Consider the following 72089-nt stretch of genomic DNA (forward strand, 5'->3'; position numbering starts at 1 on the left):
CTACAGTGTTCTTGCAACCCTCCGGACGTCAACTCCGTTTTTCAGGTGGTCGCACTAAGGATCCACCGCCTTCGGCTGTAACAGGTAGTCTCTGAACACGATTCGTCACTAAAGAACTCCCTGTCAATCAGCTTTCTGGGTAGCAAATCGAACATTTACACTTTAAAGTTTCTGATTTAGGGCGACAAGAAGAGGCGGCTTAGGAAACCCTGAAGAATCTTCTCAACACAAAGGCGGGGACGGTGGCGCCCGGTTGCTCTGTGGCTACGCCTGACGGGCCAGGCGGTGCATAAAAGGGCCGCTCGTAGGTCCACCCGCTACTTGGGCTGGACACGAGCCGGCACAGCGCTGGAGGTTCTCCTGAGCTACAGGCGTCCGCGCCAGTCGCCGGGGGCGGGAGGGCGATGGCGAGGCTCTTTCCAAAGGGCGGCGCCGCGGGTGGGACGCTCGGGCACCGCTGGAGAGCCTGGAGGGCACCGCTGGAGAGCGGGCGGGCACCGCTGGAGAGCCGGGCGGGCACCGCTGGAGAGCGGGCGGGCACCGCTGGAGAGCTGGGCGGGCACCGCTGGAGAGCGGGCGGGCACCGCTGGAGAGCCGGGAGGGCACCGCTGGAGAGCGGGCGGGCACCGCTGGAGAGCCGAGCGGGCACCGCTGGAGAGCGGGCGGGCACCGCTGGAGAGCCGGGAGGGCACCGCTGGAGAGCCGGGCGGCCACCGCTGGAGAGCCGGGCGGGCACCGCTGGAGAGCGGGCGGGCACCGCTGGAGAGCTGGGCGGGCACCGCTGGAGAGCCGGGCGGGCACCGCTGGAGAGCGGGCGGGCACCGCTGGAGAGCAAGCAGGCGGCCGCACCCCGCAGCCAGCCCGACGGGGTGCCGGGAAGGGGCGGTGTCGCTGGAGGGATGACGTAGGCGTCGCGCGCCGGTGACGCGAGGCGTCGACGACGCCGGGCTGCGCTTGTCACCCCGGCTTGTTGCAGAGGAGGAGCGGGCGCCATGGCGGTTCTGCTGGAGACCACTTTGGGCGACGTCGTCATCGACTTGTACACCGAGGAACGGCCGCGCGGTGAGGCCCGGGCCCCCTCACCTCCCGCCGGGCCGCCATCTCCTTTCCCGCCCCCTTTCTCTGTCCGCCCCCGGGCGTCGACTGGGTGCAGCTTTGGGGCGACTGGTGCCTGCGACCCGGCTTGGTTAGAGGCCTTGAATCGAAAAGTTTTTTTGAGAAGCCGCCGGTCTACTGAGTCTTGTGCTGTCCCCTCGGGTGGCGAGTGCTCATGGGCATGAGTGTCCGCGCGCGCGCGCGGGATGCAGTGTGCATATGTAATGCCCATGGCTTTTATGACTGTGCTGAGCTTTCCTCTAGAACACAACCACTGTTCCTTGATGTGTAGCCGGTAAATCTCGGTGGGAGCTGGAGGATGTGCAGGCAGCAGTGGGTGTGGGCATTTCGCCTGGATGGAGGACAGGCTGTCGGCAGGTGTGCACCGAACCTTAGGAAACACTCATTGCGTCCCTGCTCTGCAAGGCTCGGTGTCTTGATGTCCCTTGATAAGAGACTTACCCTTGAGGATCTGATCTTCCACTGGAGGAAATAAACGCGGCAATCCATTTAACTTTTAAGTGTCGTAGAAGAATGTGTAAGTTGCCATGGAAACCGGAGGAGGGCGTCTTTCTGCTTGGGGGTGGGGAGAAAGGAAGCTAGCGAAGAATGCAGAAACCTTGAACTAGCTCTTGCAAGGAGGAGTGCGGATAAAGGTTGGAATTTCTGCTAGTGGTTAGGCGTGGTTTGAAAGAGTGCTGTGTAAAGTGCAATGGCAGAGTGTTCTTATGTAGCCTGGTCGTATACGTGATGTAGTTTAGGTCAGATTGTGAATAGTTTTAGGTGCTCTGCTGAGGACGAGTCTTGAACTCTTGAAGAGCAGGATTGAGGTTTGGCGAACTTGTTATTTCAGGACGATAAGAGGCAGCAGTGTGGCGAATGTATCACAATAGGGACGAAATGGAGGCCAGGAGAGGTTAGTTAACAATCAGTGTTCTACTCCCCCCCAAGGAAAGCAGAGTTTATCAAAAAGGATGAAACGAGCTACAGCTGCCCACACTTGACTCTCCCCTGGCAAACAGTTTCCTCAGCCATACATACTTCATACTATTGCCTTTACCCCACTTTTCTCTCCACCTTCCTTTTGGCAGACTTTCTGCTAATTATTCAAATCTCAGATCAAGCATGTTTTCTTCTGTGAAGCTCTCCTTTGTTCCCAAGCAGAGTTATCTTTCCCCAGGGCTGTGAGGAGGTGAAGAGGCTGTTCATCACTACCTAATGAACACAGAATGGACAAGCAGTGTTTCTACAAAGATAGCTGGAACACTGAAATCCTAAATCGGCTTCATTTGTTTATATTTGTAAATATGTGATTGGTTATCTACTTGTATAAATAAATACAACCTATAGTAAACATCCAGAATTATTTTCCTTCCTCACTCTCTCCCCTTTCATTCCTTTTTTTTACTTTATATTAGAGAAAATTTAAACATAGAAGTAGAAAGACTCTTGTAATGAGTCTAATGTGCCTACCTCCACTGGATATATTTGTTTATCTAAAAGATGCTTTAAAAACATAACCATATATTACTATCTGAAAAATTTAGCAATAACTCCTTGCTATAGTTTATATTTTCCTATTGTCTCATAAACATTAAAAAATATTTGGTACTTTATGTTAGGATCCAAATAAGGGTCACATGGTATATTGGTTGTTATATCTCTTAAATATCTTTCTATCTATAGACTCTTTCTTACTTCCTTTTTAAAACTTCTTTGTTTTTTGATAGTAGTTTAAGATTCATAGCAAAATTGAGGGGAAGATGCAGAGATTTCCCATATATCCCTACCTCCACACATGCACTGCATCCTCCACTGTAAGTATACACTTATGTTGTGACATTGTACATTTATACTGTAGTGGTACATTGATATTGATGGACTTAAACTGACATATCATAATCACCCCAAGTCCATAGATGATTTCAGGACACATTGGGTGTACAGTCTCTGGATATGGGTAGATCTATCCATCATTACAGTTTCGTACAGAATAGTTTCACTGTCCCCAAAATCCTCTGTGATTTGCCTGTTCATCCCACTCCCCCCAAATCCTGGCTCCTTTTTTTTTTTTAAAGGTTTATGTATACAAGAACTGGGGTACAGGCTAGTGGTATAGGGGTGGTGAGAGGATTTTCCAGAGACAGATGGGGAGCAGAACAGGCGAATTGGCTTAAATACATTGCTGAGGGGAGCAGCGGGCGAGATAGGAGAGGTCTGCTGCACCATGTGGGTCACCTTTCTGGCTGGGGATCAGACTCCTGTTGCAGTAGCTGTGGATTGCTTCATAGTGCTGACGCTTAAGCCCTTGCTCCATTAGGGAGGCCCATCCTGGCTCCTTTTGATCTTTTATTATCTCTAAGATTTTACCTTTTCTAGTATGTTATTTAGATGGAATCTATAACTTTTTCAGTTTGGCTGCTTTCACTTAATAGTATATATGCATTTAAGTTTTTTCCATGTCGAAGCTCATTTCTTTTTAGCACCAAATAATATTCTGTTGTCTGAATGTACTATATCTATAACATACTGAAGGACTTCTTTGTTGCTTCCAAATGTAGGCAATTATGAATAAAACTACTGTAAATATCCACTTGCAGGGTTTTTTTAAAAAAGATTTATTTATTTATGCATACAAAAACTGGAGTATAGGCCAGAGGTGTGGACAGAGTAGGGAACAGAGCAGGCAGACTAACAGAAATACACTGCTGAGGGGAGCAGCCCGGTGAGACAGGAGAGGTCTGCTGCACCATGTGGGTAGCTCCCTGGCTGGGCCACTACGGAGGACCCACGTGCAGGTTTTTGTATTAAGATTTCATTTCCTTTGGGCGAATACCAAGGAACATGATAGCTGGATTGTGTGGTTAAGAATGTGTTTCGTTTTATAAGAAACCCCATGTCCATTTATTATGTTGGTTGCTATAGTTCCTAACCATCTTTTAGCTGCTAGGCCCCACCCCCTTTTATTTTCTTTGTGATCTGGGCCATTTGTCTTAGAAATTTCCCTCAGTTTGGATTTGACTGATTTTTATCTGTGTATCTTTTATTCTTCCATTCCTTCTATTTCTCATTGATTGCTACTTAGATTTAGAGCCTTGGTCAGATTCAAGTTTATTGTTTTGGGCGAGATTATTCCTAGGAAGTAGTCTACTTTCAATGGCTCACCTCTAGGAGCTATTTGATATGTGGTGGGCTATTAGTGATGTTAAAATTGGTTAGTGGGTTCAGGCTTATCCACCTGAACCTTTATGAAAGTGTTCCCGTTAGCTCTTTATCCAGGATTTTGGCAGCATTGATGATAACTGACTAGATCAATGATTTTTGTTTTCTGGTTAAAAAAAAACCCAACTGCTCTTGTATGTTTCTAAGCCAAGAAATACCTTATTATAGAAAAACAACTGAAACCCTAGTATTTAAGACCCTCTAATAGCTTGACCCCACTTTACTTCTCCAGCTTTTTACTCTCTCTTGCTCTAATACTGGGGAATTAAAAAACATTTAAATTCCCACTTTCAGGCTTTAAAAAATGTCCTATCTTAAGTACTCTCTGCTCAACCAGTTCTTGTAATGCTTACCTTAAACTTCAATGAAATCTTCTAATGTTCTACTTAAAATAATTTTTGTTTTGAAGTCTTGTGCCACTTTAAAAATCACTTCTTACCATTTTACTGTTTGAGTACAAATGGTATTATCTGACATGCCCAGTACGTAACTATTTGTTTTCAGGATCTTGGATTAGTATAAGTTTCTTGAGGGTAGGGACAGTCTCATGTTTTTTCAGTTTGTCCTGTTTCTGCCTTGGAGCCTTGAGAATTTGTTAGCATTTCTCCACAACTATGAAATTATTGAGGGCAGAGGCTGCAGCTGATGGCATTTGTGATAGCTGTGCTAAGCACCTGGAAGATACTCTGTCAATGTTTACTGGACAAGCAAGTGAATTTCTATGAGGAAAGTGATAGATGACAAGTATATGGATTTTCGTTAAGGACTGCTTAATACTTGTAAAAACAACTTGGTACCAGATAATTAATTTTCTGTAACTTATGTTTTCAGATGCTCTGTTACATCCTTTCCTGTAATGATATCCTCTTTTTAATTGTTCCTTTTTTTCCTCATAAAACCAATCCATCCATAAGTGCATGTGTACTCCCAGATACCTGTATGTCCTGTTTCAGCTCAGATGATGAAGAAATCCTCAGAAAAAGAGAATAAAAAGATAATTTTAAGATATAGTGCCCTTTTTCGAGTATTACTGCCTTTTTATGATTTTGGACATTTGACTGTTTTGAGGGGTTTTGTGTGATGATATAAATTATACTCTTTTTACTTGTTTAACAATGTTTTTGTGAATTACTAAGATAAATTTAGTATTTTCTTTCTTCCAGCCTGCTTGAATTTCCTGAAGCTGTGCAAAATAAAATATTATAATTATTGCCTTATTCATAATGTACAGGTGAGTTGGTTGATATTAGTCATGTCTTTTGTTATTAAAACCATCTAGCAACCTTCTGAATTGACAAACTATCCTATATATTATAGAGGGATTTCATCATACAAACTGGTGACCCTACAGGGACTGGTCGTGGAGGAGAGTCTGTTTTTGGGTAAGTTCTTTTATTTTTAAATGAGTAAAATAGACTTGCCTTTTAATAATGTTAACGAGCATATTTTAATCTGCATTTTTTAAAAAAGATTTATTTATATATGCATACAAGAGCTGGGGTATAGGCCAGAGATGCAGGGGGTGAGAGGATTCACCAGAGACAGAGTGGGGAACAGAACAGGCAGACTGACTGAAACACTGCTGAGGGGAGTAGCGGGTGAGACAGGAGAGGTCTGCTACGCCATTGCTCCCTGGCTGGCTGGGGAGGCTGTGGATTGCTTCATAGTGTGGTGGTTAACCCCTTGTGCCACCAGGGAGGCCCTGCTTTTTAAATATGGTTCAAATAAATTATACTAACTTCTTTTACTTGCTTAAAACTGTTTTTGTGCCCCACCACCAAATTTTCTACATGTCTATAGCAAAAAATGAGTATTTTGAATCATAGTGGCATTTCTACAAGGAAATGGTAGCTGGATATGTCACTAGTACTCTTACACTTGTATTTTATAACCTTATTATATGTGCTTTCAGTCAACTTTATGGAGATCAAGCAAGCTTTTTCGAGGCAGAAAAAGTGCCAAGAATTAAGCACAAGAAGAAAGGCACTGTTTCCATGGTGAACAATGGCAGTGACCAGCATGGATCTCAGGTCAGGACATGGATAATGATGAGTTTTGCTTTAAAATAAAGGATGGGAAAGAGCCTTCAAAAGTTACCTTTTTTTAAAAAAAAAAAAAATTATACACATAGGAACTGGGGTACAAGGCAGAGGTGCTAGGGTTGGGGTGAGAGGATTCACACCAGAGATAGAGTGGGGAACAGATCAGGCAGAATGATTAAAATACACTGCTGTGGGCAGCAACGGGCCAAACAGGAGAGGCCTACTGTGCCATGTGGGTCACTTCCCTGGTTTGGGATTGAACTCATGCTGCAGTAGCTGCAAATAGCTTTACAGTGCTGAGACTTAATCCCTTGCACCACCAGGGAGGCCCCGCCAAAAGTTACCTTTTTAAACTGTCCAGTAAGGGGCCTCCCTGGTGGCGCAAATGGTCGGTTGCAATCTATGAAGCTATCCGCAGCCACTGCATCATGAGTTCGGTCCCGACCAGGGAACTACCCGCATGGCACAGCAGACCTCTCCTGACTCGCCTGCTGCTCCCCTCAGCGTTGTATTCAGTCAATCTGCCTGTTCTGTTACCCATTCTGTTTCTGGGGAATCCTCTCACGCCCCACACCTCTGGCCTGTACCCCAGTTCTTATATGCATAAATGAATGGATCTTTAAAAAAATAAAAATGAAAAACTATCCAGTAAGAAAGAAATTTCAATCAAACATCTTCGTTAGAAGGAAGAGATTGCACCATTTTTTGCACTGAAAAAACCTCTATTCTTTTGTTCTTTTAAATGTAAGACTTGTCCATTGTGAGGAATTTAAAAAATACAAAAAGGTACAAAGGAGAAAATATTATGCACAATCTCAGTATCCATAGGACATCACTGTCACACTGTAGCCTATTTTCTTTTAGTGTCTATTACTTGTTTCTAAACCAGACACATTGATCACCTTTTATTTGCTGTCTAGTTTAATCCCCAGACAGCCCCATTGGGGTAGATGCTCTTTTTTTTCTTCACAGTTTACATATGAAGAAACCAAACCTTGCTTAGTTTGAATATTATAAGCAATCAGGGAAACATTTGTTTTATGCTTAAGTTTTATATATATTTTTTAAGATTTATTTATTTATGCATACAAGAACTGGGGTACAGGCCTGAGGCGTGGGGGGTGGGAGGATCCACCAGAGACAGAGTGGGGAACAGAACAGGCAGACTGACTGACTACACTGCTGAGGGGAGCAGCAGGCAGGTCAGGAGAGGTCTGCTGCGCCATGTGAGTTGCTCCCTGACAGGGGATCGAACTCGTGCTGCAGTGGCTGCGGATTGCTTCGTAGGTTGCGTCTTAACCCCTTGTGCCACCAAGGAGGCCCAAGCTTTGTATTTTTTATTTAGTATTAATAACAAGTGGGTGAAGTTCCGTGCAGTTAAGGTAGAGTCTTACTTTTGTGTACTTGCCAGTCTGTAACTGATTTGTTTTAATAGGTATATATTTGTATTTATTCTGTGTCTTCCTATATAGTTTCTCATTACTACAGGAGATAATCTTGATTACCTTGATGGTGTTCATACAGTGTTTGGTGAAGTGACAGAAGGCATGGACATAATTAAGAAAATTAATGAGACCTTTGTTGACAAGGACTTTGTACCATATCAAGATATCAGGTGTGGTTATAGTTTTTTGGTTTTTTTTTTTTAAAGTGGAGGCTTTGTTCATACCTTTAATTATATTTAATTTTTTTATTTTTTAAAGATTTATTTATTTATGCATACAAGATCTGGGATACAGGCCAGAGATGCGGGGGTGGTGGTGAGAGGATTCACCAGAGACAGACTGGGGAGCAGAACAGGCAGACTGACTGAAATACACTGCTGAGGGGAGCAGCGAGTGAGTCAGGAGAGGTCTGCTGCACCATGTGGGTTGCTGTCTGGATGGCCGGGGATTGAACTTGTACTGCAGAGGCTGCAGATTGCTTCATAGCGCGGTGCTTAACCCCTTGCGCCAACAGGGAGGCCCAATTATAGTTTACTGTCTACATGTACTAGATATTTTAAGACTGTAATGGTTGACATGTAGTGGTAATGGCAAAGGCCATCATTTCAAAATGTGAATGGAATACATGATTCTTACAATCCTTATAATAAAAGGACCTTTTGTCTCTTTATAGTTGTACTAATTTTTAAATGAGTAAAATAGATTTGCCTCTTAATAATGTTTTTTTTTTTTTTCTAAAGATTTATTTATTTATGCATGTAAGAACTGGGGTACAGGCCAGAGGTATGGGGGGGGGGTGAGAGGATTCACCAGAGAGAGTGGGGAGCAGAACAGGCAGATTGAAATCCACTGCTGAGGGGAGCAGCGGGGAGACAGGAAAGGTCTGCTGCACCATGTGGGTTGCTCCCTGGCCGGGGATCGAACTTGTGCTGCAGAGGCTGCGGACAGCTTCATGTGCTGAGACTTAACTCCTTGCGCCACCAGGGAGGCCCCTCTTAATAATGTTAACTAGCATATTTTATTTTTTTAAAACATTTATGCATGTAAGAGCTGGGGTACAGGCCAGAGGTGCGGGGGGCGGGGTGAGAGGATTCGCCAGAGACAGAGTGGGGAGCAGAATAGTCACATTGACTGAAATACACTGCTGAGGGGAGTAGCAGGTGAGACAGGAGAGGTCTGCTGTGCCATGTGGGTAGCTGCCTGGTTGGGGATCGAACTCATGATGCAGAGGCTGTGGATAGCTTCACAGTGCAGTGCTTAATCCCTTGTGCCACCAGGGAGGCCCCAACTAGCATATTTTAATCTGCAGTTTAAATATGGTTCAAATTTAGATACTCTTTTTATAGTTGTACTAGTTTATAATAGCTTATATTAGAAGAAATTATTAATAGTTCATTTTTAAATGTAGATTATTGAGAAATATGGCAAAAGTACTAAGATTTGGACATATTCTGTGTAATGAAGAATAATAAATATAATATCAAAAAATGGAAAACAGCATTACTAATTGTGAAAGTATACTCTGGTAATGTCCTTGTATAATAAAACTGAAGAACTTGCAGGGTTTTTGGCGTTAGAGAAACTTAAGGTATTTGTTACTATCTTTATAAAAAACAAAATGTGGATATGAAATAAATGTATACTTGATATGGATTTATTTTGTAAGGATAAATCATACAGTGATTTTAGATGATCCATTTGATGACCCTCCTGATCTATTAATTCCTGATCGATCACCGGAACCTACAAGGGAACAATTAGATGTGAGTAGCCTTTTTGGGATTTAATGTATGTGAATATTAATACTTCCCACAGATTCAGTTTTCTAGTCTATTAGAACTTTTTTTTTCCCCCCCCACAATAATGATCTTGCTTGATCAGTTACACTGGAACAAGTTTAGAGTTCTTTTTCCAGAGATACTGATTTTTTAGCTCTCTTTTTATTTCCCTAAGGTTTTTTTTTTTTTTGTTCCACCAGAATAGCCTTTGTCTGCTAATAGCCTTAGTTCTAGAAGCTTATATGAACACCTTGGGATAATGTTTTTCTTACCTCCTAACTCTAAATAGGAATATGGCTTTCAGATTAATTTAAACTCATCTTTTCAATTGGAATACTCGAGCCATGCTGAAATCCAGAAATCTGTGCAACAATACAGACTTTTCCCCAGATATTTTTAAGATACAAATTTCTGCTTACTAAATTTACCTGCATAGTGGGATTGGAGACTTAATTTCTAAGGTCAGTTATTGTCTGCATTCAACACTTAGTTGGATACCAGATCGTTTCTAAATAGATTTTAATTTTGATTTATAGTAAATCAGAAGTACTGTTTGGCAAATATTATTGAATTAAATCAATTTTTAGAGTTTTGTAAATTGTTCTAACACACTTGATGAATTAAAAATAGTGCATGATGTTTCCCATGATTCTCAGGTTTTTTGTTCTTTAAGGATATGTGAGTAATTTCTGTCTTATAGAGTGGCCGGATAGGAGCAGATGAAGAAATTGATGATTTCAAAGGAAGATCAGCTGAAGAAGTAGAAGAAATAAAGGCAGAAAAAGAGGCCAAAACTCAAGCTATTTTATTAGAAATGGTGAGATGATTTTTATTCATTATTTTAGTTTATTCAATATTTCTGCAATATTTAAAACATACTCATTGTGATTTTATTTCTGGCTCTTTGATAGTGTTAAAATATTTAAAAATTCAAGTTTTTTTCTGAATTAAATATTATATGCCATAATAGGTTATGTAAACAAATCTGTCTCCATTGTCAATGTAGTGCCAATTGCCTTTTTATTCATTATTTATTTATTAAGATTTATGCACACAAGAACTGGGACATAAGCCAGAGGTGCAGGGGGTGAGAGGATTCACCAGAAACAATGGGGAGCAGAACAGGCAGACCCACTGAAATACAGTGCTCAGGTGGGCAGCAGGCGAGACAGGAGAGATCTGCTGCGCCATGTGGGTAGCTCTCTGGCGGGCCGGGGATCAAACTCGTGCTGCAGTGGCTGCGGATAGCTTCATAGTTTGCATCTTAACCCCTTGCGCCACCAGGGATGCCCCTGTTACCAGATTTTTCAATAGCAGAAGTATAGGCAGTGCCGCAGGAAAATGGGTTTGCTTAGTTTTGAAACTTATTGTTTTCAAATAATTTCAAATCTGTGGGAAAATTACAAAAACCACTGTACCTTTATATACCTTTCTACCTAGAGTTACCAATTTTTAGCATTTTGCCTTTTCTTCTTGATCATTCATTCTTGCTCACTCTCTTTTTCTGATTATACATGCTCACGTGCATATTATTTTTTTCTGGGCCATTTGAAAATAACTTACAAATATCATTTCTTTTCACCTTTTAAATTCCTCTGTATTTCCTAAGAACAGCGGTACTATATAATATATTCATAGTGACCAAATCTGGAAATTTAAAATGGGTAGAAAGTTTTGTTCATTTTCTAATTTTGCCAGTTATTTCTATAATAGTTTTTTCAGTTATTAACCTTTATAACTTCTCCCTTAATATCTAGAATCCAGCTCATGGTTGATCATCTGTTATATTTAGAAGACTTCCTTAACCTGTCTTTATTTTTCATTTAATTAACATTTTTGAAGAATACAGGTCATTTATAGACTACTCATCAGTAGACTACTACTGATGATGGTGATTAGATTCAGGTTATATAACCACAGCCAGAATACGACTTGAGTGAATATATATTATCAGCATGGACTTGTTTTGTTTTGTTTTTAATAAATAGACTTGATTTTTTAGCGCAGTTTCAGGCTTACAGAAAAATGGCCTGGAAATAGGGTTCCTATATACTTCCTCACTCTTCCCCAGCAGTTTCCCTTTTATTAATATCTTGCATTAACATGATACATCTGTTACAGCTAGTGAGCCAATATTGAGACATTATTAACTAAAGTCTCTAATACACTTTTTATCTTGTATATCCTGTGGATTTTGACAAAGGCCATATATCCTGCATTATAGTTTCATACTCTAAAAACCTGTGCTCTTCATGTTCATCTCTCCCTCTCCCCCACCCCCTGGCAATCGCTGGTCATCTTTTATTGTTTATGTAGTTTCATATTCTCCACAATGTCATATAGTTGGAATATATATAGTAAATGGCTTTCTCAGATTGACCTTTTTACTTAGCAATGTGCATTGAAACTTCTTCCAAGTTAAAAGATAACCTTGTTCTTTTCCAAGTTTTGACAAGTATGAATAAATCTACTCTGAACATTGTGTAGATTTTTGGTGGATATAGTTTTTTCTTTTTTTTTTTAAACTCATTTAACATGTTTAGTAGGTGCACAGTAGATGGATTATATGGTTTAGCTTTGTAAGAAACTTTCAGGTTGTCTTCTAAAGTGACTGCACAGGTTTGCATTCCCACCAGCAGTGAGTGAGAGGCCCTGTTGCTCCACATCTTTGCTTACATTTGGTGTTGTCAGTGTTTGAATTTTAGCCATTTTAGCAGGTCATCCTGGGCCCTTTTGAGTCTCACTATATCAGGTTTCATCTTTTATTTTCTAAGAATGTCAGTTTTTCTTAATTCATTTGTGTATAATAAACAATTCCATTAATATTTTGCAATATTAGTTTCCAATATCATAGTTGGTAGAAATATTTGAAATGTTGATATAGTATTTTCAAGTTATCTTTAAGTAATATAGCAAATTCTTTTCAAACTCAACTTTTTTTCTTATTTGTACTTCCTTTAGATGTGGTATTTTTGCCATGTGGTGCTTGCATTTTGGAATTTTTACTGATATGCTCTTCTTGGTGTTCCTTGTTGGGATACTGCTTATTGGACATAGGTTATTTTTTTTTCCATTTTTATTATTTATTTATTCATTTATTTTTATTTATTTATTTATTTTTTAATTAATAAATTTTATTTTTATATTCCCCATACAATTGCAATCCCCCCATTCTGACCCCAATCCCTCCCCTCCCCCCATTCTGACCCCAATCCCTCCCCCCCACCCCCCAAAAAGTGTCTCTGGTTCATAGTTTTTGTTGATTTTGATTTTCACTTTCTTATAGTTATTCATTTTCCTGGTCCCTTATTTAAGTTTTCTAGATCCCTGCTATGAGTGAGACCATCCGGTATTTTTCTTTTTCTTTTTGGCTTATTTCGCTGAGCATGATCCCTTCCAGCGTCATCCATGTTGCTGCAAATTGCATGTGTTTATCTTTTTTGAATGCTGAGTAATATTCCATGGTGTATATGTACCACATCTTCTTGATCCAGTCATCTATTTTTGGGCATTTGGGCTGTTTCCAAAGCTTAGCTATTGTAAACAGTGCTGCTATAAACATAGGGGTGCAGGTGTTCTTTGGAATTGATGTTTCTGTGTTCTTTGGGTAAATACCTAGGAGTGGAATTGCTGGATCCTGTGGAAGCTCTATGTTTAGTAGGTCCAGAAATCTCCACACAGCTCTCCATAGTGGTTGGACCAGTTTGCACTCCCACCAACAGTGCAGAAGAGTTCCTTTTTCTCCACAACCTCGCCAACATTTGTTGTTGCTAGTTTTTTTAATATGTGCCATTCTCACTGGTGTAAGATGGTATCTCATGGTAGTTTTGATTTGCATTTCCCTGATTGCAAGTGATGTTGAACATTTTTTCATATGCCTGTTGGCCATTCGCATTTCTTCTTCAGAGAAGTTTCTTTTTAGTTCCTCTGTCCATTTTTTGACTGGATTATTTTCTTTGTTGTTGTTGAGTCTCATCAGCTCTTTGCAGATTTTTGTGATCAGTCCTTTATCATTAGTGTTGTGTGCAAAAATTTTCTCCCAGTTGGTGGGGTTTCTCTTTGTTTTTGTTATTGTCTCTTTTGCTGTGCAGAAGCTCTTTAATTTGATGTAGTCCCAGCTGTTGATCTTTGCCTTCACTATCACTGCTTTGGGTGATGTGTCTGTAAAGATGTCTTTGATATGCAAATCACTTAGTGTTTCGCCTATATTTCCTTCTATGTATTTTATGGTTTCAGGTCTTATGTCTAGTTCTTTAATCCATTTTGAGTTGATTTTTGTATATGGTGTGAGGTAGTGGTCAAGCTTCATTCTTTTGCATGTAGCGACCCAGTTTTCCCAGCACCATTTATTGAACAAACTTTCTTTGCTCCAATGCATAGTCTTTGCTCCTTTGTCAAAGATTAGTTGACCATAAATCTGTGGGTTTATTTCTGGATTTTCTATTCGATTCCATTGGTCTGTATGTCTATTCTTGTTCCAATACCATGCAGTTTTGATGATTATGGCTTTGTAGTATAGTTTGAAGTCTGGGAGTGTGATGCCTCCATTCCCTTCTTTTTTTTTCAGGAGAGCTTTGGCTATTCGGGGTTTTTTGTGATTCCATATGAATTTCATCAATAATTGTTCTATTTCTTTGAAGAATGACATTGAAATTTTGATTGGAATAGCATTGAATCTGTATATTGCTTTTGGTAGGATGGCCATTTTAATAATGTTTATTCTCCCAATCCATGAGCAGGGGATGTCTTTCCATTTCTTTGTGTCTTCTTCTATTTCTTTTAACAGTGTTTTATAGTTTTCTTTGTATAGGTCCTTTACCTCTTTTGTTAGATTTATTCCCAAATATTTGATTTTTTTTGTTTCAATAATAAAAGGGATTTTTTTTTTATTTCTTCTTATTCAGATTTAATGTTTGTATATAGGAAGGCTACTGACTTTTGCGTGTTGATTTTGTATCCTGCCACTTTACTGAACTGATTGATGAGTTGAATTAGTTTTTCTGTGGAGTTTTTGGGGTTCTCTATGTATATTATCATATCATCTGCAAAGAGTGATAGTTTGACTTCTTCTTTTCCTATTTGGATTCCTTGGATGTCTTTCTCTTGTCTTATTGCTCTGGCTAGGACTTCCAGTATTATATTGAAAAGCAGTGGTGAAAGTGGACATCCTTGTCTTGTTCCAGATCTTAATGGAGTTGCTTTCAGCTTTTCACCATTGAGAATGACACTGGCTATTGGCTTGTCATAGATGGCCTTTATGATGTTGAGGTACGTTCCTTGTATCCCAAGAATTTCAAGGGCTTTTATCATGAATGGGTGTTGCACTTTGTCGAAAGCTTTCTCAGCATCTATTGATATTATCATATGGTTTTTATATTTCTTTTTGTTGATGTGTTGGATAACGTTGATTGATTTTTCGGATGTTAAACCATCCTTGTGTCCCTGGAATGAATCCTACTTGGTCGTGGTGAATTACCTTATGGATACACTGTTGGATTCTGATAGCTAAAATTTTATTGAGGATTTTTGCATCAGTGTTCATTAGGGAGATTGGCCTATAGTTTTCTTTTTTTGTGTCGTCCTTGTTCGGTTTTGGTATTAGTGTAATGTTGGCTTCATAGAACGTGTTAGGTACTATACCTTCCTTCTCAATTTTTTGGAAGAGTTTGTGAAGGATAGGTACCAATTCGTCTCTGAATGTTTGGTAGAATTCATTTGTAAATCCATCAGGTCCTGGGCTTTTGTTTTTGGGGAGGTTTTTGATTACCATTTCAATTTCGCTAATTGTAATTGGTCTGTTTAGGTGTTCTATTTCTTCTTTATCTAGCTTTGGGTGATTGTAGAGTTGTAGGAATTTGTCCATCTCCTCTAGATTGTTAAACTTGTTTCCATATAACTGTTCATAGTAGTTATTAATAATTCTTTTGATTTCTGCTGTGTCCGTTGTGATTTCTCCTCTTTCATTTATTATCCTATTTATTTGTGCTTTCTCCCTTTTTGCCCTTGTGAGCCTGGCAAGGGGTTTATCTATTTTATTTATTTTTTCGAAGAACCAGCTCTTGGTTTCATTGATCTTTTGGGTTGTTTTTTTAGTTTCGATTTCATTTATTTCTGCTTTGTTTTTTATTATTTCTTTTCTTCTACTGGTTTTGGGGCTTTTTTGTTGTTCTTTTTCTAGATCTTTGAGTTTCGAGATTAGGTTGTTTCTTTGAGTTCTTTCTTGTTTCTTGATGTGAGCATCTATTGCTATATATTTTCCTCTTATTACTGCTTTTGCTGCATCCCATACATTTAGGAAATTGGTGTCCTCCTTGTCATTCAATTCAAAGAATTTTTTAATTTCTTCTTTTATCTCCTCGTTAGTCCAGTGGACTTCCAGTAGTGTGGGTTTCAATCTCCACGAGGTAGGAGAATACCTCTCCATTTTGCCTTCTCTTTATGGTTTATTTCTAGTTTGATGCCTTCATGGTCAGAAAAGATGGTTGGTATGATTTCAATCTTGGTGTATCTGTTGATGTTTGTCTTGTGCCCCAGTATATGATCGATCCTAGAGAATGATCCGTGTGCGCTTGAGAAAAATGTATACTCAGATTTTTTTGGGTTTAGTGTTCTATATATGTCTGTTAAGCCTAAGCACTCTAGATCCTTATTTAGAGCTTTAGTGTCTTTACTTATTTTTTGTCTTGTTGATGTATCCATTGTTGATAGTGGTGTGTTGAAGTCTCCCACTACGTATGTGTTTTCTCTGATGTCTGTTTTCAGAGATGCCAATAGTTGTCTGATATATTTTGGTGCTCCTTCGTTTGGTGAATATATGTTAATGAGTGTTATTTCTTCTTGAAGTATTATCCCCTTGATCATAATGTAATGACCACTGGGGTCTCTTTTTATCTTTTTAAGTTTGAAATCTGTTTTATCTGATATGAGTATAGCTGTTCCTGCCTTCTTTTTTGGTCCATTTGCTTGTAGAATTGTTTTCCATCCTTTAACTTTGAGTCTATTTTTATCTTTTGCAGCTAAATGTGTTTCCTGGAGACAGCAAAAGGTTGGGTTTTGTTTCTTAATCCAGCCTGCAACTCTGTGTCTTTTTATTGGAGAGTTTAGTCCATTTACATTTAGAGTTAGTATTGATATGTTAGCATCTGTATTTGCCATTGTGTTTGTCTTTCCTTTGATTTTATTTATTTATTCTTTTAATAACTTTCTTTGGCCTTCTTTTGTTGTTATTCGTCCCTCTGAGGTTCTGGCTTTAGGACTCCTTGTAGTATTTTTTGGAGTGGGGGTTTAGTCGCAATGAAATTCCGGAGTTTCTGTTTGTCTGGGAAGGTCCATATTCTTTCTTCAAAGAGGAAGGAGAGCTTTGCGGGATAGAGTATTCTTGGTTGGCATCTGTTTTCTTGGAGTCTGTTGACTATGTCCCTCCACTCTCTCCTTGCCCGTAGTGTTTCTTCAGAGAAGTCTGATGTCAGTCTGATTGGTTTCCCTTTGAATGTTATCTGTTTCTTCCCTCTTGTTAGTTTCATTATTTTTTCTTTGTCTTGGATTCTTGGGAGCTTTACTATTATGTGTCTTGCTGTATTTTTCCTTTCGTCATGGAAGTTTGGTGTTCTTCTTGCTTCTTGTATATCAATTTTCAGATCCTTCTTAGCGTTTGGGAAGTTCTCTTCAATTATATCCATGAATATTTTCTCTGTTCCTACATCTCTCTCCTCTCCTTCTGGGATTCCTATAACTCTTATATTTCCTTTCCTCATGGAGTCAGATAGTTCCCGAAGTCTTTCTTCGGTCTTTTTCCTTCGTACTTCTCCTTCCTTTTCTGTTTTAGTTCTTTTTATTTCTGTGTCTTCAAGAGTACTTATTCGTTCTTCCATTTCATCTATTCTGCTTTCACTGCTTTTCCCAGAGTTCTTTAGCGTCTCCATTAATTCTTTGATCTCCTGCATTTCTTTTACTTCCCTCTTTAGGGACTCAATTTCATTCTTCTGGTCATTAATTATTTTCCCCTTATCATTGTTTTCCTTTATGACTTCTGTCAGTTTTTTAATCACAGCAATTTTAAATTCTCTATCTGGAAGGCTCAGAAGTTCTTCCAAGTTACTGTCGTTGCAATCTGGTAGATGGTTTTCTTTTTGTGGTGTGCTATTTTGCTGAGGAGTTGCTGGGTTGCATGTTGTTTTTCTACTCCCTACTGCCTGTTTTCTAATTTGCCGTATTCCTTGTGACACTGTGTTGCTGGTACTGGCCGGCATCTTGGGCGATCTTCCCAGCTCACCACTGGCTCCTCTGGGGAACTTCTGCTGGGTTCACAAGTCTCCAGCAAAGACAGGTCCCTGCTCTGTCTCCTCGGTGAGCCTTCTGCTGGGTTCACACAGTCTCCAGCAAGAAGGGTCCCTGCTGCAAAATGCCAGAGCCGGGGACGCGCTCCCCTGCACGCCCGGTCTGCCCCAGCGGTGGGTGCTGCTCCCCTCTGGGCTGGAACTGCAGGCTAGAAGGCGCCCAGCATGGGCAAGCCTCCCAGCTTACCTCTGTCTCCTCGGTGAGCCTTCTGCTGGTTCACACAGTCTCCAGCAAGAAAGGTCCCTGCTGCAAAATGGCGATGCGGGAACGAGCTCCCCTGCACGCCCGGTCTGCCCCAGCGGTGGGTGCTGCTCCCCTCTGGGCTGGAACTGCAGGCTAGAAGGTGCCTGGTGTGGGCAAGCCTCCCAGCTTAACCTTTGTCTCCTCGGTGAGCCTTCTGCTGGGTTCACACAGTCTCCAGCAAGAAGGGTCCCTGCTGCAAAATGCCGATGCCGATGCCGGTGCCGGCGACGCGCTCCCCTGCACGCCCGGTCTGCCCCAGCGGTGGGTGCTGCTCCCCTCTGGGCTGGAACTGCAGGCTAGAAGGCGCCCAGCATGGGCAAGCCTCCCAGCTTACCTCTGTCTCCTCGGTGAGCCTTCTGCTGGTTCACACAGTCTCCAGCAAGAAAGGTCCCTGCTGCAAAATGGCGATGCGGGAACGAGCTCCCCTGCACGCCCGGTCTGCCCCAGCGGTGGGTGCTGCTCCCCTCTGGGCTGGAACTGCAGGCTAGAAGGTGCCCGGTGTGGGAAAGCCTCCCAGCTTAACCTCTGTCTTCTCAGTGAGCCTTCTGCTGGGTTCACACAGTCTCCAGCAAGAAGGGTCCCTGCTGCAAAATGCCGGTGCCGGCGACGCGCTCCCCTGCACGCCCGGTCTGTATTTATTTATTTATTTTTAATGATTTATTTATACAAGCACTGGGTACAGTCAGAAGCATAGGAGGGCAAGAGAATTCACCAGAGTCAGAGCGGAGAGTAAAGCAGGCGGACTGATGAAGTGCACTGCTGAGGGGAGCAGCGGGTGGCAGGAGAGGTCTGCACGCCATGTGGGACCCTCACCCAGTGGCCGGGGATCAAACTGGCGCTGCAGAGGCTGTGGGCAGCTTCGCAACCCAGCGCTCAACTGCTGCACCTCCGGGGAGGCCCTGGACATAGGTTATTGTTGATATCTTTTGATAGACTTCAGAGACACTGAGCACATCTTTATGTCTGTTGCTTCTTGCTATTTCTGACTTTCAAGTTTTTTTTATGTGATTATCTAAGAGGAGGTAATTTACATGATAACCTCATCGAAATCATCTCAGAAAGTTTTCAAATACAGATATAAAGGACAGTTGTTTTCTCATCTAAAGGTTCATGAGAAATAGTAGTTTTCCCTTAGGGAAACCAATATCATCATTGTGGTATTTTTTTTTCCTCTGTCACCTTCACTGACTCTTTAGTAGGAAGTGGCATGTTGTGCTACAAGTGCAGTAGTTAACTGAGAAATTCACTTCAGTGTGACCAAAGCATAAGATGATAGTAAGGATGAGGTAAAAATCTAGAAAAGCTCTCTAGCAATTGTTACTGGTCCACAGTGAAAAGTAATATGGAAAGATTGCAGTGTTATAAATTGTAGAAGCCTAGATTCAGTCCAGTATATTTCAAAAGTTTAAAAAACAATCTGAACTAAACAATATGTTGCCTACATCCGTAGGAATGACCAAAATGGAAAGTGAAAAGTAGAATGTTTGTTATTTTTGTTGAGAGGGCAGAGAGAGAATGGGATTAAGAGACATTATAGTTCTTTTTTATTTAAAGATTTATTTATTTATTCATCATTCATTCATTCATTCATTCATTCATTTATTTATTTATTTATACAAGCACTGGGTACAGTCAGACGCGTGAGAGGGTGAGAGAATTCACCAGAGCGGGGAACAGAGCAGGCAGAAGGACCGAAGTACACTGCTGAGGGGAGCAGCGGGCGGCAGAAGAGGTCTGCGCGCCATGTGGGACCCTCCTCCGGTGGCTGGGGAGCAGCAGGGGATAGAACTGGCGCTGCAGAGGCTGCGGGCAGCTTCACAGCCCAGCGCTCAACCGCTGCGCTACTGGGGAGGCCCAGTTCTTTTTTTTTTTTAATAAGGATTTATTTATTTATTTATATAAGAGCTGGGGTACAGGCCAGAGATGCGGGGGGTGAGAGAATTCACCAGAGACAGAGTGGGGAACAGACCAGGCAGATTGACTGAAATACACTAATGAGAGGAGCAGCGGGCAAGTCAGGAGAGGTCTGCTATGCTATGTGGGTTGCTCCCTGGCCAGCTGGGCATCGAACTTGTGCTGTAGAGGCAGCGAATTGCTTCATAGTGCGGTGCTTAACCCCTTGCGCCATCAGGGAGACCTGGGACATTATAGTTCTTAAGCTAGTTGGTGGCACCATGGTGTTTTTAATTTTCTCTTTTCATAATTTAGATATACTTTACAGGGGCCTCCCACGTGGCACAGGGGTGTAAGTCTCAGCACTGTCAACCTATTGCCAGCCACTGTGATATGAGTTTGATCTCCAGCATGAGTTCAATCCCCAGCATGAATTCGATCCCCGACCAGGGAGCTCACCCATATTGCACAGCAGACCTCTCCTGTCTTGCCCGCTGCTCCCCTCAGTAGTGTATTTCACTGGATCCACCTGTTCTGTTCCCCATTCTGTCTCTGATGAATCCTCTTACCCCCTTCACCTCTGGCCTACACCCCAGTTCTTGTATGCATAAATAAATAAAAATAAGTCTTAAAAAAATTGATACACTTTACATAAATTTCTTTTTCAATATATCAAATACTTGGGAAAAGAAAAAGTAGCAATAAAATTGGGACCTTAAAGGCAGAATGATCTGAGTTCAGGTCCCAGCTCTGTGGCTTGCAACTCTGACCTTGGAGCGCGTTAGTTATCTAAACTTTCTGTATCTCACTTTACTCATCTTTAAAATGCAGGGAAATGTGCAGAGTCATTTTAACAATTAGCAGTAATGAAGTGCCTCATGGTGTTCACACAAAGTAGCAATGAGTTAACTATTGACTGTTAATATTGTTATTCCTAGAAACAATGTAGTTTTGAATTCTTAGATTTCTTTTCCTGGACCTGCAATTTAGAATGCAATTTTAAATAAAGGAAATGATTTATATTCTTGTTTGTTTATAATTTAGGTAGGAGACCTACCTGATGCAGATATTAAACCTCCAGAAAATGTGTTGTTTGTATGTAAATTGAATCCAGTAACCACAGATGAAGATCTGGAGATAATATTCTCAAGATTTGGGCCAATAAGAAGGTAATCTCTAGAATAAGTTAATGGTTTAGAAAAAACTGGTAGTTTGTAATGATACAATGTTGATAAGTCTGGGGAGTCTAGGTAACTTTTGACTGGTGAATTTTACAGATTAGTCTTTTGGACATTAGGGAGGAAATATGTATATGTATTTATCAACACATATACATAAATACATATATGTGTGCATGATTATCCCACTGCCAACACAAACATTTTAACTTTAAAACAGAGTGGAACAATTTTAGTCTCATTCTATAATACTTTAATAGCCTGTTTTAAAATATGTATCTTATGACTGGCACAAGAAGATGTGGTATATATACACAATGGACTATTACTCAGCAATCAAAAAAGATAAACTCATGCAATTTGCAGCAACGTGGATGGAGCTGGAAGGGATCATACTCAGCGAAATAAGCCAGAAAGAAAAAGAAAAATACCAGATGGTCTCACTCATAGCAGGAGTTTAGAAAACCCAAATAAGGGACCAGGAAAAAGACTAATTATAATAAAGAAAAAGTCAAAATCAACAAGCAACTATAAACCAGAGACACAGTGGTGGGGGGGAGAGATGAGAGGAGGGATTAGGGTCAAAATAAGGGGGGTACAAATGTATGGGGAATTGGACCTCCCCGGTGGCGCAGCAATTGAGCGCTGGGTTGTGAAGCTGCCCGCAGCCTCTGCAGCTCCGGTTCGATCCCCGGCTGCTCCCCGGCCACCGGACAAGGGTCCCACATGGCGTGCAGACCTCTCCTGCCGCCCGCTGCTCCCCTCAGCGGTGTACTTCGGTCCTTCTGCCTGCTCTGCTCCTCGCTCTGGCTTTGGTGAATTCTCTCACCCTCCCGCGCTTCTGACTGTACCCAGTGCTTGTATAAATAAATCTTAAAAAAAAAAAAAAAAAGAAAGAACAATTGTATGGGGAATATAATCAAAATGAAAATGCATACTTTGTGCAAAATTCAAAAATGATGTAAGAGTTATATAAAATAAAATATATTAAACGCACACACAAAAAATGTGTTTCTTAATTTCTTCTTAATAGTAATAGCAATCTAGTCAAAATTAATTTGAATCTAAATATTTCTCTTCACTGATTTCCCCTACACTAAACTCAAAAATCTGTGAAACTTGTTTTTCTGTGAGAAAGGGAAATATTTAGTAATTGATTAGAAAGTATTATTTTATGTTTTGATATCCTGTCATTTTTTTTCCCCTTGAAGCCATTCTTTATTCTTTACAGAGAAAGAAGAATCTTTCTATAAATGGTGACCCTACTTTTATTCCTCCATTTATCTGTGACATAAATGTCATATTTATAAAAAAAATTCTTATTCTGGTACTTTTTATTTTTCAATTTTAGACGTTATGCACTAACTTCTGGCTAAGGAAGATGAGGGTTTGCCTATATTACTATCTTCCATCTCTGTTCTCACCTCCTGCAAATCTGGTTGTGTCATTGTTTGGTTAGGTCTTTGTACAATATTTACAGTTAAATGCATACATAAATATTTTAATAACTGAACAATATACTATACATATGTGATTACTTTTCCTTTCTCTTACAATGTTTTACTTGCCTCTTTTGTTTTATGTTTTTAAAGTAAGATTTATGGTAGGTGTGGAAAAGGGCAAACCAGGTGTTTACAACTCCACTTTACTAACCCTTTTACTGGATTGTTAAAATAGATTACTTCTGTATAAAAGCTATACTCTGAAAGGAAATTTGAGCTTGGTTTATATGAAAATTCAAAAATTTAAAAGCACAAACTTAATGAAATTTTTGTATATGTTGTACGTATTTCTATAGTAGCATTAGATACTCTATAATCTATGTTTCCACTAGAAATTATGATTTAAAATTTTTTAGCTGTAGTCTACTTTTGCCAAAGGAAACTTACATACTTTTATTTTACTCTTCCTTTTTACTTTGGCAATTTGGTTTTCTAAGTCTAAATAGGACATTTAGAGTCTAGAAAATTTAGTTTCTTGACTTGCTGAACTATATATATATATATATATATATATATATATTTTTTTTTTTTTTTTTTTAAGATTTACTTATTTATTTATACAAGCACTGGGTATAATCAGAAGTGCGGGAGGGTGAGAGAATTCACCAGAGCCAGAGCGGGGAGCAGAACAGGCAGACTGATGAAGTACACTGCTGAGGGGAGCAGTGGGCGCGGCAGGAGAGGTCTGTCATGCCATGCGGGACCCTTGCTGGTGGCTGGGGATCGAACTGGTGCTGCAGAGGCTGCGGGCAGCTTCGCAGCCCAGCGCTCAACCACTGCGCCACCTGGGAGGCCCCCTGAACTATATTTTTTAAAAGATTGCTATTGAAGAAATTTGGAGAAATGAGTTCCATTAGTTTAACTTTACCTTTTAATAGCTGGCTTATTTTTGTCCACTTTTTTTTTTTTTTTTTTGGTTCTTCCTTCTTTTTCTTTTTTTCTTTTTTTTAAAGATTTTTTTATTTATGCATACAAGAACTGGGGTGTAGGCCAGAGGTGCAGGGCATGAGAGGATTCACCAGACACAGTGGGGAGCAGAACAGGGAGATCTACTGAACTATACTGCTGAGGGGAGCAGCCGATAACACAGGAGAGGTCTGCTGTACTATGTGGGTTAGCTCCCTGGCTGGGAATTGAACTCATGCTGCTGAGGCTGTTGATAGCTTCATAGTGCTGAGACGTTAACACCTGTGCCATCAGGGAGGCTCTTTTCTTCACTTTTGAAGAGTGAGGGTGAATGGTTTTTCATTAAACTCACTTCTTTCCAAACTTTTGTTTATTCCTCTCTCCCCAATTATTTTTAGTTGTGAAGTTATCAGAGATTGGAAGACAGGAGAGTCCCTCTGTTATGCCTTTATTGAATTTGAAAAGGTAAGTCATAATATAGATATATTAAGTTTGTTATTTATTTTTTCCTATATGGTATTAAAATAGAAATATAGATATTTTTCTAATGTCTACGATTAGAATAGTAGTTTGCTCTTTCTTCACGTACCAAATAAACCAACATTATTATATTCAAATAGGGGATGAATTCTACCTCTGTTGATGTTATTTTATTTACCTTTACTTTAGGCTCAAGTGAAGTCTGTGAATGTATTTTAATACTTTAAATTTTAGGTGAAGTCATTTACAGTTTATGAATGACTTTTCAGTGTTTTTTGGTAGTTATGTAATTAAGTAATAGAAAGAGAACTGACCTGATTGTTAAGATCAAGGTATTAGTCCGAGTTCTGCCACTGATGACTTTTCTCTGAGCTCTTCCACTGATGATACTTGACAGTTTACTTAGACTCTTCTTTTTAGGCCTTAAACCTCTTCCTATCCTTTAAGTTGAATATTGAATTAGGTGGTACCTTCCAGATCTATAATAATAATGATAGCTTATGTTACTTAAGTAACTTTTTCTTTTTAAATATTTATTAATTTATGCTCCATATAAGAATTGGAGTATAGGCCAGAGGTGCAGGGGGTGAGAGGATTCCCCAGAGACAGAGTGGGGGTACAGAACAGGCAGACTGACTGAAATACACTGCTGAGGGGTGCAGTGGGCGAGATAGGAGGTCTGCTGCGCCACATGGATACCTCCCTGGCCTGCAGAACTCGTGCTGCAGAGGATAGATTCATAGTGCTGTGCTTAACCCCTTGCGCCACCAGGAGCCCCTCAGTAACTTTCTTTAAACTAAGAATTATGCTCCTTGAATTGCATTTAATCCTCACAGCGCTATGAAATAGCTACTGTCCTCCTTTTCCAAATAAGTAAACTGAGACCCATATTAATAATGTGCCTTGTTTAGAATCCTACCCTTAGTGATTGTCACAGCTGAAATTATAACTTAGGTATGTCTGACTCTGTTCCCATTGCTTTTATCCACTATGCCAGGCTAGGTGTTTCTTTATTCAGTTTTCGACTGATGTATGTCCAACTGTATCTCCTTCTAAGTTACAGTCATTCCAAAGCATTTATCAAGCACTTTCAAGGACTACAAGATGGATATGGAGGCTTAGGGAAGACAGACACATAACAGATTATACCTGGACAATATCAGATGTCTTAGTATTTACAAGGAACAGTCATTGCTAACAGAAATGAGATTTCTGCCTTCAGTTCGCTGTGGAGTATTTTTGTATACCTGACAGTCTCATTCCATCACTGACACTCTAGGATGTATTATTTATTTGCTCACAAATATAATTTCATTTCCTTTCTAGCATATAGACTAATGATGCTTGTGTATATCAGTCTCCTGCAGGTATACCATTTTCCATGAATATATAGTTCACTTCACCTTTAGAGCATGGAGTGATTGTGGAATCCATGAATTCCTTTTCATGAGTCAATATTTTAGTTTTTAAGGTGGATCTTTTTTTAAACCTTTTCTCTTTCAAATTAAATTAATCTTATATTATTCTGCTTCATAATTCTCATGGGTGGTGGTATCTTTGTAAGTGTTCCTCACTGAGTATACAGTGTGGGTGCTTTTTTTAACCTAAATTTTTTAAAAAACTGAGTAAAATACAGATATGTACAACTCGTGAGTGAACAGTTTGATGAGTTATAACAGTTAATACACCCATGTAAACCATTATCTAGGCTAAGAAATAAAACATTAACAGAAAAAAAAATGACCATAATCATACCTTGTGTCCCCTTATAATAATTTCCCCATCACTGGTACTTTTTTTTTAAAAAAGATTTATTTATTTATGCATACAAGAACTCGGGTATAGGCCGGAGGTTCAGGGCATGAAAGAATTCACCAGAGACAGAGTGGGGAGCAGAACAGGCAGATCTACTGAAATCCACTGCTGAGGGGAGCAGCAGGTGAGTCAGGAGAGGTCTGCTGCACCATGTGAGTAGCTCCCTGGCTGGCTGGCTGGTGATTGAACTCATGCTGCAGTGGCTGCAGATAGCCTCATAGTGCTGCGACTTAACACCTTGCACCACCAGGGAGACCCCCTCACTGTTACTTTTGACATGTAGATTGGTTTTGTTTAATTTTAAACATATATAAAATGTAATAACATATAATTCTATATTGCAAACATCACAGTAGTGTTTTCTGTGTCTAGCTTTTGCTCAGTGTTATATCTGCAAGCTTTTTTTTAAGTGAGAGATTTTTTAAAAAAATTTATTTATTTTGCATATAAGATCTGAGGTGTAGGCCAGAGGTGGGGGGGTGGTGGTAAGAGGATTCACCAGAGACAGAGTGGGGAGCAGAACAGGCAGATCTACTGAAATATACTGCTGAGGGGAGCAGCGGGCGAGACAGGGGAGGTCTGCTGCACCATGTGGGTCAGTCAGCTCCTTGGCTAGGGATTGAACTCATGCTGATTAAACTCATGCTGTAGAGGCTGGTGATAACTTGATAGTGCTGAGACTTTAATCCCTGAGCCACCAGGGAGGCCCAGATAATGTGAGTTCTTTTTGAAGGTTGTCTTGTATATTTTTATATGTTGCATTTTTTAAATGGATTTCTCAATTTTGAAGAGATTTCTTTATTTTTTAAGATTTATTTATTTTTGTATATACAAGAATTGGGGTATAGGCCAGAGATGTGGAGTGGTAGAGGAGTCACCAGAGACAGAGTGGGGAACAGAACCGGCGGATTGACTGAAATCCACTGCTGAGGAGAGCAGCGGGTGAGATAGGGAAGAGGTCATCTGCGTCTTGAGGGTCAGCTCCCTGGCCAGGGATCAAATTTATGCTGCAGTGGCTGGTGATAGCTTGATAGCACTGAGACTTAATCCTTATGCCACTAAGGAGGCCCCAGAAGATGTTCTAATATGATGTAGATACAAAGATGAATAAAGCTTTGTCTTTATCTTAATGGAATTTATGATTCATTTAATTCTTGACATGTGCTAAGTAAATGTGATTAAGCTAGTTTTTTTATTTGCTTCTGTTTGAGGCATGTTTTATTTATTTATTTGTTTGTTTGTTTATACATGCATTGGGTACAGTCAGAAGCGCGGGAGGGTGAGAGAATTCACCAGAGCCAGAGCGGGGAGCAGAGCAGGCAGAAGGACCGAAGTACACTGCTGAGGGGAGCAGCGGGCGGCAGGGGAGGTCTGCTTCTGTTTGAATTGCCTCTATGAGTTGTGAACAGACCAGAGAATGCAGGAATATAGGAGGAAAGTGATCCATGCTGATTGAAATATATTACTTCTAGTCTTCAGAAATGGAGGTATAGGGTTTGTAGAGTTACCGACAAGAAGAATTCTTGTGTAACACATACCTTGGTCTCCTAGCCCATAATTCATTATCCAAAACCCTTGAGAATTTCTATTTATCTGAATTTAGAGTTTATCAGAATATAGAAAGGTAATCCTCTGTGTATGTGTGTGTATACATAGCACACAGGTGTACATCTGTAGATTCATAATACGTCTCTGGGCCAGCATTCCATGATCAATGACAGTAGTACTTACGCAGTGAATCAAATGACTAGCCATACTAAGTGGAATTTAAAAAAAAAAGGGTTTTGTTGTCAAATGGATTTTAACACCAAATTTATAAAAAGGACTTTTAGTTGTCAGAATATTTTTTGGGTGTTGAGTAAAAGGGATTATTGCCTGGTATAACACAACCGGTAAGCATATGTAAGTCTATTGCACACTACTTCAATTCAAATCCTGCCCCTCACCCTTGCCAAATATATACCTCTTTAAATCTTTGTTTTCTCATAGGAAAAATGGCTATAATAGCTATTACCTCCTATGGTTGTTATCAGATAACTGAGATAATAAAATCAAAGTATTTAACAGTACTTGGTGCATAACAATCATGTCAATATCTGTTTCAGTAACTATAAACTTTTTGTGTTTTCAGTATTTTTTCTAGCTACAGGAATCTTACCTATAAAGATATATGCTTGAGTTTTTATAATTATTATCAGGAAGAAGATTGTGAGAAAGCATTCTTCAAAATGGACAACGTACTTATAGATGACCGAAGAATACATGTGGATTTTAGCCAGTCTGTTGCAAAGGTTAAATGGAAAGGAAAAGGTCTGTCAGTTCATCTTTCTTTGTTTCTTTCCTGCTTTGCATGCTTGCCTCCCTCCCTCCTTCCTTTCTTCCTTGACTCAGTGCTGTTAATTTGGAGAAATGTACATTGATATAATTAGTGCCTACCTTCATGATTTTATGTTCCTGCTATCTAGAATTTCAGATGAAGGGGTATGTGTGTGTTTTAACCTGATGAAGAATATATTTTTCTATGTATCACTTTATTACTGCAAATTATCATTATTATATATTATAAATCATTGTAATTACTCATTGTAGAAGTGACATGTAATTAACATAACTTTGTGGTGTTTGGTTCTTCTAATGCAACTCTTAAAAATAGTTGTTCCTTTTCTGTGAGAAATGTTACTACGATTTTAATAGGGATTGCACTGAATCTGAAGATTGTCTTATTAGACAATGTGGACATTTTAATAGTGTTACTTCCTCCAATCCATGAGCATAGAGTATCTTTTCATTTCTTTGTGTCTTCGTTTTCTTTCAGCAGTGTCTTATAGTTTCAGTATACAGGTCTTTCCATATGTCTAAATTTATTCCTAGGTATTTCATTCTTTTTTTTTTTTTTTATTTTAAAGAATTTTTTTTTTTAAAGAGGCATGTATTTTTTATTTATTTATTTGTTTGTTTGTACATGCACTGGGTACAGTCAGAAGCACGGGAGGGTGAGGGAATTCACCAGAGCCAGAGCGGGGAGCAGAGCAGGCAGAAGGACCGAAGTACACTGCTGAGGGAAGCAGCGGGCGGCAGGAGAGGTCTGCGCGCCATGTGGGACCCTCCTCCAGTGGCCGGGGAGCAGCTGGGGATCGAACTGGCGCTGCAGAGGCCACAGGCAGCTTCACAACCCAGCGCTCAACCACTGTGCCACCGGGGAGACCCAAGTATTTCATTCTTTTTAATGTGATTGGAATTTTTTTCTTAATATTTTTTTTTTAAAGTATGTGTTCATCATTCTCACATACTGATGCCTTTTTTTTTTTTTTAAAGATTTATTTATTTATACAAGCACTGGGTACAGTCAGAAGTGCGGGAGGGTGAGAGAATTCACCAGAGCCAGAGCAGGGAGCAGAACAGGCAAACTGACGAAGTACACTGCTGAGGGGAGCAGCGGGCGGCAGGAGAGGTCTGAGCGCCATGTGGGACCCTCCTGCGGTGGCCGGGGATCGAACCGATGCTGCAGAGGCTGCGGGCAGCTTCGCAACCCAGCGCTCAACCGCTGCGCCACCAGGGGGAGGCCCTGGAATTGTTTTCTTAATTCTCTTTTCAGCAGTTAATTGTTTGCATATAGAAACATTTTTTTTAATATTGATTTTGTAGCCTCTAACTTTTCTGTTATTTATTATTAATAATAATTATTATTTGTTATTGTTTAAGTTTTTTAGTGAAGTCATTAGACTTTTCTGTATCTATTATGTCATCTGCAAATAGTTACAATTTTATTTCTTCCTTTCCAATGTGTACTCCTTTTATTTCTTTTCTTGCCTGATTGTTCTGGCTGTTACTTCTAATACTATGTTGAATAATAGTGGTGAGTTATATCCATGTTCTGTTATCCCCTATCTACTTGCTCTATTGAAATTTTAGACACCCTCTTTGACAGAGCAGAAGAGTTTAAAAATTAACTTCTTCCAAACTTACAAGATTCTCAGCTCTCAGACTCAGGTCCCAGGCCTCAGTTTCCTTTGTGGACCTATTGTTCCCATGGACTCAATGGCTGTACTTCAACACTGCATTCTTTTCCAGCCAGTGTATATACAACACTCTGATTTGGGATTTGCAAGTTTGGTGTTGTGATATTCATGTATATCACTAGGTGGCAGCAGATGGCTACCTAGCAAAATGGAGATCTGCTTGCAGTTAAAATAGTAATGGAGAATGAATTCCTATGATGCTTTTGTTCCTTCTCGCTCTCTTCCGGCCTGCTCATATAAAGGCCATTTATAAAATAACTTTATATATAATAGCTCTTAAAATTATATTTTTGATTTGGTGATTTTTCTTACTGTCTTTTTTTCCTTTTTTTAATAGGTGGGAAATATACCAAGAGTGATTTCAAGGAGTATGAAAAAGAGCAGGAAAAACCATCTAATTTGGTTCTGAAAGACAAAGTAAAGCCCAGACAGGAGTATCCTTTACAAAAGGCCATTAGTATGTTCCGACCATTCACTCTGTAGGATACTGTGTGGTACAGTATAAAAAATGACAAAGGCTGTAGATGACAAGTTTCCCAAATACAGATTGGGAGGAATCATTTAATATATTGTTATCTCTTTTTTCTCTTTTTCATACGTGCTTTGTATTTGTGTGTATTCTCTGTTAGGGCTGAAAAATCTTTAGCCTGATTCTTTTAGCTCCCTTCTCTTAGGTTACCATTCACTTTCAGAAGATCTTGAGGTAAGATTTGTGTTGTTTGTATATAATTGTAATGTTTTAAGTTCCTCATAATCAGAAATTTCTTTGTTACAGCTAATCTCTATCCTTTGTGCTAGCCCTTCTAGTGTGTTAACTTCTTTGGAGATGTTAACCAAATCCTATTCTCTTACCTGACTGGGTTGCATTTTGTCTTGTACATTGTCAGTCTAGCAACATTTGTTTATTGGGCTCCCATTATGTGTAAGAGTTTTATAGGATTAAAAAATCCATTGACGGGCCTCCCTGGTGGCGCAGCGGTTGAGTGCTGGGTTGCGAAGCTGCCCCCAGCCTCTGCAGCTCTGGTTCGATCCCCGGCTGCTCCCCGGCCACCGGAGGAGGGTCCCACATGGCGCGCAGACCTCTCCTGCCGCCCGCTGCTCCCCTCAGCAGTGTACTTCGGTCCTTCTGCCTGCTCTGCTCCCTGCTCTGGCTCTGGTGAATTCCCTCACCCTCCCGCGCTTCTGACTGTACCCAGTGCTTGTATAAATAAATAAATCTTTAAAAAAAAAAATAAAAAATCCATTGACTTGACCAGTTAATTTAGGTTCTTCCAAGTTTTAGGTTGAGACAAGTAAGAAGTAATGAAACATACTGTTTATATTATGTCATTTCAATTTGTTCACTGATATTCTCATTATAAATCAATCACTCCACACTTTGCAAAGGTTATTTCTTTTGTGAGATTCTTTCTGGTAAATGGTTTCTTTGTTTCCTAGTTTCTGTTGGTGTTTTAGGGCTTCTCTTTTCCCATACTATATAGACATTTCTTTTTCAAGTATTCATCAAGGAAAGATGGATATCAAGTTGAACTGTTATATATTCATTTAAAAAAGTGGCTGTCTACAATGCATAAAACATTGTAAAGCATAAGAGCTGGACACTGTCTGAAGTATACTGACTTAATCAGCATAAGAAGAGACTTTCACATGGTGACAAGCCAAACAGAAAGCTAAGACTTGGTCTGAAAATAATAACATTAGAGCTGATGTGATTGAAATCTTAGAATCATAACATGTGTGGATGAATACACCTTGATTTATTTACCAGATCTTTGAAATTAAATTAAGGCTAACCACTAGTAACTGCAGATGGAGAAAGGGGAATATGTAGAACAAATAAAAGGAAGTACAACCTTAGAATATAAAGTAGATGCAGACATTTTCTCCCCTTATAGGTAATTAAAGTTGAAAAGAAAGAGTACGTAGCATTAAAATGTTTTAAATTCAAGACGATAGGTTAGTAAGAGTTAAAAAGGAAGCTAGGCATGTTGGTAGTATAGCTCTAGCCCAATGCTGTCTGCTAGACCTCTGCAGTGGTGGACATGTACCCTGTGTCCTTGTAGGTACAGCTGCTACTGCTGTGGCTAGTGAGCAGGTAGAATGGACTTTTGTTTAATTTTAATTAATGTTAAACTCTGACTAGTATTGTATTATATTGTATAGTGCTGCTGTTAGCCTTTTGAAGTTGATGGAGAAGAAACATGTTCAGGCACAAACTTCTTAATCATTTTCAATAGAATATTGAACCAAAAAGAAATTCATGAATCCAACCCAGTAGGATAATCTTTATGTGCTTGATAATTAACGGGTTTTATTTTAGGAAGGTGTTTATAATCTCAGGTATAATACTAAAAGGACAACATATGTTTATAATATGTAAGATTAGAGATAACTCATCTAGTTTTTTACATGTATTATGATACATGTTACTATGGCAAGGAAAGGGGATTCAGAGGATAATATATGTGTAGAGAAATTGTCTTAAATCAATTAAAAAGGCCTCAGATGTACTTATGGGTTTAGTGAGAAAGTGAAGTTGCTGTAGGTGTAGACTGTTAATAATAAGGTTCAAAAGTAGCAGTAGGGAGAAAGAAAAGGTAAACTTGACCAAACTCAATCTCAATCTCAGAGAAGTAACTGGAGAAAAGAGGTCAGTGAGATTGCAAAGTTGTTTTTAACACATAAGATTTTGGAGAGATTTGGTGCCTTCTAAAAGTATTGTTTGCAGTAGTGAATAGAAGATAGTAGCTAAGTGAGGAAGGATGAAATAAAGAAATATCCCAAGTGTGTTGGTGGTATAACACATAATCGACAATTCTTACTTGGTGTTTGTTACATGCCCAGTTTAGCAGTGAAACACCAGCCCCTCCAACCCCCACAAGTGGACATTACATTTTACTGTTGGGTTTGGGGGAAGCACAGAATTTAAATAATTGTCACTAATTAAATATGTCTATGGTGTTGCAAGAAGTACACTTTTGAGATCTGGGGCTCAAGTACCCTCAAAGACCCTCAAGTACCACGACATTCGGAGTGACATTGAAAATGCAACTTGAATATGGGGAAGAAGGGAGCTGAGGTAGGATGCAGTTTTCTTTGTGTAGCATCATCTGAGAAATACAGTTGAAATCAATATAATCCAAGTATAATCAGAAGCCCACATAATTGAAATAATGTGTTCATTAGGTGCCACACACTGTAGTTTTTATTCTGTGTTATTAAAGAATGCTGGCTGTGAACCCACTAATTGGATATTATAGCCCGTTAATGGATTATGATCATCAGTTTGAAAAACTGCTCTTTTGGACAGAGGGAGTAGCATGTCTATAGCACGCTCCAAGGCGAACTCAGTAGGACTGTTAGATTTGTCTCTGAAATAGGAGGAGATCCAGAAGTGCTCTGGAAGCAGTGTGGCCTGGTGCTAAGGAGAAAAGCATGGGAGATAATGGAAGAGTCCTAGGGTAGTACAGGTCCCCATCTTGTGAAAAGCCAGAAGGGAGTGTTTTTCTGTAGAATCTTAAGTAGAAGTGATATCTCCAAGGAAAGCACAGAGCTGTGGCTTTCATGGTAACCTCTAGTCCCGAGGGAAGTGTGTCTGTCTTCACTAGTCTGTCCACATGCCACTCAAATAGCTCCATGTGTTGGCCTTCTCCTAAGCTTGCTTGCTTTTTTTTTTTTTTTTTTTTTTATTTGTACAAGAACCGAGGTATAGGTCAGATGTGAGGGAGGGTAAGAGGATTCACCAGAGACAGATCAGGGAACAGAACAGGCAGACTGACGAAATACACTGCTGAGGGGAGCAGCGGGTGCGACAGGAGAGGTCTGCCCTGCCTTGTGGGACCCTCGCCGAAACTGGCCGGCTGGGATCAAACCGGCACTGCAGAGGCTGTGGACAGCTTCACAGCACGGCACTCAACCGCCTGCGCCACCAGGGGAGGCCCTAAGCTTTCTTTTGAAAACTTCTCTTTTAGTCCTTGTCATCCTTCCTCAAAATACATTCTAGTTTAAAATTATTTTTAGCAGATGTTGTATTAGTTGAACATTTTCTCTTATTCTGAGGCATTAGAGTATATTAGAGAAAATACGGACCTCTGAATTAAATCATGCAATTGATTCACTCATAGTTCTACCACCTACACAAATGATGCTTTTCATTCCCTTTGTTCCTTTCAAGCCTTGATGTTATATGAAGTTTATAATCCGGTATAGTTTTTGCTTCAAGCTTTTTTTCACTAAATTATTCATAAACACCTTTGCAGATGTTTTCAAAGTATTCACCATTGTTTGTAACTTCTTTTATAATAAAAATATAGTACTATAATGTATTTAAGTATATCTTTATTCCTAGGCTTTTTGTTGTTCCCAGTTTCTGTCATTAAACATAATCCCATAATGCTATTACTGCTTTTCAGAACAATGTAGATACTATCCTGTTAAATATCTACTATGTGTAAGATACACAAATTCCAGAGAGGTGAATAAGATATCTTATTTGATGAAAAGACAGAGAGCCTTCCTGGTGGCACAAGGGGTTAAGACGTAGCACTATGAAGCTATCCACAGACACTGCAGCATGAGTTCAATCCTTGGCCAGGGAGCTGACCCACATGGTGTAGCAGACTTTTCCTGTCTCGTCCACTGCTCCCCTCAGCAGTGTATTTTAGTCAATCCACCTGTTCTGTTCTCCACTCTGTCTCTGGTGAATCCTCTCACCCTCCCCCTGCCCCATCGCTGGCCTGCACCCCAGCTCTTGTGTGCATAAATAAATAAATCTTTAAAAGAAAAGACAGATATATTCAACTAACTCCAGCATAATACAATGTGATATATTAGAAGTGTGCTTAATTAGATGTGTGGTTAAATACAATCTGAGTACAAATGCATGATTAATTCTGTAAAGGAGGAAGATTAGGCAATTTTGTGAGTGTGTATGGGAAACACTTTGAACATGGTCGTAATATAAAACAATTTGTTTATAATGGATTTCATAGATAACACCCTGAAATATATATAGTTAAATACTTCTAAAATTCTTTATCTTTACAGCTCCTACTTAATATAAAAGGGATCCACATGTATATTATTTTTTGAAAAATTTTTTTAATATATTATTAAAAGATTTAGTGTTTCAAAATATCTTTAATTTGGGCCTCCCTGGTGGCACAGGGGTTAAAGTGTCAGCACTCTCAAGCTATTGTCAGACACTGTGGCAGAGTTTGATCCCCAGACAGGGAGCTAACCCACATGGCCCAGCAGACCTCTCTTCTCTTGCTGGCTGTTCCCCTCAGCAGTGTATTTCAGTCTGCCCATTCTGCTCCCCACTCTGTCTCTGGTGAATCCTCTCACCCCTCACACCTCTGGCCTATACCCCAGTTCTTATATGCATAAGTAAATAAAATAAATCTGTTTAAAAAATCTTTAATTTTTCCCATACAGTTACTATTTTTGGAATAATAAACCTAGTAGTATAAATCAGTGTAACTGTATTATGTATTTCATTTTTATCTTGTGTGAATCTTTCTCTAAAACTCCTATGTCCATTTTTATACCTCATACAGTATATACCTCCTGAGTATTTTGAAATTCTAGAGATCCTTATATATATTCAGGAAGGAGAACTAACATTATAAATTCTGTGGTCTTCAAGCAACAAAAGGGAAACAAACTATGAAGCAATTTTTTTTAGTTCCTGGTACTACAACAAAATAAAGTCCATTTAAAACACTAGCTGTAGTAATAATATGTTCATGGGTAAAAGTGAAATGGAATTTGATAGGATGAAATAGAAAATGACACATTTTCCCTCTTTTTTTTTTTTTTTTAAAGATTTATTTATTTATTTATACAAGCACTGGGTAACAGAAGCATGGGAGGGTGAGAGGATTTACCAGAGCCAGAGCGGGGAACAGAACAGGCAGACTGACGAAATACACTGCTGAGGGGAGCAGCGGGTGAGACAGGAGAGGTCTGCTGCGCCATGTGGGATTCTCTCCCTCTGGCCGGGATCGAACCTGTGCTGCAGAGGCTGCGGACAGTTTCACAGTGTGATGCTCAATCACCTGTGCCACCAGGGAGGCCCCTATGAGGCACTTTAAAACCCTATACAAAGCTAATATCATTGGTACATGCGGTGAACTTTAGGACACTGGTATTTGTTGAATGTTCAGTACAGTTAATTGGTTCAGATTTTTCATAAATGTTGAAGTAATCTGTGTTTTCTTTTTATAGTGTGTTGCATTTTTAAGAAATAGGATTGTGTCAGGGCTCACATAAATGTAATAATTTGGTAATAATGTGTTTGATGCTTTTAATAGATTCTTATGTTTAATGTATTACCAGTGCCAGTTTTCACATTTGTCCTTAACTAACTGTTACAGTGCAAAATATGATCTTATACTAGATGAGCAGGCAGAAGATTCAAAATCAAGTCACTCACATACAAGTAAAAAGCACAAGAAGAAAACCCGTCACTGCTCTGAGGAAAAAGAAGATGAAGACTACATGCCAATCAAAAATACTAACCAGGTACAGTACTTACTAATACACAGGCTTAACTCTAGGGAAATATTTTACTCCTTTATTAATTACAGCTTAATGATAAAATTTAGAGAATAAGGGTACAGTTCTGAACAGAGGTGGGTGTGTTCCAAACTCTAAAACCTAGATGATTTCATTAGGATAAGCTTTAATTTTCAGGAATTTGTATTACAAATTATAAATGATTGTTTTTAAAATAATATATAGTTCCACATTGTGAGGCAAGATTGATTTCTAGACCTGTGGGTACTTGCTTAGTGTCATCAAAAACAAGTGTGTTTGTGCTAAAAGTTTTTTTTTTTAATAATAAATTTTATTTTTATATATCCCATACAATTGCAACCCCCCCATTCTGACCCCAATCCCTCCCCTCATAGTTTTTTGTTGATTTTGATTTTCACTTTCTTATAGTTATTCATTTTCCTGGTCCCTTATTTAAGTTTTCTAGATTCCTGCTATGAGTGAGACCAATGTGCTAAAAGTTTTTCTCATTTCTCTTTTAAATTTATCACCAAGTGTTGTGATATCACCTATAATTCTGGTTTTTTTTTTTTTTAAAGATTTACTTATTTATGCATACAAGACTTGGGGTACAGGCCAGAGATGCAGGGGTAGTGGTGAGAGGATTTACCAGAGACAGAGTGAGGAACAAACCAGGCAGATTGACCGAAGTACACTGCTGAGGGGAGCAGCGGGCGAGTCAGGAGAGGTCTGCTGCGCCATGTGGGTTGCTCGCTGGCTGGCCGGGGATCGAACTCATGCTGCAGAGGCTGCGGATTGCTTCATAGTGTGGTGCTTAACCCCTTGCGGCACCAGGGAGGCCCCTCACCTATATTACTTGAGGTTTTAGGATCTGTAAGACATTTATGCCCTTCTGTATTCAATGTATGAAATAAAAAGCAGCACTAATAATTAACTTGATCATCTCAAAAGCTTTCCTGAAAATACATTTTGTAAGACAATGATAATAAAAATTCCATAAAGAAAATGATTGTGAAGAGAAGAAATAATTTCCAGCTAGCTGTTTGGCTCTCAATTTAATAAAAAGTAAAATACATTATAGCCCCTTGCTTTTGTTTTGCCACATGAGGACATTTGAGCTGAGCTCTCGTGGTCAGGAGGATTTCACTGGGTAGATAGAACTTGTCAAGATGGTGAGAATGCCAAGCCAAGAAAAGAGATGGAGAGATATAGTATGATTAACCCAGTAGAGGATTTGCTGTAGAGAAGCTAGTATAAATTTCTACACTGCTTATGATCTCAATAGGCTATTTAACTTTGTGAGCCACAGTTTCCTCTTCTGTGTAAGTGAGAAAATGTCTCAGGTATGTTGTTTATAAACATTTTCTGTGCTGGCTATTATTAATTTTTAAAAAGATTTATTTATTTATGCTTACAAGAGCTGGGGTACAGGCCAGAGATGCGGGGGGTGAGAGGATTCACCAGAGACAGAGTGGGAAATAGAACAGGCAGATTGACCAAAGTACACTGCTGAGGGGAGCAGCGGGCGAGTCAGGAGAGGTCTGCTGCACCTTGTGGGTTGCTCCCTGGCTGGCCGGGGATCAAGCACATGCTGCAGAGGCTGCGGATTGCTTCATAGTGTGGTGCTAACCCCCTTGCGCCACCAGGGAGGCCCAGGCTATCATTATTTTTACTGTTGTAGCCCAGTTACTCTTTAAATAAGAGTAGTAGTCCAGTTACTCTTTGAAATAGTTTCTCTATGGTAAGACCATTAGCTGAATTCAAATTTCAATTAATTTGTTTCTTTTCTGTGCTTAAGCATTGTTTTAAAAACATTTGTAGGGGGCTCCCTGGTGGTACAATGGGTTAAGATGCAACCTATGAAGCAGTCTGCAGCCACTGCAGCACTAGTTTGATCCCTGCCAGGGAGGTGACCCACATGGCACAGCAGACCTCTCCTGCCTTGCTTGCTGCTCCCCTCAGCAGTGTATTTCAGTCAGTCTACCTGTTCTGTTCCCCACTCTGTCTCTGGTGAATCCTCTCACCATCCACACCTCTGGCCTGTACGCCAGTTCTTGTATGCAAAAATAAATAAATCTTTAGAAAAAAAAAATTCGTAGTTTTAAAAATTATTTATTCGATTCCAATATAAAGTTACAAAATGGTACATACAGAGAATCTACCTTCTATCCCTGTCCTCTCTCCGAGTAGATAACCATTTTATGTGGATTTTTTTTTGTTTATTCATTATTTTTTAATTTTACCAAGCATTTTTGTATATATCCTGATCTCCTATTTTCTAGATAAGAATATATCCCTGCTCTTTGCTGTCATTCAGCAGAGGTATAAATTTCCATAGCTGCTCTTCTTACCTGGCATATATTCTCACCAGTTTTCTTTCCTAAATCCTTTTGCTATTCTAATATAATTTGTCATGTGGTATAGTCCACCGTGATCTAACTGGAAGATTTGCCTCTTATTTCTGTACTCTTTTAGCCTAAGGTTATTAAGCTTTTTTAATGGTGGCTTTATTATGTTTCTATGAATATTTAGTGTGTTTTCTTCTATAAAGCCCTTAATCTCGCCTCCGCATGTGTTGTTCGAGCTGTAGCTCCTCATTCTGCATGTGTACGCATCTTCAGTGAATTTAGGCCTGAGGTAAACATTAGTGTGTTTGAGATAACCAGAGGTCTAAAGAAATCCAAAGACTGGATGCCTTTTATTTCTGTGATTTCTGCCTTTCCCTCTGCTATGAATTTCTTTTCTTCTGCTGCTTGGTTACATATAACTTTATAGTAGCAAATATTTTCCTTTTTCCATGGAGTAAAGGGCATGGGGAATACTGTTATATTCTGTAAAAAAATATATTTAAATTGGTTGGCAACTTTAAAATTGTTAAGTTCTAAATAATATCTTAACTTTATTTCTCTGCCAAAGTATATATATTTTTTAAAGATTTATTTATTTATTTATACAAGCACTGGGTACAGTCAGAAGCGCGGGAGGGTGAGAGGATTCACCAGAGCCAGAGCGGGGAGCAGAACAGGAGACTGATGAAATACACTGCTGAGGGGAGTAGCGAGTGCAGCAGGAGGGGTCTGCGCGCCATGTGGGACCCTTGCTGATGGCCGGGGATCAAACCGGTGCTGCAGAGGCTGCGGGCGGCTTCGCAGGCCAGTGTTCAACCGCTGCACCACTGGGGAGGCCCGCCCCCAAAGTGTATTAAAGTGGTTTTTAATTTTATACTTTGATTTAATAATATGGCTATATTGATTTTCTCTTTTTAATAAAGCAGCATCAGTGTTTAAGATTTCATTAGGCCCTATTTTTCTCTATTATTCTGATTATTATCCTTTTGATTGCAGTCTCAAAAATACATTCATTAAAGGGAATTTTCACTTACTATAATGTTCAAGTATAGCTTAAATTTTCCTCTTTGTTTGTATTTTGTTTGGTGAACCTAGTTTCCTAAGAATGCTTTAGTTCTACAAGTTCTTTGTCTTTTTTGAGCAGCAACCTGACTGTATGACTTGAAAACTTCTGTTTGGTTTTTCCACCTCATGTTTTAATTCCAAAGATGTGTCTGTTGTTGTGGTTTGTGTTTTACTGTGGTTACAGGAAATGGGTGCTGAGCTGTGGGCTGCCTGCCTGAGAAGTATGCACACTAGTTGTTAAGTCCTTCACTGTGTTTTCATGGGTGCTTACGATTCTTATGATTTGGACCTCTGCTTTGCTGTTTTTATACTCATTGAGTGTCGTTTCAGTGATTTAATTAAAAGCTCTTATTTAGCCCGAGAGACTTTAGCTTTTAGTTGCTTAGACTGATTTTGATTACTTTATAGTAAGTCATTAGCCTCACTAAGTATTCTGCTTCAAATCCCGCCCCCCCTCTTTTTTTGACCATGTGCTAGTTTAGTCATCTTGTCTTTAGTCTTGAAATTTTAAAAGTCCACACTGGGAAGGACTTGGAGCCCATCTAATTAATTTTTTTCTCTCCTTAAATAAGAAGATCCTGACCTTACAGATTATGCCTTTTATAGTTCTGTAGGAGAGCTAGAACTTTGATATTTATTTTGATTTGGTCAGGTGTGGGTTTTATTTTTTTCATTATTCTTTACCACCCCCATTTCAGTTTTGTGTTGCATGTCATTACTGATCAGTTAAATAATTATTTCAACCTGTGTCAGTCTCTTGGCCCTCAATCTCCTTATTTCTAGGGTGAGGGTAATATTACACTGCAAAAGCACATGCCTAGCGTATCTGTTCTGATATGGCTTCATCCAGCCGTCTAAACTTTTCTCCTGCTGCTAATTCTTCCCTACTTTTCATCTTTTGCTTACATTCCTTGCCTTCTTGCAACCAGTTCAAGCCCAAACCCACTCACTCTTTGATGCCCAAGTCAACTCCTAATTTCTCTATGAAACTTTATCTGATGAATCTAACCTCAAGAGTATTTCTTGTTTGATACATCTCCTAAATAGCAAAGACCACTTGCACCTAAGAGCTGCTGGACTTCAAAGCTTGTTAACTTTGAAAACTTTTCCAGGTCAGAGAGGTTTTATGGTTTTAGTCCATTTCAGATTTTCAACTTCTTTAATGTTTTCATATTTAAGTACTATATAAACTCTCTGTTATTTTAAACACTCAAAGCATTTAAATGCATATTTGTATAGTGTGCTGAAGAGTTTATGGAGTTATCCGCCAGCTAATAGTTTCCACATTTAAAAAGTTGTGTCTCAACTAATACAAAAATAACTGTTAGGTGTACAGACAGAATAATACATAGGTACTTAAATTTTATATGTGCTATAGGAAGCAAAACAATTCTTTTATCTAGGGATGTCTTATTTTGCTAGAAAATAGTTGGTAAGGGGTTAAAACAAGGTACCTACTCATTTTTTCTACCTCCCAGATCTTACAGATAACAAGGGCAGTTGGGACTGGTGCAGAATCATGAGTCAGCTTATAATATACTCTACAAATACTTTGATTATAACAGTCAAGTTATATTTTGTATTATAAATTCCATGCCAGATGTAATCTTCTATATCCAGAGAGCATATGAAATAATTTTTAATCATTTGCTTGAAACTCAGTCCTTAACCCTTGACATCCATCCCTCTGGATTTTAAAGCTAGACACTTCCATCAACCATAATAATATTTAAGTTGACAGAGTGGATACTCAAGAATTCTGCCCTTCTATTGAGAAATCTGTAGAAAGGTGAAATTTTGAATTGACTCTTAAAAGAGTGTTGGCTTTGGTCTCTTTAGATTTTTACCTACTTGCTGAGATATAATCTTTGTAATTAGGGATAGGACAAGGCAGTCCTATGGGAAAATTCTCTGCTTCCAATAAGGAAATTTTCTACTGCTAATTAATTATTAAGAATAGTATGAGGGGGCCTCCCCGGTGGCGCAGCGGTTGAGCGCTGGGTTGCGAAACTGCGCGCGGCCTCAGCGGCGCCGGTTCGATCCCCGGCTGCTCCCCGGCCACCAGAGGAGGGTCCCACATGGCGTGCAGACCTCTCCTGCCGCCCGCTGCTCCCCTCAGCAGTGTACTTCGGTCCTTCTGCCTGCTCTGCTCCCCGCTCTGGCTCTGGTGAATTCTCTCACCCTCCCGCGCTTCTGACTGTACCCAGTGCATGTATAAACAAACAAACCAGCAAAACAAATAAATAAAGCATGCCTCTATAAAAAAAAAAAAAAAAAAAAAAAAAAGAATAGTATGAGGGCTTCCCCGGTGGCGCAGCGGTTGAGCGCTGGGTTGCGAAGCTGCCTGCAGCCTCTGCGGCGCCGGTTCGATCCCCGGCTGCTCCCCGGCCACTGGAGGAGGGTCCCACATGGCACGCAGACCTCTCCTGCCGCCCGCTGCTCCCCTCAGCAGTGTACTTCGGTCCTTCTGCCTGCTCTGCTCCCCGCTCTGGCTCTGGTGAATTCTCTCACCCTCCCGCGCTACTGACTGTACCCAGTGCATGTATAAACAAAACAAACAAACCAGCAAACAAATAAATAAAAGCATGCCTCTATAAAAAAAAAAAAAAGAATAGTATGAAATGCATTATTGACATTTTAAGCAATATGTAAATAATAGTTTTAATAAAAACATCAATCTAAAGAAAAATTAATTTGAAAGTTTGGAGAGGAGCTATTGTAAAACACTATAAATAATCACTCAGAACAAAGTGCAGTTATCAATTTTCTTTTTAGACTGATTGACTTGTCTAACACCTCTTCCAACTATGCTATTTAAATTATGTTTTATAGGATCTTTTATAGGACTCTTGTGGAAATTTTAGTTTCATTTCAGGTCAGTGAGGCAACTACATTTTGGGAGAGTTGAGAAGGGAAGGCAGAAAGAGTGACCACCAAAACCAGGATCTAGATATTGCGATTTTAAAGTCTTAAAGACTTCTAACTTCTGTTAGCAATTTCAGTTCCCTGGTTTTGGATATGATCTTTCAGTTCAGCTAAAATAGTAGATACAAGGCAATGAGGCCATTAAGAGAAATGGTTAAATCTTTCTCTGAATTTTTTTTTTCAATTTCTAAGATTCTTGGCACAAATGATGGTGTTCAAATTGGAGCTGTTACATCTGCTTGCTAATGATGAACTTGTCTAAGTTTTTATTAATCACTGTGCCCATAGAATGATGATCTTACTGATTTACTTGTAACTCGCTCGCCATTCCTTCGACAGGATATCTACAGGGAAATGGGCTTTGGTCACTATGAAGAAGAAGAAAGCTGTTGGGAGAAACAAAAGAGTGAGAAGAGAGACCGACCACAGAAGCGAAGTCGTAGCAGATCCCGAGAAAGGGATGGCCACTACGGCAGTAGTCACAAGTCCAAGTACCAAGCAGATCACTATGAGAGAGAAAGGAGTAAAAAGAGAGACCGAAGCAGGAGTCCTAAGAAGTCCAAAGATAAAGAAAAATCGAAGTACAGATGAAACATGAAGTATCTGACGTGGGTGGCGCCCATATTTACTCTCGTCTAACTTAGAATATCAGATGTTCAGGTTTTGTGTCAAAGCAGTCTTTAACTGCTTTTTTTTTTTTTTTTTTTCATATTAGGATTATGGCCCTTTTAGAGTAATACCAATTATAAGGGACACTGAAGGACAATAAAGAATCGAACATTTTCTTTGTATACTTTTTTACACTAATTTTATTGTTATACATAAATAGTGTGCTTCATTTTTTTTAAAGTCACATTTTCCACTGTTTTTTTATGAAGTGTTTCATAAAATACATAAAAATAGAAATACATAAACTTGTATATATAAAGTATAAAGAATAATAAAGATCTGTGTACCCATCAATCAGCTTAAGATAGAATATACCTACATTTTAGAAGTGCCCTATATGCCCTCAAGTAATTATTATTCTAAGTTTTGTGTTGGTCATCCAGTTGCTTGTTGTTATAGCTTTAAAACATGTTTGTATCCCTAAATAAAATGTTAAGTTTTGTATGTTTTTGAATTTTATATAAATGGTATAATGTATGTTTACCTCTGTGACTTGCTTTTTTTCAACTTAGTGGTTTTTGAGAGTCATTCATCTGTATTGCTGTGTAATATATAAATAGTCCACACTCTGTCCTTCCGTTGATGGACTTTGGGACTTTGTTTTTGTTTTGCTGTTGAGCCAATGCTGCTATGAGCATCTATATCTAGGAGCGCTGTTGGGTGTGAGGCCTGGATATCTCTGGCGTTACAGTTGGTGCCAAATAGTAATCCACAGCGACCGTTACACATCCCTGGCCAGCTCGGCGTGGGTTAGCTTTTCCGCACATCATCTGCAACATTTCTTGATTTCGGATGTTTTAATTTTGTCAGTCATTAGTGGATGTAACCTTATTTTGATTTTCTGAAAGAAAGCTACTATTACCTCTGTGCTATGTGTAATGTATTGTTTCCCCCTGGCTGCTTTCAAGGTTTTCTTTATCACTGCTGTTAAGCCAGTATGATGTACTTGGTATAGGTTTTTTCCATGTCTATTGGGACTATTCACCTGTGGGTCTATGCTTCAGAAAATTTGGAAATTTTTAGTTATTATTTCTTCAATTATGTTTTCTGTTCCTCCCCTTCCTCATCTCCTTCTGGGGCTCAGGCTGCTTGTTGTTAGGTCACTTACAATTCGCACAGCACACTGATGCTGGTTTGGGTAAGTCCTGTTTTCTTTCTCTCTTCCATTTCTCTGTCCTCAAGTTAATTTTTTTTTTTTTTAAGATTTATTTATTTATTTATACAAGCACTGGGTACAGTCAGAAGCGCGGGAGGGTGAGAGAATCCACCAGAGCCAGAGCGGGGAACAGAACAGGCAGACTGACGAAGTATACTGCTGAGTGTAGCAGCGGACGTGGCAGGAGAGGTCTGCGCGCCAAGTGGGACACTCACCAGTGGCCTGGGATTGAACCGGCACTGCAGAGGCTGCGGGCAGCTTTGCAGCCCAGCAGTCAACCACTGCGCCACCAAGGAGGCCCTGTCCTCAAGTTAATTAATCTTTTCTCCTAGAGTAGCTAATCTGTTAATACCGTCCAGTGTATTTTTCACCTCAGACATTATACTTTTTTCTTTAGAAGTTCCATTTGGGTCTTTTTGTATTTTCTGTGTCTTTGCTGAACATGCCCATACTTTCTGCTGTTGTTTTATGACATCTAGAGTGTATTTTTAATAGCTCTTTTAATGTGGTTGGCCATTCTATTATCTGTGTCATTATCTACTGATCTCCCTTATTATTGAGTTGTAATTCCTTCTTTCCATGCCTGGGAATTTTGGGGTTTTACATTGTTGGGTGCTAGAGTTTTTGTATTCCTTTAATTATGTTGAGCGTTGGGATATAGTTATTTGGAAGAAGTTTGATCCTTTCATAGGTTGCTTTTAGGATTAATGAGATGGGACCAGAAGCGCCTTTAATTTAGGGCTAATCTGACCCATTCATGAGTCAGTAGCCTTCTGAATAATTTTCCCTTTGCCTGGTTTATTTTGACATTTCTTCACTCTGGCTATTGGGAACAAGTACTATTTAGAGCCTATATATTTCCCCAAATTGCACTGCTGCTTTTCTGGTGGTTCCACCCTTGGGTAGTTTCCTCATGTGTACACACTTTTTAGTATTCATTTGATGATCAGGGGATTGTAGGGGGGAACTTCTGTAGATCTGGAACTCTCCCTCCTCACTAGACTCTGCCCTACCGATTTTACTTTGGTTCTTCTAAATTCTCTACTCGGAGCTGCCAGGCTCTTTTTGGACTCCCCTGCCCTAGTGCGATAGCCAGGAAACTCCATGCAAGAAACTTGAACAATGGTAGGGCTTTCCTTGTTTGCTTTTTCTCAAGAGCCACTGTCCAGCACTAGCTGCTGTCCAATGTTTAAAAACTTGTGCATATATTTTGTACTGTTTTTTAGTTACTTAAGATGGAGAAGGCAAATCCTGCCCCTGTTAACTCCATTTTGGCCAGAGTGGAAGTCTCAGTTGAATTTCCAGAATGCTAATAAACTTGACAATCTTTTCATATCTATTCATTACTGATTGCTCTTTGAAAAGCTTATTTCATGTTTTTTGCCCATTTCATGTTGCCTGCCTTTTAAGAACTTACTTAGAGAGTGTGAGTAATTCATTTTCATGATTAGATGTGAACATCTTTCATTTTGTGACCATTATGTTTATTGAGGAAAAGTTGGTTTACATATTGTAATTGTTTTAGGGATTATAGTTTCAAACTTCTACAAATTTTTGTTTTCACACCCTACCCACCTCCAAAGCCCCCATGGTCCTCCACCATGTTCCACAGGGCCCTCTGTTCCCTTACCTTGGAAGCACCCAAGTTTTAGCCCCCCCCCAACTTTTTTATATGAAAAGTCTCATATACTCGTGGGGGGAAATACAATGAACATACATTTACCTTCCATCCAGATCTAACATCTCATAAACAATGTGTAGGTAAACAGGACGTGTGACATATCACCTTTCAGGGTTTCACCACATATTCCCTAAACAGGAAGTGTCTTTAATACTATTGTCACACTTAGATTAACAACCCTGTGTAATTCTATACTTACAGTCTATTCAGATTTCCCTGACTGCCGCAAGAATGCAATTTTCAGGTTTTGGTTTGTTTTCAAATCCAGGCTTAAGATTCCTGCATTGTGGATTGCTCCTATCATTTTATTCACAATCTAGAATAGTCTGCTATTGATTCATCTACCCCTACGCCTCCACCCCCTTTTAAAAATGACATTGGCTTTTTGAAGCATTCAATCCCGTTGCTTGGTAGAATGTTCCACATTCTAGAATTAGTTGATGGTGTCTTCATGGTGTCATCCAACCTCGGTATGTCCTGTAAACTGAAAATTAGGTCTAGATGTTTGATCAGAATTAGATTGTGCATTTCAGTCAGAAATTTACGTTTAGGGGCCTCCTGGGTGGTGCAAGGGGTTAAGACACAACCTATGAAGCTATCTGCAGCCATTGTGGCACGAGTTTGATCTCCAGCCAGGGAGCAACACACATGGCGCAGCAGACCTCTCCAGTCTCACCCGCTGCTCCCCTCAGCAGTGTGTTTCAGTCAGTCTGCCTGTTCTGCTCCCCACTCTGTCTCTGGTGAATCCTCTCACTGCCTGCACTTCTGGCCTGTACCCCAGTTCTTGTATGTATAAATAAATCTTTAAAAAAAGAAGAAATTTAAGTTTAATGTCAAATTTATTAGGCTTTCCCTGTTTTACACTTTTTGTATTTTAAGAAGTCCTTAAGATATTCTATAGTCTACAAGTTATAAATAAAGCTTTAATAAAAATTAAAGATTTACATCTTTAATTCATGTTGAATTACATGTGTATGTATATGGTGTGCTGTAGGATTCCAATTCACGTTTTTTACTTGTGCAGATAATCAGCTGTCTGAAAGCCATAAATGAGCAGTTCATCTGTCCCCCGTTGACCTGCACCTCTGCTTCTGTCATGTAAGTTTCTCTGTGTGTGGATTTTGTTTCCTGGGCTCTCTTTTCTACTAATTTATTGTTTACCCCAGGGCTAATGCCAAACATCTGCATTTTCTTCTCCATGGCTTTGTAGAATTTTTTTTTTTTTTTTTTGATATTTAAGCAAGTCCTCTCACCTGTTTCTTTAGTTGCCTTTGTTCTGTGTAATTTGGGAACCAACTTAGGTTTTCCAAAGAATCCTGTTAATGGCACTTGCATTCAAATGGCACATCACTTTGTAGAAATAGCAGCTTCATAGCACTGAATCTTCCTAGTCATGAAGATTGCACGTCCCTCTATTTAGAGTTCCCATGTGCACATATGGTGTATATCTGATCGCAGAGTAGGAGTTAACACAATATCAGGGGAAACAGAGCTACTAGAGAAGGTGTATTTTCCTAGCCTGTAGTGTATTTTCCTCGCTTAGTCTTTCTCTGATGGTGAGTCCATTTAGTCTCTGACTTCAGCTCCCCAGCTCCCAGACTCAGCCTGTTCTTAGTCAACAACCTCATCACTCTGAGGCCCTTAGTCCCCAAGTTCTGCATTCAGGGCTGGTGTTTTGCTTACCATTTTGTTAATATATTTTTGGGTCACAAGGAATTTCCCTAAATTGCAATCTCATCAATGCGTGTAAAGTATGACTGCTGTAATATGTCTGGCATGAGGATATTGTACGGAGTGGGGCGGGGAGAAAGAAGTGGTCACAGCTTAGAATATTCAGTGTACTGTACTGAGGGAATGTCTCTCTACTATTGTGTGTAATTCTGAGCCAACAATAGAGATGTAATAATCTTACATAGGAAACAATCACCTCAAGTATAGCGAAGTAAGAATTGTCCATAAAGAAGATTCAAAAGTATTACCTAAAAAAATGAATGAGCAAGGGAAAAAACTGGTTGAGTGAGGTGGCAGTAGTAGAAAGAAAACTGTTGCTAACAAATTCAACAGGTTTAGTGGGGAAAATAGAAGTAGTAAAAATGTGTGAACCTAGCATTTCAAGGAGAAATTATCCTTCATTGCTGAAGCTATTTTAGATATGAAAGTTTATATAGTTTTAAAAATTTATTTATGCATACAAGAACTGGGGTACAGGCCAGAGGTGTTGGGGGGTGAGAGGATTCACCAGAGACAGAGTGGGGAGCAGAATAAGCAGATTGCCTGAAATATACTGCTGAGGGGAGCAGTGGGTGAGACTGGAAGGATCTGCTGTGCCATGTGGGTTGCTCCTGGCTGGCGGGGTATCAAACTCTTGCTGCAGTGGCTGGAATAGCTTGATAGCGCTGTCTTTAACCCCTGTGCCACCAGGGAGGCCTTGAAAAGTTATAGTTTTCGCGAAGACGTGTGTGTGGAAACCCCGAGTTATATTAATCAAGAGTGGTGACCTCTACTCAGCGTCCATCAGTATCTGAAAGTAATGGGCAGCTGCAGTGCTAGGTACATAACTACCACCCACACTGAGGGCAGTCACCAGGTTTCCTATGTCTGCCTTTTTGCTTCTCTAGGTTTTAGGTGAAATCTTAAAAACCAATCTCCAATAATATATCCTACTCACTTCTGCTAAAACCTAGAGAAAAAATTGAGTGAGTTGTAGGTAGAAGTTTCAAAGATTTTGACCCAAACTATTAAAGGCTAACATAGAGAACTTTAAATAGGCCCATGCAGATGTCTTTTAATAAATTGGTTGCTTTTTAGTTACTGAAAGAGATATTTCAAATGTTTCCATTCATCAGAAAAAATTTTAGTCTCAGGTTGACATTTCTTACCCATCTAGATTGAGTCACAAAGAACACATAATAGACAGTAAAATCGAAATCACAGAGGCTTTACCTTTCAGTGGCTGTTGCTATGAAACCGTGTTTTGATGGGAAATTTTAGAAAAGCTTGTGCTTCCTGTTGTTAAATGTTAGAATATGGATATCCCCTTAATTTTCAAAATTGTGCAGCTTAAAAGCAAGTTGTCTCAATTCTTGTTAATGGGATAATCTTTATTTTTACCCTACTTTGCCCTCAGAGGACTGCTAATTAAATTGGGTTTTGTAGTTACCTCCTCTACGATTCCTTATGTATCAAATAGAGAGATGGGCAGGGTTTTAAGAGGTTTTATGTGCAATTAAAAAGTTACATTGCTATTACTTATTTTGCCCAGGAGACTAGGAAGCTCCAGACATACAGGGTTGCAAAAAAAAAAAAAAAAAAAGAAAAGAAAAAAAAAGGTATCATGCTAGTAAGAACTTGTAAAAAGAGAAGTTAGGAAAGTGATGCTTTGTTGCTGTGAATCGAGAACCAGACCACAATGACCTCTGGTTCCTGAAAAATAGAAAAGTTCTGTTTTATTTCCTCCAAAGTCATGGTCTGGTGGAGAGGACTTGGGATCCCAAGTGTGAACACTGGAATCGAGCAAAGGCAAGATGGAGAAAGGAGGGAAGAGAAGGATCTGACGAAAGCAGAGGACTGTGAAGAACAAAAAGGATCAAAAGGCAGGAGGAAACTAGGCATGAGATGACCCTGGATCCAAAATGAGAAGTTTGGATTTGATTTGCTGTGTAATAGAAACTTAGACATATTCCCAAGGAAGGAAGTGACACTGCCATTCTGAGAAAAGTACCTCTGGGAATCCACTCAATGTCTACTGCACACAGACCCCCTAATCTAGATTTACATGAAAGCAGCCTTCCCAGGGCAGAGGATGGAGGAAACTCCCGCATCTGATACCCAGGTTGGCACAGCTAGAATGGACTGGGCATAACTGTAAAAGCCACACCGTCTGCGCTGCATAACCACTTACTTGGCATTCCAGACAGAAACTCAAATATCTTTGGATGGCCATGGGCGGACGTGATTTTAGTAACACTTTGATATGGTGTGGGCCAGAGTGGCGACCACCTGGTCCACAGGTGCTCCCCTTGGACTGCGCTGGTGGGTCGTGGGGCAGAAGCCCGCCTCGTTGCCCTGGGACCCGGCCCTTGGCCGACTCCTCATCTCCACACATCTGGCATGTAGCAGAGTCTCACGCTGACTAAGAAGGCAGCCTTGCAAATTCTGCAGTCTCAGCAGATGACACGAATGTATTTTTAACTTTATCACCAGTGGTGTTTTATTATTACATTGATCATTATCTACTACTCATTCTCTGAAAGCCAAGACCCACACAGTGCCTTTCCCCCTCCCATGCACTTATGGGAAGTAATGAGCCAGCCTCAGCTTCGTCTTCAGACCTGTTGCAGATGCTCTTCTTGCTGTGCTGCCCCCACACTCTTGGGTGTGGGGAAGGTGTGTCGTGGGCTGACAGCTGCTCCTGGGCCACAGGCCGATCCCGACCCAGGCTGCCCACTACAGCATCTCTGCCTGTCTTCCCATCACACGGCAGGAGGTGCTAGGCTGAGCAAATGGTTACTACAACCAGGAACTCAGAGGGAGCTCTGTTTGGGGGATGAGGGACATTCATTTCCTACGGCTGCACTTAAAAGTTATCACAAGCCAGAGGACTTGAAAGAATAAAAATGCATTTTCACGGTTCTGGAGTCCAGAAGCTTAAGATCAGTGTGTCGGCTGGGCCAGCGCTCTGTGAAGGCTTTAGAGAAGATGCTTTTACTTCTTGCTTCTGCTGATCGTCTTTGGCCTTGAGTTGTATCACTTCAGTCTGTTTCTCTTCACCTGGTCTTCGCTGTGGCTCCCCTGTGATTCTGTATCCAAATTTCCTGTTCCTTTCTCTTAGAAAAGATGTGTGTCACTGGATTCTATCTGCAAAGACCCTATCGCCAAATACAGTCACATTCACTGATCTTGGAGATTAGCACTTGAACGTATCCCTTTGGGGGGCAAACTCAACCCATGACAAAGGGTGAGTTGTTTGCAACATTCAAGAAAGGCCCCTGCAGCACTTTGCTCAGGGGCCAGCAAAGGCGAGCCTTTGAGTCCAAGTTTCTAGACAGAATACACTGCAAGTGTTCAAATGTAAGCACTTACAATGCACTCTCAGCGGGAGTAGGTGCTTCAGCTAACACGTGTGTCCTCACTTCCTCATTGTCTTCAACTGACGTTCCGCTGCCTGTTTCTCAAAACCTCATATGTGTTGATTCATAGTGTCTCTTCCTAGCAGTAGATAGGTTAGACCCTCTCATATTTCCCCGAGAGTTTTTTTTTTTTTTTAAAGATTTATGTATTTATGCGTATAAGACCTGGGGTGTAGGCCAGAGGCGCCATGGGTATGTGTATGTGTGTATGTGCGTGAGGATTCACCAGAGACAGGGTGGGGAGCAGAACAAGCAGACTGACTGAAATGCACTGCTGAGGGGAGCAGAGGGCAAGAGAGGAGAGGTCTGCTGTGCCAAGTGGGTCACCTCCCTGGCCGGGGATTGAACTCATTTGGCAGTGGCTACCAACTGCTTCATAGTGCTGAGACCTAGCTCTTTGCGCCACCAAGGAGGACCCTCCCCAAGAGCTTTTATGAGAAATACAGGCTCCAAGAAAGGCGGGTTGCCCAGACTTAACTTCACTCCATAGGAACTATTGCAGCAACTTCAGGGAGGTTTTCCAAAATGCCAACTGAATTAGGTTAGAGAGACACAGCCTGACCATGAGGTGGAGAAAGTCTCCAAGACCAGACACAAAGGCTCGTGAATCCTGGGTAGCCAACCAGACACTAAACTGCAGGCCATGGCTTTGCAGGCCAGGCTGGAGAGAGAGGGAGCTAGAGAGAGTGGGAGGAGCACGTCCCCTCCCCAGTGGCTGGTGAGAAGGCCCACAGGTGGGAGCTTTGAGGATCCTGGAGTCACTACACCAGCCTGGAGCACTCAGTCCTCTTCCCAGGGGGTGCTTCATAGTGGCCCAGAAATGGAAATCAATTTGTTAAAAAAAAGCAAACAAACCCCCCAGCATCACTGTTTAATGATTTTAATTGTATTTTTTAAATGAACATTTTTTTTTAAAGATTTTATTTGTGCATACAGGTACTGGGGTGTAGGCCAGAGCTGTAGAGGGTGAAAGGATCCACCAGAGACAGAGTGGGGAGCAGAACAGGCAGCCTGACTGAAATACGCTGCTGAGGGGAGCAGCAGGAGAGTCAGGAGAGGTCTGCTGTGCCATGTGGGTAACTCCCTGGCTAGGGATCAAATTTGTGCTGCAGTGGCTGTGGATTGCCTCATAGTTTGTGTCTTAACCCCCTGCGCCACCAGAGAGGCGTCACATGAACATTTTTTTTTAATAAAGATTTATTTTATTTTATTTTTTAAGATCTATTTATTTATTTATACAAGCCCTGGGTATAGTCAGAAGCGCGGGAGGGTGAGAGAATTCACCAGAGTCAGAGCGGGGAGCAGAGCAGGCAGAAGGACCGAAGTACACTGCTGAGCTGAGCTATTTCACCGTGAACCTGAGTTCTAGACATGTGGACGTCGCCATGCCTCTGGACTTCGTGTCCCTCCGGGCTCATGCTTTCATCTTCCCTTCACCTGAACGTTCTGGAACAGCCCACCGTGGTCTCTAAAGTCAACCAAGCCACTCTCCCCTCCTCGCTTCCAAGGGTTAGTGGTCGTGCCCAAAGGCCATGGTGTCCCCGGGCAGCCTGTTCTCTGGCCACTGCCCCAGCACCCAGGGCGGGTGGGGCTGCGACCGAGTGGTCCTTGGGCACAGGGCGGCCAGGGCGACAGGACAGCTCCCCAGGGAGTGTCTGGATGCTCCCCAGGGTGAGACACCCCGCTGCATGGCAGTGCTGTTACCTCACGGGGCACAGGGCACAGGCTCTGGCGACCACCCCAGGGACCCACACCCCACTCCCTCTAGACTCGTGGGAGCTGCCCCACCACCTCCGTGGATGCCCCTGCCAAGGAGCTGAGTCCTTAAGGACTGAAGAAAAACTGTCCTCTGGAAAAAATAAAATGGGAATTACACTTAATATGGCGTGTTTGTCAGATGGAGTGGGGTCGTGTGTGTCTCAGGGATGTGATTACTGTTCACCAAGAGTTCAAGTCTGGGGCCACATTGCCTTTTCAAGGGGGAGAAAGCTTATCCACATAAAGTAAGCCTTGAATTTCTAAATACTACTATTACCACTACCACTACTACTACTACCACCTCCACTGGCTACTACTACTACCTCTGCTACTACTGCTACTACTACTGCTACTACCACCACCACTACTTCTACCACTACTACTACTATTACTGCTGCTGCTGCTACTACTAATACCACCTCTACTACTACTACTACTACCACAACTACTACTGCTATTACTACCACCTCTACTACTACTACTACTACTACTGCTGCTGCTGCTGCTGCTACTAAAGTCAACCAAGCCATCAGCTCCTCCACGCGCTCTCCTCCCCCTCTTTGGGCAGAGATGTCACTTCCTCTCTGATGGCCCTCTCAGCCCAGTGGTTCTCAATTGGGTGACTTTGCCCCTAGGGGAACACTTGACATTGAGAACTTTGGGGCATCGTGCTACTGGTATTTCCAGGGTAGAGGCCAGGGATCTAGCCCCAGGGCAAAGAACTCAAAGTCCACAATGCCAATAGCAAAGGTTAGGCTCCGCTTGAGTCTGACATTTGCCTTGTGACCAGGACTATTTGTTTACCATCCACTTATTCAGGGGCAGAAACTTGAGTTGGTGCTTATGTCTTCATCCTGTTTCATGGTTAACATGAAGTTGAAAATGTACTGAAAAGAACTTTTATTGCCTTGACCTCCTCAGTTAAGATAACATCTTAGGGGCAACTAAAAGGAAGTGACACGTATGTTCTATTAAATAAATTAAAACAGTTTTAAATGCACAATTGTTTTAATCCATTGGTTTATTGGGCTCAGCCAGTAACTCCTGTGATTAGATCATGGGCTCACCCATAGACCCGTGACCGTTGCTTCCCCCTTTTCTCTGTGCGTTTTGGGGGTACACTCCTCTACTACTACTCGTTCACCAAAATTTATACTTTCCTACTGACCCCAGAGAGTGGTTTCCCTGGTCCCTCAGTCCTCGGACAATGCTGCAGTGTTCTCTGGGCTCTAGACTTTGCCAGAATAACTTCTGGTGATCCCATCTTCACTAAATTTGTGCTCATACTAAACAGACTATTTACCGGGCACTTAACACTTGTCAGGCACCGTTCTAAGACCTCCCATGCGCTCATTCATTCTCCAGCTGTCCTTGTGAGAGAGACGCCATCATCCTTATTTCACACGTGAGCAAGTGGAGGCACAGAGCGGTTAAATAATTTGCTCAAGGTGGCGCAGTGAATAAATGGCAGGCTGGCTGACTGAGTTCATGACTCCGAAGGGGCCATTTTGAAAGGACAGCAGAGAAAGAGGAAAAGCAGAAAAAGGGAGGCCCCTGCATGGCCCCAGGCGGGCAGGAGAGCGGCAGCTTTCCAAGTGGCCATCTCAGTAAGCTTAGATCCTTTCTCGCCTCCTTCACCAAAATCAATACCGGATTGTGATTAAAGACCTGATTATAAAAAGTGAAAATTTACACCTTTAGAGAAAATACAGGAAAATATCTGCAATCTCAGGAGAGGGAAGGATTCCTTACAGCACAGATGAGGAAGGACAAGCGCAATAGGTTTGACTACACACAAGCGGAAGACACACAGGTCTCCTGACATCACAAAGTTAACAGTCACGAGTTAGACTGGGAGCGGAAAGTGACAGCCTACCCAAAAGGTAAAGCTATGAAGATTATGTCAGTTTTAATATAACTCATAGGAAAAGGACAACCCAAGGAGAAAATTGGCGCTGGGGTGGGTGGAGAGAGGAAACCTGCATGGTCCATAAATAGTGAAAAGATGCTCAAGTTCACAGTCATCAGGGAGAAGAAAGTTAGAATAAGCATGAGGAATGATGCGCCATTTATCACGCATCAGACTGGCAAAGGGCAAGAGGTCTCGCCCCTGCCCCCACATGGTGGGGAGGGTGGGCAGGAGCTCGGCTGGCAGAGCCCAGGGGGAGCAGGGGAGCTCCCCAGCAGGGCTGGACCCTCGCGCATCGACCACGACAAATGCCTCCTCTCTGCTTGAGCTCACTGTGTGCTCGCTGGTGCCATGGACAGAGGGGACAGCCAGCTAGGGGCCCTGACTTGGGTTCCATGAACCACTGGGACAGCAGAAATGTCCCCTGTCTCCGTGTTCGCGGCACCTCCCTGGGGAGGGCTGTACCCACAAGTGTAGGACCCACTGTCTTGACACTTTTGGGCCACTTCCTAAAAGCACAGACCTCTTGTCTCACCACAAGGGCCAGAGTGGGTAGATAGAAAGAGCCTCTGGGCAGATTCAAGACCAATTTTAAAGGGAGTAGAAGACAGAAGTGGCCAGGCCTGTGTCCCACTCTCCTTCAGCGCTCAATTGGCTTTTATTTTATTTATTTTTTAAGAGTTATTTATTTATGCATATAAGAACCGGGGTACAGGCCAGAGGTGTGAGAGGTGAGAGGATTCACCAGAGACAGAGTGGGGAGCAGAACAGGCAGACTGACTGAAGTACACTGCTGAGGGGAGCAGCGGGCGAGTCAGGGGAGGTCTGCTGCACCATGTGGATTTCTCCCTGCCTGGGGATCGACCTCGTGCTGCAGTGGCTGTGGACAGCTTCATAGGTTGTGTCTTAACCCCTTGTACCACCAGGGAGGCCCTTGATTGGCTTTTAGAGATAGGCAGAGTTTAAGAACAAAATATGCAAATTTTGAGATCTAGTTGACTTTATCAATGCTTCCTGAATCCAGTGGCATCCAACTGGACACCGCAAGGGGCTACGCAGCATGCAGGGGCTTCATGGCAGAAAAGGGGATGGATGGGATCAGCTTATTAGCAGGAGAAATCATTTCCCTCAGGGTCAGGCAGGGGGTTCTTACCATGGGTCTGGAACTAGGTTGCCCCTGGTTTAGGATTATACTTTTGAGAGAGGTTGAAACCGCGATGAGATGAGTTATTAAGTCTGGATGGGGGCGCAGCACGAACGACCCCATTTTGGGCTCTTCTTTCCTCTTTCTAACAGGGGACATGTGCCGTGAGCAGCTGCTGCTCTCCCTCAAGTCTCTTGTTGGCAGAGTTAAGTTTTGGGTCAGTGACCTTGTCAATAAATTGTTGCTTCTGTCGGAACTTATTTCTTGTCCAATTGGGAATCAGTAGCCTACCTTGTGGTTTCATATTTTGAAATCTTCAAACCCTGATGGCCTTGGGTTTGAAGCTTGAAGCAGTTTGGTTACACCTTCTCAGCCCCCATGGCCTCATCTGAAACACGGGGATAATAATTCCTCTGCTGCAGAGCTGTGGGGACGAGGATGCTATGATGGAAAGTACTGGACAAACAAATGGCAGTTGTCAGGAGAAAATCCGCTGTGCAGGAAATTTGAACTTGGAACCGGCGTGCAGCAGAAGAGCTGCAGAGGTCCAGGTTTCGAGTCCAACGCTCACTTTGCTCTAGTGACTTCTGACTGGGCTTTTTATTTTTTTCCACCGGTCCTATCCTATATGTGTATTAATAGTCCAGAGTCCCTCTAATCTTCTGTGGGAGGCAGGTGGGGAACGGATGAAGAAGAGCTGCAGGTGTCACTCAACTGGGGTCCTTCTTGTTCCTCAGCCCCCACTCCCGGCTCTTTGCTCAGCTCCTCCACCTGGCTGGCGGGGTGTCCTCGGCCACTCACCTTAGAGGCGTTGTGACGGTTGGGAGGTGGGCTGCTGTGGGCTCCGACTGTGTTTTCCCTGCTCCTGACCCGTGATGGGCATCTCCAGAGTTGGGGGTCTGTTGCCCACACTGCATGATGGTGGCCAGACTGCGGAACACTGTGGTCCGGCAGGTCTGAGGCCAGGCCGGTGAAGCAGAAGCAGTCACCTCCCCCACACGGGGTGCCGTGAAGGAAGTCCCTGGTCATCTCACCCCTGGTGGAGGCGAGTGCCCCGGGGCCCAGCCTCGGGGACTGTGGGGCTTTCTTGGGAGTCTGTGATGGAAGGACAGGCCCTCCTCAGCGCCCGTGCCCTGCGCGCAGCCTTGTCTCTGCAGCCACTGCTTTTCTCCTCCCCAGCCTTCATTCCTGCGGGTGTGTCTGCGCGTGACCCTCCTGGGGCACCTGGCCTGGTGAGGGGGGGTCTCTTCTCGGCCGGAGGCGGGGCTTTGCGCGGTGCCTCAGCGGTCTCTGGGCCCCTGCTGCCTCCCCGGGCGGCCAGCCCTGTCCCCAAGCCGAGTTCCCTTTGCGTGGGGTGTGTGAGCTCTGACTCGGTGACTCATGCTGAAGCCAGGCCTCGCAGCTGCTCCCGCGCGGGGCTGCTTTCTTCCTTTCTTTTTTTTTTTTCCAAACCCAAAGCAAAACTACCTTTGCAGCTGAACGTGATTCAAGCATCCAGGAAGTGGAACTTTGTCATGAAGTGATTCTTAACGGCCTGCGGTGCCTCAGCCTCGGTGCCCCCTGACTGGCTGGGAGGAGAACCGGCTGCGGGGCTGGAGGAGCACACGCGCCCCTGCGGAGGCCGGAGCCACACGCCCTGCCCTGCCCACCCAGCTGGTGAGTGCCCAAGCCCTGGCCTCAGGCAGCGGGACAAACACCAGGCAGATGGGGCCCGGGGCTGGGGGGAGAGAGACAAAATGTTGGGGAGGGAGAGCGATTGTTGGATGAATATTGCCCTCAGCAGTCTGATCCCCCGCACCTTAAATTATTTTAAGATTAAAAAAAAAAATCAGATGAGCATCTTTGGTTGTTTTAAGTGCAATCCTGGTTCGTTTTAACAAAATTGTATTTGGCTTCAAGATAGCTTTGGTGGGGGGGCCTCCCTGGTGGTGCAAAGGTAAATACACAACCTATGAGGCAATCCACAGCCTCTGCAGCACGAGTTCGATCCCTGGCCAGGGAGCAACCCATATGGCGCAGCGGACCTCTCCTGCCTCACCCGCTGCTCCCCTCAGCAGTGTATTTCGTCAGTCTGCCTGTTCTGTTCCCCGCTCTGTCTCTGGTGGATCCTCTCACCCCCCAGCACCTCTGCCCTGTACCCCAGCTCTTGTATGCATAAATAAATAAATCTTAAAAAAGAAAAGATAGCTGTGGTGGGAGATAGATAACCAGAGGAAACTTCACTTTAAGGAAAAACGTGTGCTGTGGTCTGGAGGTGTTTTACTTGTATGAATCAGGGGTATGTTGGACCAGTCTCCACGCTCTGGAAATCATCCAGACTAGATATTAACTTGGGGACAGCTAGTTTCCTGGCAGGCCGAGAGCGCTCAGCAGCAGCCCCCACACTGCTCTCTGGAGGAAGCCTGTGTGGGCTTCGTGTCTGTGAGGACCTGAAGGCAGTGAAGTCAACTTTGGCTCATTCCCTGTGTTCATTAGGACCCCAGCATGTCCCCCAAGATTAGGAAATCCTCTCCAAGGGCAGAGGTGCCAACTAGGACTTGCCAACACCTGGCACATGAATATGTTGGGTGTAGACTATAGCAGAGGATTGTTTTTTTTTTTTTAAACTTTGCTTCAGAGTTGGATGAGGACTGTAAATACTTGTGCATCACCCCCAAGTAACCTGTAGCAGGACCAAAGAGCAAGGGACAAATTTAAGGAGAAAAGAGAAAGCCAGACCTGCCCACCCAAGCTCACAGCTGCACTAGCCACAGTGGCCGAAAGGTGGCAGCAGCCTGGCTGCGAGGGGTGGGCGAGCGGAGACAGAATGTGGGCTGTTCATGCCACGGAAGAGCATTCGGCCTTGACAAGGAAGGAGGTTCTGACGCCCCTCTGATGGGCCTTGAAGGCACTGTCCTATATGAAATAAGCCAGTCACAGGAATCCTGCGCATACTGTAGGAATCCCCTCAGATGGGGAGCACAGAATAGCCAGATCATACAGACAGAAAATAGAACAGGGGTGCCGGGAGCTGAGAGGATTGTGGGAGTTAGTGTTTCACGGGGACAGAGTTTCCATTTGGAAAGATGAGAAAGTTCAGGAGATGCATGGCGGTGGTGGGTGATGAATGCCATTAAACTGCACTCTTAAAAGCAGTTAAAATTAATAACTTTTATGTTATGTATCTCTTACCACAATGAAAAAAGAAATAATTCTTAAAAAACAAGAAGTCCAGGGCAGAAACACAGGTCCAAGGGCTGCAGTCTGCCCATCTGGGACCTCCTCATGACTTAACTGACCATTCGCCGAGGGCCTCGGCTCCAGGGGGAAGCAGAGGACTCCTGCCTGCACCAGGACTTGCCCTGCGCCACAGTGGGCGACGTCTGACGGCCTGAGTGTGGGCTTCTCTGGAGCTGGCAGAGGTGATGGTGAATGGACTTGGGAGTCAGGGGCCCTGTGCTGAGTCCACTCATTCTGGGGCTGATGTGCCCCCCCCCCCCCCCGCTCTGTGGCACTGGAGAGCCCTGAAGCGTCCTGTGGCCCACGGAGGGAACAGCCACCCTCGGGAGCCTGGTCTCTTCCTTGTACTAGATGTGGGATCTTGGGTCAGTCAGCAGAACCTTCTTTTCCTACATGAGTAATGAGGTCGCCTCCTTCTCTCCCTTGGACTGTTGGGGTTTCCAGAGCTGACATGTAAGGGGGCAGCTTGTCACCACGACATGCAGTGTAAACACACATCGGGTCTCTGTGTGGCTCCTCCCTCTCTCTCTCTCCTTCCATGTCTCTTTTATGCTTTTGCTCAGGGGGCTCTTCCAGTCAGAGGTTCCAGATCTTTGGCCTAGGGATTGGCTGATTCGGGAAGGAACAGTTTCCATCCGAGCCCCTTTGTCTATCTGTCTGGCTCCACCTTTCTGTCTTTGCCTCCCTCCCTGGCTGGCTCGTCCTTTTCTTAGGCTGCGTCTAATGTCAGGCTCGACCTGAACCCACCTTCGCAGCAAGCTCAGGCGAGTCCCGCTGGGGCCGTGCAGGCGGCTGACGAAGGACCGTGAAGACATTCAGCTGTTGCTGGTCATCTGTGCTGCTTGTGACTTCCAGTCAAGAGAGAGGAAGAAAACCAGAGTGAAATGGCTTATACTTTCAGGTCTTAAAAATAGAAAGGAAAAGAAGCTGCCGGCAGAGCTGCAGCTCAGAACCGTCATATGACAGGGGAGGGTTGGGCCCCAAGGGCCTGGGGCTCCTGAGAACAGCCCCCAACCCCAGCTTCTGCCTTTTTTAGAAGCTGTGAAAGAAAATGGAAGTCTCAAGGTGGGGGATGTCTCAGAAGCTGGTGGATTCTTCCAATCAATTTCGTGTAAAAACAGCTCTCGTGTTCCCCGCCTAACTGCCTGGAAGTGGCCTCAGAGCAGGAGCCATCGGCTGGACCTGGGGTCAGGGGGAGCCGCCGAGGACAGGGCCTCCCGGGGGGCCGCTCTCACTCCCCCCCGGGATTTTCATCTTGCAAACACTCCTGTTTCGGTCGTGCCAGGCAGAGTCACACAACGAGCACGGGCTTGCTTGCTGGAGAGCAGCCGCCTGACCCGGCCGAGTGGGTGTTTCCCATGGGTGCAAAGACAAGATGTTGCCTCGGCTCTGAACGCCACGAGAAGCAGCCCACTCTTTTCGGCACCTACTTATGCCTAATCTCTGCCATTCGCTGGTTTGTAACCTGCGCTCTGCTTCTCTGTCTATGCCAAGGGGAGACGGTTCTCTTGCCTGTCTTCCCGCCCAGCGTGGTGGGACACGGAGGAAGCCTCTCTCTGTGGAGTGGCCGGCACCAAGGAAGATCTGCGTGACGCGCACTTCCACGCTCCCGCTGCTGCCTTCCTGCTCTGTCCTTCTCCCTCCCTTTGGTCCCCTCCTCTTTCTTTCTCCCACTCTCTCTTTCTGCCAAACCAAACTGGGTGCTAGATACATAGTTGGGGGGGGTTCGGAGGGGGGAGTGTAGCTGGGCTCTCAGTACCAGGAAGGCTTCCCAGAGGACGTGACAGTGGGGTTAGGACTGTGGGGTGGGGCCAGGCGTGGGCCTGAGCGACCAGGGTCTTTCAGGGGCAGTGAGCAAGTCCTGGCGTGAGGCTGGCCTGCTGGGCTGAGTGTCTACTTTCCCCATGGAGATTAGACCAAGGCTGGACCCCAGCCCCTGGACAAGCATCCCGAGGGAGGGCTGGCCACTGGGCAAGGAGAGTAAGGTGAGGCTGGACTAGAGGTGCATGACCATGAGCCTGGAAGTTTGCCAAGCCAAAAAGAGCATTCCAAGGAGAGAGGAAAGCATATGTGGGAGCACAGTGATGAGAATGTTCTGGAATGCTTGGGGATCAAGGAGAGATTCAGGCAGGTAAAAAATTAGTAAGATGACTGGCACCAATTTGGTGTCTGGGTGGATTCTCATATCTACTTCTGCATCCAACTGTTGCATTTCCACAACCTCCGGAACATGTCACTGGAGACTCATGAAAGGAGCCGGGTGACAGAAAGCAGATGACACCTTAGCACTATTATGAACACCACTCTTACCTTACAGACTCCCTGAAAGGGTCCTGGATTCCTCCAGGTTTCCTGGGACCACGCTTTGAGAACCGCTGCAGTTGCCTCAGCAGATCTGAGGTGAAGGGCAGCGTTCTGACTTTCCACAGCTCTCTGTTCAAATTGCACGCACAGCGCTTACCTTACAGACTTAGAACCATGTCTGCCTGGGGCTTAGTCAGAGGTCGTGCAGCTGTGGGCTCATGGGTGTGGGCCTGGTGAGGAACTGCAGGGGGAGAGAAGGGAGTCCTGGCATGATTCCCTCCTCAAACAAGTCCTCGGAGGCTAAAGAGGGAGCAGAGAGCCTTAGGAGGAGACTCGGGTCCAGTTGCACAACTGGAGGAGAAGTACGTTTCCAGGAGGAGGCAGTGCCAACGTCTATTGAAAATAAGTCCAAAGTGCCCGAGAGATTGCATGAGGTGGGGGATGTGCAGTTGCTCTTGGCGTTGGTGGCTAGACAGTCACTGGTGGTCTTGGAGGGGCGATTGGTGTTTCAGTGGCCAGAGTGGGACCATGATGGAGCAGGCGGTGGCAAGGGGGAGGACGAGAGGCCACTCTGTCCTCGAGGTTGACTGAGAAGTGCCTGTCACTGGCTGGAGCCGGTCACTGTTTGGGCTCCTGCATTGCAGGGAGAGGGTCTGCAAGAGAGTGGGGAGCCAAAAGGAAGGTATGAATGCTGCCAAGGGCCCCCATGGGAGCCGAGAAGGGGGATGAAGGACTGTGAGCTGAGAGGAGGATGGGGTGAACAGAGAGATGCTCATGGGGAATGGGTTGTAACAGCGAAAAATGGCAGACTATCTACATGCCCGTCATTTGGGCATTGGCTTTACGCCATCCATTCATTCACTCATCCGTTCAGCAGCTATGCATTTGTTGAGATTTAGCCATTCCAGGCACCGTTCTCAGTGCCTGGGGTATGGTGGGCAGCAGAAGAGATAAGCTGGCGTGGGAAGAGTTCCAAAATGCATTTTAGATGAGAAAAGCAAAGCCTACACTATGATGCAATTTCAATAAAAAGAACCCCCTGCAACCAATAGATGAGTGTATCTGTTCCGTAGGCAAGTTAGTGCCTAAAAGGAGCTTTGGAGGGTTGTAAGCCAAGAGGTAGCCAGGAAGCCAGTGGGGCTTGGGTGTGTGTGAAGAGACATATCTTTTTTTTTTTTTAAAGATTTATTTTTATTTATGCACACAAGAACTGGGGTACAGGCCAGAGGTGTGGAGGGTGAGAAGATTCACCAGAGACAGAGTGGGGAGCAGAACAGGCAGACTGACTGAAATACACTGCTGAAGGGAGCAGCGGGTGAGGCAGGAGAGGTCTGCTGCGCCATGCGGGTCACCTTCCTGGCCAGGGCTCGAACTCGTGCTGCAGTGCCTGCGGATAGCTTCATAGTGCTGTGCTTAACCCCTTGTGTCACCAGGGAGGCCCTGAGATATATCTTTTTATTCTTTGTGCTTCTGCAATATTTTGGTGTTTCACAGTAAATGCCACGATTATGGTATTATTATCTGAAAATGACTTGGGAGTAGAAAAGAGAGGGCCCTGTGTGTCCAGAGTATTCCTATTGATTTAACAACTCTCTTCTTTTTGGAAATACCTGTCAGGCTGCAGCCCTACCCCCAGCCCCTACACCCAGTGGTATAGGCCAGGCAGTTATGCCCGGGATGGGGAGCATCAGGGCCTTCTATTTCACAGGTTCAGTATAGAACAAATTCATTGCCAGGGAAAGCTGTGCCAGCGCACAGAGCTGACTGGGTGAGTGTGGCATTCCATCCACTGGGGATGGAATTCACGTGCCATGCTTGCCTGTTTAAACTGAGTGGGATGCCTGTGTTAGTTTGCTAGGGATGCTATAACAAAATGCCACAGGCGGGCCTCCCTGGTGGCGCAGGTGGTTGAGCGCAGCACTGTGAAGCTGTCCGCAGCCTCTACAGCGCCGGTTCGATCCCTGCCGGCCGCAGAGATGACCCCATGGCAGGGCAGACCTCTCCTGTCTTGACTGCTGCTCCCTCAGCAGTGTATTTTGTCAGTCAGCCTGTTCTACTCCCCACTCTGTCTCTGGTGAATCCTCTCACCCTCCCGCGCATCTGGCCTATACCCTGGTTCTTGTATAAATAAATAAATCTTTTTAAAAAAAAAAAACACAAAATGCCACAGGCTTGGTGCTTTTTATTGTTAAATATTATAATTATTACTATTATTATTATTTATCATCATTGCCTCATGGAGATGGTGGCTAAAAGCCAGAGATCATCGTATGGGCAGGGTTGATTTTTGCTGCGTTTGCTCCTTGGCTTGAAGATGCTGTCTTCTCTTACCACCCCCCACCCCCATCTCCCTTGGGCATCCCTCTGTGTCTGCCCAGATTTCCTCTTCCTATAAGGACACCAGTCATACTGATTAGGGTGCACTCTATAGACCCCACTTTAACTTGAGCACCTCTTTATAGTTCCTACCTCCAAGTACAGTCCTACTCTGAGACGCTGGGGTGAGGGCTTCAGCATTCCAGTTAAGGGGGACACAGTTCAGCCCTTAACAGATGTTCTGAGACTTTTCCTTGGCTTGGGTACAAATGTCCCCAGCTCTGGGTGGTCTGCTCAGCAGCCTTTGGTGCCTCTGGCCAGTGGTCCCCGCGGGAGCACATGTGTGGGGTGAAGCTCCTGGAGCGCTCACTAGTAAAGGCCGCGTGATTGCATCTGTGGCTCCTCAACCACACCGAGCAACTGAAAATCCCCAAGGGGACCAGGCCTCAGCATGATTTCCTGACAGAGGCTGGGGAGGGAGGGTGCATCATTTGCCCCCTCTGTGACCCCACGGCCTCGGGCCAGGCTGCCAGAAGACACCTGATGGATGCTTTTTCTCTGTAGCTCACACTCCTGGGGCTCTGCTCGGAGGCATCAGGGACGGCATCAGGGACGGAATCCTCGCCGGGACAATGGAGCGCTCGAACAAGATGGAGTTTTTCCACAAGCTGGGCTACAGCAGGGAGGACGTGGTCAGGGTGCTGGACAAGCTGGGTGAGGGCGCCCTGGTCAACGACATACTGCAGGAGCTGATCCAGATGGGCAGCCGCCACGGGCCTCGCGAGGCCAGCACCGTGCCCCTGCTTGTTCCCAGGGGCTCCTGTGGAACCCTGGACTCTGCCCAGCCCAGGCTGAGGATGGACCTGGAAGAGGAGTGTGGAAACCCGGCCAGTCTCCTGCGACCCATAGTGATCGACGGCAGCAACGTGGCAATGAGGTAGCTTGGCCTGTAGCCACAGGGCGGGAGGGGCCCGGGGAGCTGCCCCTCTTCTTGATGGCTTGGTCCAAGGAGCTTTGGGACCAATGAATGGGGCTCTGAATCCTCTTTCCACCTCTAGTAGCTGTGTGGCCTTAAGTAAGGCACTTAACCTCTCTGAGCTTCTCTTTCTGTAGCTGTAACGTTGGCACAAAACCTCCCTAGAAAGTGTCACAAGAGTCGGGGGGCACAGATGCCTTGAAAATGTCTGATGGGGTTTCAACAAGTGGTAGCTATTATTGTATTAACCCGGAGAGGCAGCTGTCTTCTGAGGAAGGCAGTGGGGAGTTGGGAGGAGCTCAGGGCTGGCCTTGGTAGATGTGACTTCATGCCTGTCCTTGACCAGCTGCCCGACCCTGGGAAAGCTGTAGCATCTCCAGTTTCCTCTTCGGTGACTCAGCCCAGTAAAAAGTAAATTTCTCAGGTCTTCCACTCCCTCAAGGTATGAGGATCAGGTGAGTAAATGTGCTTGCGCTGCACTGGCCACCTCCGCGGGAGCTGTGGGGTGCACTGGCCGGTGTTGGTGCTGTGGTTCCCCAGCCGGCGTGAGAAGTGTGCTGCCAACCCTGAGCGGCAGACACGAGGGTTAAATTTGTGTAATGGCATTTTGTGTTGTTTGGTGATGCGGGCATCATGCCCTGCCTTGTTGTTTTTCCTGGCGTGGTTAAGTTCCACTGGGAGAGACTCCCGGCAGCTTCACCCAGACACCGGCTGGGCGAAACGGAGGCTTCTTCTGACAAGCGGATTATGGTGCCACCTGGCTTCGCTACATCAGCGCAGAGGGCAGGGCCATAGGAAACAGGTCCCTCGCAGCTGTAAACACACGCCTTCCCTTTTCAGACGCTGAGCCCAGGACCTCACGAAAAGCTGTGCTATGTTAGTGCTTGACTGTGTCATCAGGGCATTCTTTGCTGTGGTTTTCCCTGGGGATTCGGGATCCTTTGGATTTGGCATTGCAGGAGAGACATTTGGAAGGGATCCACCCGCGACGGCCCAGTCTTGGGGACTGTCCCTACACAGCCTGTGGTGTGTATTGAGCATTCATTCACAGTTCAGCCAGCCCAGTCTCCCTGCCCTTGATTCTATCAACATGCCATGGAGCTGCTTTCCCTGGGGCGGAGAGGCTGGTCCCCGGGTATCTACCACATTCTTACATTGCACATGGCCCCTTGAAGGGTCTAAATTCGCCAATCTATGAAATTCCATTCAATTTAAGATCTCGGGGGGAGGTAGATTCTCAGGGTGCTGGAGAGACAGTCTGAGGGGTTGTGAGACGGGGCCTGGCCTCTGACTGAGCTGGACGAGTCACCTCTCCTGTTGCATCAATTGAAAGCAGGCTTTGAACATAAGAGAATGTGGCTCAAATTGAAGGCCTTTCTAGACTGAGATTGTAGGAGTTCTGCGACTCCAGGTCAGCAGAGCAGGATGGCTGTAGGGTAAGAAGGTGACAGCAAAGTATCACCAACCTCATTGGGGGACCAGATAGTTTTCAGAAACTGGTATGATTGGGTGGTGGTGGAGGGTTTTACTTTTGGTGAAAGTCTTCTGTGGTTTCTTGGAATTCAAACTTGAACCACATCCTCTATTTGCACATGGCCATGGTACATCCTGGGCAAATCCATTTAGTCCCACTGCTCTGTCTCCCAGAGTTGTGCTCCGCCTGTGGGTTACACACGGACACCGTCACTCAGGCTTATTATGAAGAATGTGTCAGAACAAAAACGCTTCCATACACTTGCTACTTAAAATCACCCCAACCAGCCACACACATGTCTACACACTCACACACATCCCCTCCCCCTGCCTCCTGAAACCTGCTGGTGAAGAAAAGGAGACAGATTGTACAACCACTACCGGTGTGGGAGAAAGCTGGGCTCTGAGGTTCAGCTCTGCTGTCTCCTACCATAAAGCTGCTGTGTCTCCCCAGCCAGGCTTTCAACAGGCCCGAGGGCCCTTAGGCTCTGCTAGCACCTCAGGGGTGAAGGCTGGATCCAGTATGGGGCTCACCCTTGAGCAGGAATGGATGGTTGAACCTAACCCGAGGTCTTAGTTGTTAACTGTTGACCTCAAAATGCTATTAATGTGGTTTCTGAAAATTCTTCGCTGTGATTTTATAGTATCACACATGTTGCTGGCCTCTGATTTTGAAGGTCATACTGCTTCGGTGCTGTCTGGTCCTGGAAGGGGTGAGCGACAGATTGGGGCACCTGTCCTCTCTGCCCTGCCGGGAGAGCATCTTCTGTGGCTGTTGCCATTGTGATTGTGGCCCTCACCCCCTCCCCCAGCCTGGGGCAGCTCATGCCAGTGAATACTGAGGGCAATAGCTTGACTTTGCAGCCACAGTTTTCTTCTCATTTTTAGGAAGTTGTGTTTCAGTGTGTCCGTTGCTTCTTATGGCTGCTGTTATGAAGCACCACACAAATTATTAGCTTAAAAGTGTTCTACTTCTGGAGGTCAGAAATCTGGCCTAGGTCTTTTTGGGCTAAAATCAAGGTGTTTGTAGGGCTGCGTTCCTTTCTGGAAGCTCCAGGGAATGATGTTTGTCCTTTCCAGCTTCTAGAGGCTGCCTGCCTCCCTTGGCTTTGGTGCCTTCCATCTTCAAAGCCAGCAATGATCTGCGGTGGTACAGTGTGAATGTGCGCATCCGTGTGTGTGTCTCCACAGAGAAAACCCATGGGGTCTGTGATCGACAAAATGTTAAGAACCACTGGGATGGGATGAGGAGTTCTAGATAGCGTGTGCTTTGTTGGAGGGAGGTATTGTCTGTCATGCAGGCTGGATGGGCTTGGCCAAGTCAGCCCTGGCTCCACCAGACCAGGCTCCACCCGATTCCAACTGTGCCATCCTATGTAGAAGCTTCCAAGGGCTTCTCTCCCCGTGAACAGATGAAACATTCAGAGCCTCAGGCTGTTTGTGAGGATGGGGCACGCTTTTCTGAAGGGGGGCATCGTGGATCACTGACTACGTGCTTTTTAAAAGAAATGAAAATGTATCGGTTCAGAGCCCATCAGAGTTGGCCTGTTTTATGAAACATAGTTTGTTCTCAAGTCATTTAAATAGACGCATACCACAAAACCAAAAAAACCCAACAACAAACCTTTCTATCTTCTCATTTTACCAACAAAAGAAATCCACTTGGCTCTGATAAGCAAGACTTCATGGATCATTTTCTAAGAGGTGGGCCAGTTTTAATGGGATCTGTAAATGCAGTGTGGAATGCTTATGACCGAGGCCTGGGAGGCCTGGCCTTCTCCTGCCCCACAGATTTGCTGAATCTTGATGTATTTCATATAGGAAGCCTGGTGGTTCAGAAGTAGGGGATGGAATGTGGGGCCTACAGACTGAAGTTCTGAGTTCTGACCTCCAGCTGGGGCTGTCCAGTAGAACTCTGTGATGATGGAAAGTTCTAGACCTATGCTGTCCACTACAGTGGCCACTCATCATGTGTTGCTACAAGCACTTAAAATGTGACTGTTGTGACCAAGGGACTGAATTTTCACATTTGCTTTTTTAAAAATTTATTTATTTATACATACAAGACCTGGGGTACAGGCCAGAGGTGCAGGGTGGGGGTATAAGAGGATTCACTAGAGACAGAGCGGAGAGCAGAACAGGCAGATCGACTGAAATACACTGCTGAAGGGAGCAGCGGGCGAGACAGGAGAGGTCTGCTGCACCCTGCGGTCAGCTCCTGGCTGGGAATGGAACTTGTGCTGCAGTGGCTGCGGATAGCCTCATAGTGCTGAGACTTAACCCCTGTGCCACCAGGGAGGCCCTGATGTTTACTTCTTACTCATTTCAATTCAGAGTTACTAGCCTCATATGCTGAGAACCTGTGTGGACTGGGAGGCTGTGGCTTTTCAGCTTGATGGCTAGGTGGCTTTGGCATGAGTCACTTGACTTTTTTGGGCCCTGTTTATACAATTAAGAGGTTGGACTAAATGATAACATTTTAGTTGTGTTTCATCTCTAACATTCTAGGGTGCAAGGTGATAATTCATACATGGCTCAAAAGAAATAAATACATTTTTCTTATCCTTTTTTATTGAGGTAATAATTGGTTTATAATAATCACTGGATTTCACTCAAAGGCATACGATTACACCTCCTTAGATGCATGTCACTACGCCCTCCACAGGGCACCCACTGCCCTCATCTTAGTCCACTGGACCCCCTTCCATCTGTTCCCCTTCTCCCCACTCCCTGTCTTGCAGTCTCAAGTCCACAGTCAGATATCTAGGGTTTGGTATTTTGGTATTGGTTGATTTTGTCTGACCCTTTGCTTTGTTTCACTATATTCCACACAAAAATAACATCACCCAGGGGCCTCCCCGGTGGCGCAGCGGTTGAGCGCTGGGTTGCGAAGCTGTGCGCAGCCTCTGCAGCGCCGGTTCGATTCCCGGCTGCTCCCCGGCCGCCAGAGGAGGGTCCCACATGGCGCGCAGACCTCTCCTGCCGCCCGCTGCTCCCCTCAGCAGTGTACTTCGGTCCTTCTGCCTGCTCTGCTCCCCGCTCTGGCTCTGGTGAATTCTCTCACCCTCCCGCGCTTCTGACTGTACCCAGTGCATGTATAAACAAAACAAACAAACAAATAAATAAATAAAAATAAAACATGCCTCTAAAAAATAAATAAATAAATAAAAATTAAAAAAATTTAAAAAAAAAAAAAATAACATCACCCAGTATTTGTCCTTGTCCTTCTGACTTATTTCACTTAGCATAATCCCTTCCAGGTCTATCCATGTTATTGCAAATGGCAAGAATTCATCTTTTTTTTTTTTTAAATACATTTTACTTTTAATGGACTTTCTCTTCTGCAAATGTTCAGAGTAAGAAACTTGCCCCAGGTCACAGAAGACTTCACAGAGAAGTAAGTGCCAGGCTCTGAGTTTGGTGCCCTTTCCAAATGCCTGCATCACTGCCAGCCCTGTGTACCCCCCTCGCCCCTGTTCAGTCTCAGCAAGGTTCAGTGGGTGGGACACGCTGACCCATCAGCCTTCATTCTGGGGCCACACCTGCCTGTGCTGACCATTCCCCCAGAGGATGAGCCTTGCACTTGGGTCTGCGCCACCCCTCCAGCCCCTCCCCTCTCGCTCCCTCACCAAGTTCTGGCTGCAAGATGGGTGCCCACAACCGCCTTCTGCTGCTGCCACCTGCTGGGAGCCCTCAGGGCGGCCCAGGTGTACTGAAAAGTGGCCTGATTGAGTAGCACAGACTGATTTCTGAGCATGATCCCCCATCTTCAAGGGGTGTGTGTGTGTACGAGAAAAGAGACGTGAGCTGAATCCCGTCACTATACACTTGACCTTCAGAAAAATGTTCAACCGGTTTTAAAAGGGGCGTGCCTTTCATGGAAAGCGTGTTAAAATCTGCCTCGTGGTGACTGGGAAGAACATGGATTCTCATGCGCCAGCTGTTGCCAGCACTGCTTTGCCTGGCAACCCCCCAGGTGCCCACTGTGTTGAACATTCAGTGGGAAACTGTAGGGAAGGTGTGATTTGAAGGACTGGCCTGGGGGAAAACCACCTGATAATTTCACATCCTCTTCCGGCCTCAGACAGGGGTGTATTTGAATGTGCCCTGGCTTTGGGGAGCACAGGGCTTTTTGTTTGGGTTGTTGTTGATGTTTTCAAACTCCAGCTGAATTTGGCATGTTCTGGAGTAAGGATTCGTCCACAGTGATATACTCGGGCTCGAAAAGGGAAGTTCCCATCGGGCTCTTCTCTGTGGTTGACACGTGTGTGTGTGTGTGTGTGTGTGTGGGGGGGGGGTGCTCCTGGACTGGATCAATCTGGCTACTGACTCTGAATTTGCTCTGACCAGTGTCAGCCTTGGGCTCTTGCCTAAATCTGCTTTCGTAAGCAGAGGCACCAGGTGCAGCCAGGCTCACCCTCCGGCTCTCCCAGACTTGGAGGGTGTAGGGGGGAGATCTCTTGGTGAGGATGATAAACTCCAAGACTCTGCAATTGAACCCCAAGTAAGAAGCACCGTCTAAACATCTCCTACCCCCAAAGACTCACCCTGTCTCCGCCTCTCTCCCTGACAACCACCATCCGGCTCCCCACTGCCTGCAAGCCGTCACCTGCCGCAGGGGCTTCTAGGACACAGTCAAGGACGGTCTGTGTTGAGTTAGGTTGTTAACTTCTGCAAAAAGACTACACCTAGCAGGCTGCCCTGGCCTCAGGTGCTCACCCACTTCCTCTTCCCACCCTGTCTTTATTCAAAACCTGCAGCTCGCTGGCTCCCGTTTCCTCTTCTCTGGGCCCCGGTGCCCTTCACAGCAGCCGCTCAAGGGCTCTGAGGCCTCCCCCAGACAGTGTGGCAGCAGCAGGGAGCCTGGGGCTCCAAAGGGGCTGACGCCCTTGGGTGCAGCGCCTGGGGAGGGCCGGGAGTACATGGAGTTGGGGAGCTCCAGGGACTTGGTTTCCAGGCCAGCTGTGAGGGCGGGGAGCTGGGGCGCTGCTCTGTTTAGTTTCCTCCAGGGCACATCGGAGCAGGTCGCTTCCTCCAGGGCTCATGGTGAGGACTAAATGAGGTGAATGTGCAGAGGGGCCTGGCACACCGGGCTCTCTGTGAACTTAAAAATGAGCTCCAGGAAGCGCGTCCTGGCTCTGGGCGCCCGGCACAGCCCAGGTGTCCGTCAATGAGTAGCCATAGGATGTGAGACCAAGGGCAGCTGGCGCGTCTGTGTCTCCCTCTCTGTGTCCGAGGCGGCTCCCAGGTGACCGTGGCTGCTTCATGCCTGACTGGGAGCTCAGCGGATCCCATGTGGGGAGGAGAGGACCTGCTGTGGGGTGACTGCTCGGGGCTTTCTGTGGCTAGAAACAGTGCATCCATGAGGGGGCCTTGAAGTTGGCCAGAAAAACAGGCAAGGGTTAAAACTGGGCAATCTTCACATCTCCAAGGAGACTTCGAGGAGAGGCTGGGGTGGGGCGTGTGGGAATCCTGCAAAACAATGGGCCTGAATGAAAATCTTCATTCTAGAGACCGGCTGGGGGGCTCTGGGGGCAGCCCTC

General features: G+C 43.4%; 2 protein-coding genes across 2 annotated transcripts in view; both read left to right on the forward strand.

Moving 5' to 3' along the window:
- Positions 1-992: 992 nt before the first annotated feature.
- On the forward strand, positions 993-43581 carry PPIL4 (peptidylprolyl isomerase like 4; the record flags this gene model as incomplete). Its single annotated transcript, XM_084228569.1, has 13 exons — positions 993-1062; positions 5481-5548; positions 5635-5699; positions 6230-6347; positions 7832-7974; positions 9471-9567; positions 10283-10399; positions 21100-21224; positions 24040-24106; positions 28135-28246; positions 30293-30389; positions 36333-36480; positions 43152-43581. 13 exons carry the CDS (start codon positions 993-995, stop codon positions 43401-43403), a joined length of 1479 nt encoding a protein of 492 aa, XP_084084695.1. The 3' UTR covers positions 43404-43581.
- A 21090-nt stretch (positions 43582-64671) lies between these two features.
- ZC3H12D (zinc finger CCCH-type containing 12D) overlaps positions 64672-72089 on the forward strand; it is a gene marked incomplete at its 3' end in the record, with an annotated part of 20816 nt that continues 13398 nt past the window's right edge. The window contains exon 1 of the mRNA XM_084257851.1: positions 64672-65034. Coding sequence (XP_084113977.1) covers positions 64730-65034 — 305 coding nt within the window. The 5' untranslated portion in view covers positions 64672-64729. The remainder of the gene's footprint in view (positions 65035-72089) is intronic.

Source organism: Talpa europaea, assembly GCF_964194135.1.
Source record: "Talpa europaea genome assembly, chromosome: 2".
Lineage (NCBI taxonomy): Eukaryota > Metazoa > Chordata > Mammalia > Eulipotyphla > Talpidae > Talpa > Talpa europaea.